The sequence below is a fragment of the Episyrphus balteatus genome, chromosome 1 (genome assembly GCF_945859705.1).
Source record: "Episyrphus balteatus chromosome 1, idEpiBalt1.1, whole genome shotgun sequence".
NCBI lineage: Eukaryota > Metazoa > Arthropoda > Insecta > Diptera > Syrphidae > Episyrphus > Episyrphus balteatus.
The window spans coordinates 95,262,337-95,334,425 of record NC_079134.1 but is presented as its reverse complement, the minus strand read 5'-3'; the positions used below and the strand labels follow the sequence as shown (position 1 = coordinate 95,334,425).

The following is a 72,089-nucleotide window of genomic DNA, read 5'->3' as shown; positions in this document are numbered from 1 at the left end:
TAATCATATTGGCCACACAAACATTCTAAACAACTTCGGATTCCTTCCGGATCGTCTAGACTATACCACACCTCAACTGGTGTTCGATAATAATTTCCAGAACTCCATTCCCTCCAGAACTGAATGGGAGAACCTTAGTACTCTGGATAATGACTCTTTCCACTTCTATACTGATGGTTCAAAAACCAATGAAGGTGTAGGAAGTGGCATATTTTCGGAAAAACTGAATCTCAGTCTCTTCTTCCGCTTACCAGACCAATGTAGCGTGTTCCAAGCAGAAATTATGGCGATTAAGGAGGTTCTCTCTTGGCTCAGAGAAAACGTAATATCCAACACGGATATTCGGATCTTCTCGGACAGTCAAGCAGCCATTAAATCTCTTGCCTCCGTCTCTACAAACTCAATCACGGTCCTCGACTGTCAAACATCTCTAAGGGAGATGTCTGAGCAGTTTAACATTCACCTCGTATGGGTGCCGGGACATAGAGACATCCCAGGCAACTGCAGGGCAGACGAACTTGCCAAACTAGGAACAATTACTCCTCTTCAACCAGAAAGGAACAATATAGGAACACCTATCGCTACATGCAAACTTATGCTAAAGCAGGACGCTTTAAAGAAAACCAACCTCAGATGGACTCAGAGTAATACTTGCCTAGCTACTAAACAAATATGGCCTTGTATAGACTTGAAACGTTCAAAGGGTTTGTTAAATTTAAACAGAATGCATATTAGCTGCACCATAGGTGTCCTTACAGGACACTGTCTAATAGGTAGACACGCAAAAAGAATGGGCGTGTTCTCTAACGATTTCTGCAGAAGTTGCATGGATGAAGAAGAAGAGGAAACTGTTCAACATCTTCTGTGCACCTGCCCTGCTCTCTCTAATAGAAGAAAACTCTATCTAGGAGAATTCTTCTACGATTACACTAGTGATCTAGTGAAAACGGACGTTAAAAGTCTATCTTCATTCATAAGAAGCACCGAGTGGTTCGGCTAGTGAGTCCCAACTTGCTAGTCTTTTGTGGTATCACAATGGATCCATAAGGGTCTAAGTGTGTCGGGTAATTTGCCTGACAGCCACTACTACCTAACCTAACCTACATACTAATGATAAGAGACACAGTGATAAGAGAAACAATGATAAGAGTTAAGAGAATAATGATAGATGCTGAGTAATGACAATATGAGTATTAATTACGATATTCAAATATACTTAACAGTTGTGTTACAAAGAAATACTACATATATATCACTCCCCCAAACTTAATTTCAACTTTTAAAGATTATATTGATATAATATTTAACAAAGTTTTCCTTTTTTCATATTTCAATTTATAATTTTAAGTTTTATTTCAAAAATAAATTCAATGTACTTTATATAATTTAAAATTTTTTAAAATAAAACAAAATTTAATCTTTTTATAAAACGAAGTTAAAAATCAGTATTGTGTTCCTTTTTTTGTTTTTTTTTTTGACATAATAATTTTGTTTAAAAAAAAAATAATTCAAAAATAATTCATTATAAATTTCATAATAGTTCATAGCTTCTTTTAGTTCATAATTCTTTTGCCTTTGATTTTAATCTTTCTGATCTTCTCGGTAATTCCGATAAAGAAACAGATCTTTTTTCATGAGTCTCACGTGGGAGTTGTTCGCATGAAGATTCTTGCTCGAAAATATTTTTGGTGGCCAGGGATTGACTCTGATATCGAAAATTTTGTTTTAGAATGTAGAGCATGCAATATTTGTAATAACAAACCGTTTTCAAATCAACATGTATCTTGGCCAGAAGCAAAAGTATTTTTTGAACGCCTCCATTTAGATTTTTTTTATTTGAAAGGGTGTTCTTATTTAATTTTAGTTGATAGCTATACCAAATGGATTGATGTAAAATTAATGAAAAATACGAACGTTGAAAGTTTGATTGGAATGTTAAGGTCAATTTTTACATACTTTGGTTTACCTTCTGTTTTAGTTAAAGATAACGGATAACATTAAATCTTACTCGTCTTTTACTTATGATATTCGACGGTGCAAAAGTTATATCTTTATAATTACATTTTTTAAATTGAGAAATATGTGCCTTTTTATAATTTCCATCAATATTTATTGAATAAACAACTTTACCAATTTTCTTAACTATGATTCCAGGAATCCAGTTGTACAAATTATTGTATTTCATTTTACATAAAATTTTGTCGCCTACATTTAATGATTTTATAGGATTTTGATCAGTGTATAATGGTGGAACTTTGAACTCTTTAACCTTTGACGCCTCGAAATATGTATTTTTATTTGATTCGGACTCTTTACGCGCCTTAGGATTTATATCATCGAGAAGAGTCTTAGGTTGCACTTTAAATATAAGATCATTCGGACAAAATAAAGTTGTGGTTGATGGAGTGGAACGATACTTTAAAAGAAAATTGAATATTAGTCGTTTCATCGGGATATTTTCATAGTTTCGATCCATCATAACTAGTTTTTTAAGAGAATTTTTGACTGTTTGTAGGTACTCCCCTTTCTGCCGCTCCATTTGACTCTGGATGGTATGGCGGACTTTTTAAACACTTGATGTTATTGTTCTTAAAAAAAAACTTTAAACGATGCTGAATTAAACGGTGGGCCGTTATCTTTAACTAAAACAGAAGGTAAACCAAAGTATGTAAAAATTGACCTTAAAATTCCAATCAAACTTTCAACGTTCGTATTTTTCATTAATTTTACATCAATCCATTTGGTATAGCTATCAACTAAAATTAAATAAGAACACCCTTTCAAATAAAAAAAATCTAAATGGAGGCGTTCAAAAAATACTTTTGCTTCTGGCCAAGATACATGTTGATTTGAAAACGGTTTGTTATTACAAATATTGCATGCTCTACATTCTAAAACAAAATTTTCGATATCAGAGTCAATCCCTGGCCACCAAAAATATTTTCGAGCAAGAATCTTCATGCGAACAACTCCCACGTGAGACTCATGAAGAATATTCAAAATCGACATCTGAGCAGAATCTGGAATAACTAAACGCTCACCATAAAACAAACAACCTTCATCTTCACACAACAACAACCGCTTATAAAAATATTTCTTTAAACTGTTAGACACATTACTTGGCCAACCAGACTGAACCATGTTTAAAACGCTTCTGATTTTCCAATCCTTCTCTGATTCCTCGGCTATATCTGAAAATTTCGCATTGAGATAGTCACTCGAGTTAATCGAACGTATACTATCTTCTTCTACTTCAGTAGGATAAGATAAGGGAAGTCGCGAAAGACCATCAGCATTTGACATATCGTCGGTGAAACCAGAAAAGTGTGTAACCCCAAATTTTCTGAAAATAAGATTTGAATGCCATCTGTTAGACAAACCTAATATCTACCGTTCCTTAAACTCAGAATCTTCTTAAGTTCATAGTTTTTATTTTATTAGCAAATTATAAAATGAAAACTCATACAAATGCCTTCAAAACGTTTTTGTTTTTTTGCTCTCCTATAAAATTTGCTAAAATGGAGTTACATACTTTTCTGGTTTCACCGACGATATGTATGCCTTTTTTATATATATATTTTTGAAAAACCCATTGTTCCCTCGGCGTTCAGTATCGTCGCCCTAGTATTGGAGTGCCGTATACGCCAAATTGCATTTTTTGAACTAGGTATGCAGTCTTATGTTTTCGAAGTTTCTCTTTTCAAATCTGCTATCCGTTTTTTTAAGCTATCGCAGGCCTGGCATGGGGAGCTAACCAAGAAAAAACGTAACGAAAAATTAGTACATTTATGATGGTATGTGTGTATATGCATATGATACGATTGTACGAAGCTTGCATGGATGTGTGAATGGTTTTGGTTCAGCCAGAGAGGGTTATATAAATTGTGTTAGACAACAAAAAGAGGAGTAAGGAAGAAGACCATACATTGTTCTGTATTTTCTTTTCTTTTGTTTTCTCTTCCCATTCTTCTCTTTCTTGATCAACTTTTTGTGATTTGTGAAGGAGTAAAGCGTTGGATTGCGCTTGCGATATTAAATCAGAAGAGGAGAGAAAAAGTATTCTTGTGTTTTCTTATTTTTTTATCTGGAGAAGTTTATGACATGAGATTGTGTGTATGCATGTTGTTTTCAAATGTGACCTTGTTGTTGTATATGAATTGATAGGTAGATACAAAATATAATCATTTGTTTTGTGTAGTGTAGGTAAACAAATTATAATTGCATAAGTTGATAAAAAATGCAATGCAATAGCTTTACCGCGGCAGTCCTCGAGTGTCACAAGTCTTTTTTCTATCTTTTTTCGTTGCCGAGATATTAGGTCTGTTCCAGACTTTTTGTGCACTAAATTAGGCAGTCTGTCAAATTAATGAGAGTTGGGAGAGAATTCTCTCAAAAGGAAATAAAACTACGAAAGACTGCCAAAAAGTCTGGAACAAGTTGAACACCATTATTCAACACAATTTCATATTTTATGCTTAATTCGATAAACATTAACACTTTTTTAATGCAAAAAACACGTAAACGCGATTCTATTTAAAAATCGCCGCAATTTTATTTGTTTTCTTCTTTTGTTTATTTGTTTGACATACGTCAACTTTTCATTTGACAGAACTCATATTTCTGCCGGAAGAAATTCTTTGGGCTAAATTTGTCAGGGTGGGGAAATTTTTTACTCTCTCGTGTGCCCTCTCTTCTACACAATTTTTGAAGTTGGGAACAGACTCTGACCAAAAATAACCAAATATTACTAAATTCGGCAGTTGCAAACTGAGTGTGGAACGGACCTATTCACTATTGTTTTGACAAAAACAAGAAATTTTGGCATTTACGTCAAATTTTTCATGCAATGTAAGAACATTTTGAGAATCGTTTTGCCGTACGTTATGTTTTTTTTTTGACGTACGTGTATATGAATAAAAGAAACTTCAGATTTTCATGGCGTATACGGCAAACTCATTTTGGACAAAAATTTAAATATTTTGAAAACTAAACGAATTGCAGATGTCCAATAACATGTGTATAAAAGACACATTTTAATTATATATCATACTAAAATATTAAAAAATACCAGCAGTTAGTTCTTTCGCAATTATCTTCCGAACATTTAAATGCGATTTCCCAAAAATGTAAAAATGGCGGATACGGCACTTCAATACTAGGGCGACGAGTTGAAGACTAACTTTAATATTCAATAACTTATACTAATTACAAAGGTACATGCTTACATACTAATGATAAGAAAACAGTGATAAGAGAAACAATGATAAGAGTTAAGAGAATAATGATAGATGCTGAGTAATGACAATATGAGTATTAATTACGATATTCAAATATACTTAACAGTTGTGTTACAAAGAAATACTACCTATATATCACTCCCCCAAACTTAATTTCAACTTTTAAAGATTATATTGATATAATATTTAACAAAGTTTTACTTTTTTCATATTTCAATTTATAATTTTAAGTTTTATTTCAAAAATAAATTCAATGTACTTTATATAATTTAAAATTTTTTTAAATAAAACAAAATTTAATCTTTTTATAAAAAGAAGTTAAAAATCAGTATTGTGCTCCATTTTTTTGTTTTTATTTTGACATAATAATTTTGTTTAAAAAAAAAAATAATTCAAACATAATTCATAATAAATTTCATAATAGTTCATAGCTTTTTTTAGTTCATAATTCTTTTGCCTTTGATTTTAATCTTTCTGATCTTCTCGGTAATTCCGATAAAGAAACAGATCTTTTTTTATGCGAGACATTAAATCTTACTCGTCTTTTACTTATGATATTCGACGGTGCAAAAGTTATATCTTTATAATTACATTTTTTAAATTGAGAAATATGTGCCTTTTTATAATTTCCATCAATATTTATTGAATAAACAACTTTACCAATTTTCTTAACTATGATTCCAGGAATCCAGTTGTACAAATTATTGTATTTCATTTTATATAAAATTTTGTCGCCTACATTTAATGATTTTATAGGATTTTGATCAGTGTATAATGGTGGAACTTTGAACTCTTTAACCTTTGACGCCTCGAAATATGTATTTTTATTTGATTCGGACTCTTTACGCGCCTTAGGATTTATATCATCGAGAAGAGTCTTAGGTTGCACTTTAAATATAAGATCATTCGGACAAAATAAAGTTGTGGTTGATGGAGTGGAACGATACTTTAAAAGAAAATTGAATATTAGTCGTTTCATCGGGATATTTTCGATCCATCATAACTAGTTTTTTAAGAGAATTTTTGACTGTTTGTACTCCCCTTTCTGCCGCTCCATTTGACTCTGGATGGTATGGCGGACTTTTTAAACACTTGATGTTATTGTTCTTAAAAAAAAACTTTAAACGATGCTGAATTAAACGGTGGGCCGTTATCTTTAACTAAAACAGAAGGTAAACCAAAGTATGTAAAAATTGACCTTAAAATTCCAATCAAACTTTCAACGTTCGTATTTTTAATTAATTTTACATCAATCCATTTGGTATAGCTGCTATCAACTAAAATTAAATAAGAACACCCTTTCAAATAAAAAAATCTAAATGGGCGCGTTCAAAAAATACTTTTGCTTCTGGCCAAGATACATGTTGATTTGAAAATTTTCGATATCAGAGTCAATCCCTGGCCACCAAAAATATTTTCTAGCAAGAATCTTCATGCGAACAACTCCCACGTGAGACTCATGAAGAATATTCAAAATCGACATCTGAGCAGAATCTGGAATAACTTAACGCTCACCATTAAAACAAACAACCTTCATCTTCACACAACAACAACCGCTCATAAAAATATTTCTTTAAACTTCAGTAGGATAAGATAAGGGAAGTCGCGAAAGACCATCAGCATTTGACATATCGTCGGTGAAACCAGAAAAGTGTGTAACTCCAAATTTTCTGAAAACAAGATTTGAATGCCATCTGTTAGACAAACCTAATATCTACCGTTCCTTAAACTCAGAATCTCCTTAAGTTCATAGTTTTTACATTGTATATATATTTCTATAGTACTATCAATCGAAGAAAATACTTTAGCGACATCTTTTGGTAGATCTCCATTTCAATTTTCTGCATATGGTTCAAATATAAAATAAACTAACGATCCCAGCGGTGGCGACGCAAAACAGAAAATTCTGCTTCATGAGAGTTCTATAGGAATATATATACAATGGTTTTTATTTTATTAGCAAATTATAAAATGAAAACTCATACAAATGCCTTCAAAACGTTTTTGTTTTTTTGCTCTCCTATAAAATTTGCTAAAATGGAGTTACATACTTTTCTGGTTTCACCGACGATATGTATGCCTTTTTTATATATATATTTTTGAAAAACCCATTGTTCCCACGGCGTTCAGTATCGTCGCCTTAGTATTGGAGTGCCGTATACGCCAAATTGCATTTTTTGAACTAGGTATGCAGTCTTATGTTTTCGAAGTTGCTCTTTTCAAATCTGCTATCCGTTTTTTTAAGCTATCGCAGGCCTGGCATGGGGAGCTAACCAAGAAAAAACGTAACGAAAAATTAGTACATTTATGATGGTATGTGTGTATATGCATATGATACGATTGTACGAAGCTTGCATGGATGTGTGAATGGTTTTGGTTCAGCCAGAGAGGGTTATATAAATTGTGTTAGACAACAAAAAGAGGAGTAAGGAAGAAGACCATACATTGTTCTGTATTTTCTTTTCTTTTGTTTTCTCTTCCCATTCTTCTCTTTCTTGATCAACTTTTTGTGATTTGTGAAGGAGTAAAGCGTTGGATTGCGCTTGCGATATTAAATCAGAAGAGGAGAGAAAAAGTATTCTTGTGTTTTCTTATTTTTTTATCTGGAGAAGTTTATGACATGAGATTGTGTGTATGCATGTTGTTTTCAAATGTGACCTTGTTGTTGTATATGAATTGATAGGTAGATACAAAATATAATCATTTGTTTTGTGTAGTGTAGGTAAACAAATTATAATTGCATAAGTTGATAAAAAATGCAATGCAATAGCTTTACCGCGGCAGTCCTCGAGTGTCACAAGTCTTTTTTCTATCTTTTTTCGTTGCCGAGATATTAGGTCTGTTCCAGACTTTTTGTGCACTAAATTAGGCAGTCTGTCAAATTAATGAGAGTTGGGAGAGAATTCTCTCAAAAGGAAATAAAACTACGAAAGACTGCCAAAAAGTCTGGAACAAGTTGAACACCATTATTCAACACAATTTCATATTTTATGCTTAATTCGATAAACATTAACACTTTTTTAATGCAAAAACACGTAAACGCGATTCTATTTAAAAATCGCCACAATTTTATTTGTTTTCTTCTTTTGTTTATTTGTTTGACATACGTCAACTTTTCATTTGACAGAACTCATATTTCTGCCGGAAGAAATTCTTTGGGCTAAATTTGTCAGGGTGGGGAAATTTTTTACTCTCTCGTGTGCGCTCTCTTCTACACAATTTTTGAAGTTGGGAACAGACTCTGACCAAAAATAACCAAATATTACTAAATTCGGCAGTTGCAAACTGAGTGTGGAACGGACCTATTCACTATTGTTTTGACAAAAACAAGAAATTTTGGCATTTACGTCAAATTTTTCATGCAATGTAAGAACATTTTGAGAATCGTTTTGCCGTACGTTATGTTTTTTTTTGACGTACGTGTATATGAATAAAAGAAACTTCAGATTTTCATGGCGTATACGGCAAACTCATTTTGGACAAAAATTTAAATATTTTGAAAACTAAACGAATTGCAGATGTCCAATAACATGTGTATAAAAGACACATTTTAATTATATATCATACTAAACTATTAAAAAATACCAGCAGTTAGTTCTTTCGCAATTATCTTCCGAACATTTAAATGCGATTTCCCAAAAATGTAAAAATGGCGGATACGGCACTTCAATACTAGGGCGACGAGTTGAAGACTAACTTTAATATTCAATAACTTATACTAATTACAAAGGTACATGCTTACATACTAATGATAAGAAAACAGTGATAAGAGAAACAATGATAAGAGTTAAGAGAATAATGATAGATGCTGAGTAATGACAATATGAGTATTAATTACGATATTCAAATATACTTAACAGTTGTGTTACAAAGAAATACTACCTATATATCACTCCCCCAAACTTAATTTCAACTTTTAAAGATTATATTGATATAATATTTAACAAAGTTTTACTTTTTTCATATTTCAATTTATAATTTTAAGTTTTATTTCAAAAATAAATTCAATGTACTTTATATAATTTAAAATTTTTTTAAATAAAACAAAATTTAATCTTTTTATAAAAAGAAGTTAAAAATCAGTATTGTGCTCCATTTTTTTGTTTTTTTTTTTTGACATAATAATTTTGTTTAAAAAAAAAAATAATTCAAACATAATTCATAATAAATTTCATAATAGTTCATAGCTTCTTTTCATAATTCTTTTGCCTTTGATTTTAATCTTTCTGATCTTCTCGGTAATTCCGATAAAGAAACAGATCTTTTTTTATGCGAGACATTAAATCTTACTCGTCTTTTACTTATGATATTCGACGGTGCAAAAGTTATATCTTTATAATTACATTTTTTAAATTGAGAAATATGTGCCTTTTTATAATTTCCATCAACATTTATTGAATAAACAACTTTACCAATTTTCTTAACTATGATTCCAGGAATCCAGTTGTACAAATTATTGTATTTCATTTTATATAAAATTTTGTCGCCTACATTTAATGATTTTATAGGATTTTGATCAGTGTATAATGGTGGAACTTTGAACTCTTTAACCTTTGACGCCTCGAAATATGTATTTTTATTTGATTCGGACTCTTTACGCGCCTTAGGATTTATATCATCGAGAAGAGTCTTAGGTTGCACTTTAAATATAAGATCATTCGGACAAAATAAAGTTGTGGTTGATGGAGTGGAACGATACTTTAAAAGAAAATTGAATATTAGTCGTTTCATCGGGATATTTTCGATCCATCATAACTAGTTTTTTAAGAGAATTTTTGACTGTTTGTACTCCCCTTTCTGCCGCTCCATTTGACTCTGGATGGTATGGCGGACTTTTTAAACACTTGATGTTATTGTTCTTAAAAAAAAACTTTAAACGATGCTGAATTAAACGGTGGGCCGTTATCTTTAACTAAAACAGAAGGTAAACCAAAGTATGTAAAAATTGACCTTAAAATTCCAATCAAACTTTCAACGTTCGTATTTTTAATTAATTTTACATCAATCCATTTGGTATAGCTGCTATCAACTAAAATTAAATAAGAACACCCTTTCAAATAAAAAAATCTAAATGGGCGCGTTCAAAAAATACTTTTGCTTCTGGCCAAGATACATGTTGATTTGAAAATTTTCGATATCAGAGTCAATCCCTGGCCACCAAAAATATTTTCTAGCAAGAATCTTCATGCGAACAACTCCCACGTGAGACTCATGAAGAATATTCAAAATCGACATCTGAGCAGAATCTGGAATAACTAAACGCTCACCATTAAAACAAACAACCTTCATCTTCACACAACAACAACCGCTCATAAAAATATTTCTTTAAACTTCAGTAGGATAAGATAAGGGAAGTCGCGAAAGACCATCAGCATTTGACATATCGTCGGTGAAACCAGAAAAGTGTGTAACTCCAAATTTTCTGAAAACAAGATTTGAATGCCATCTGTTAGACAAACCTAATATCTACCGTTCCTTAAACTCAGAATCTCCTTAAGTTCATAGTTTTTACATTGTATATATATTTCTATAGTACTATCAATCGAAGAAAATACTTTAGCGACATCTTTTGGTAGATCTCCATTTCAATTTTCTGCATATGGTTCAAATATAAAATAAACTAACGATCCCAGCGGTGGCGACGCAAAACAGAAAATTCTGCTTCATGAGAGTTCTATAGGAATATATATACAATGGTTTTTATTTTATTAGCAAATTATAAAATGAAAACTCATACAAATGCCTTCAAAACGTTTTTGTTTTTTTGCTCTCCTATAAAATTTGCTAAAATGGAGTTACATACTTTTCTGGTTTCACCGACGATATGTATGCCTTTTTTATATATATATTTTTGAAAAACCCATTGTTCCCACGGCGTTCAGTATCGTCGCCCTAGTATTGGAGTGCCGTATACGCCAAATTGCATTTTTTGAACTAGGTATGCAGTCTTATGTTTTCGAAGTTGCTCTTTTCAAATCTGCTATCCGTTTTTTTAAGCTATCGCAGGCCTGGCATGGGGAGCTAACCAAGAAAAAACGTAACGAAAAATTAGTACATTTATGATGGTATGTGTGTATATGCATATGATACGATTGTACGAAGCTTGCATGGATGTGTGAATGGTTTTGGTTCAGCCAGAGAGGGTTATATAAATTGTGTTAGACAACAAAAAGAGGAGTAAGGAAGAAGACCATACATTGTTCTGTATTTTCTTTTCTTTTGTTTTCTCTTCCCATTCTTCTCTTTCTTGATCAACTTTTTGTGATTTGTGAAGGAGTAAAGCGTTGGATTGCGCTTGCGATATTAAATCAGAAGAGGAGAGAAAAAGTATTCTTGTGTTTTCTTATTTTTTTTATCTGGAGAAGTTTATGACATGAGATTGTGTGTATGCATGTTGTTTTCAAATGTGACCTTGTTGTTGTATATGAATTGATAGGTAGATACAAAATATAATCATTTGTTTTGTGTAGTGTAGGTAAACAAATTATAATTGCATAAGTTGATAAAAAATGCAATGCAATAGCTTTACCGCGGCAGTCCTCGAGTGTCACAAGTCTTTTTTCTATCTTTTTTCGTTGCCGAGATATTAGGTCTGTTCCAGACTTTTTGTGCACTAAATTAGGCAGTCTGTCAAATTAATGAGAGTTGGGAGAGAATTCTCTCAAAAGGAAATAAAACTACGAAAGACTGCCAAAAAGTCTGGAACAAGTTGAACACCATTATTCAACACAATTTCATATTTTATGCTTAATTCGATAAACATTAACACTTTTTTAATGCAAAAACACGTAAACGCGATTCTATTTAAAAATCGCCACAATTTTATTTGTTTTCTTCTTTTGTTTATTTGTTTGACATACGTCAACTTTTCATTTGACAGAACTCATATTTCTGCCGGAAGAAATTCTTTGGGCTAAATTTGTCAGGGTGGGGAAATTTTTTACTCTCTCGTGTGCGCTCTCTTCTACACAATTTTTGAAGTTGGGAACAGACTCTGACCAAAAATAACCAAATATTACTTATTTCGGCAGTTGCAAACTGAGTGTGGAACGGACCTATTCACTATTGTTTTGACAAAAACAAGAAATTTTGGCATTTACGTCAAATTTTTCATGCAATGTAAGAATATTTTGAGAATCGTTTTGCCGTACGTTATGTTTTTTTTTTGACGTACGTGTATATGAATAAAAGAAACTTCAGATTTTCATGGCGTATACGGCAAACTCATTTTGGACAAAAATTTAAATATTTTGAAAACTAAACGAATTGCAGATGTCCAATAACATGTGTATAAAAGACACATTTTAATTATATATCATACTAAACTATTAAAAAATACCAGCAGTTAGTTCTTTCGCAATTATCTTCCGAACATTTAAATGCGATTTCCCAAAAATGTAAAAATGGCGGATACGGCACTTCAATACTAGGGCGACGAGTTGAAGACTAACTTTAATATTCAATAACTTATACTAATTACAAAGGTACATGCTTACATACTAATGATAAGAAAACAGTGATAAGAGAAACAATGATAAGAGTTAAGAGAATAATGATAGATGCTGAGTAATGACAATATGAGTATTAATTACGATATTCAAATATACTTAACAGTTGTGTTACAAAGAAATACTACCTATATATCACTCCCCCAAACTTAATTTCAACTTTTAAAGATTATATTGATATAATATTTAACAAAGTTTTACTTTTTTCATATTTCAATTTATAATTTTAAGTTTTATTTCAAAAATAAATTCAATGTACTTTATATAATTTAAAATTTTTTTAAATAAAACAAAATTTAATCTTTTTATAAAAAGAAGTTAAAAATCAGTATTGTGCTCCATTTTTTTGTTTTTTTTTTGACATAATAATTTTGTTTAAAAAAAAAATAATTCAAACATAATTCATAATAAATTTCATAATAGTTCATAGCTTCTTTTCATAATTCTTTTGCCTTTGATTTTAATCTTTCTGATCTTCTCGGTAATTCCGATAAAGAAACAGATCTTTTTTTATGCGAGACATTAAATCTTACTCGTCTTTTACTTATGATATTCGACGGTGCAAAAGTTATATCTTTATAATTACATTTTTTAAATTGAGAAATATGTGCCTTTTTATAATTTCCATCAATATTTATTGAATAAACAACTTTACCAATTTTCTTAACTATGATTCCAGGAATCCAGTTGTACAAATTATTGTATTTCATTTTATATAAAATTTTGTCGCCTACATTTAATGATTTTATAGGATTTTGATCAGTGTATAATGGTGGAACTTTGAACTCTTTAACCTTTGACGCCTCGAAATATGTATTTTTATTTGATTCGGACTCTTTACGCGCCTTAGGATTTATATCATCGAGAAGAGTCTTAGGTTGCACTTTAAATATAAGATCATTCGGACAAAATAAAGTTGTGGTTGATGGAGTGGAACGATACTTTAAAAGAAAATTGAATATTAGTCGTTTCATCGGGATATTTTCGATCCATCATAACTAGTTTTTTAAGAGAATTTTTGACTGTTTGTACTCCCCTTTCTGCCGCTCCATTTGACTCTGGATGGTATGGCGGACTTTTTAAACACTTGATGTTATTGTTCTTAAAAAAAACTTTAAACGATGCTGAATTAAACGGTGGGCCGTTATCTTTAACTAAAACAGAAGGTAAACCAAAGTATGTAAAAATTGACCTTAAAATTCCAATCAAACTTTCAACGTTCGTATTTTTAATTAATTTTACATCAATCCATTTGGTATAGCTGCTATCAACTAAAATTAAATAAGAACACCCTTTCAAATAAAAAAATCTAAATGGGCGCGTTCAAAAAATACTTTTGCTTCTGGCCAAGATACATGTTGATTTGAAAATTTTCGATATCAGAGTCAATCCCTGGCCACCAAAAATATTTTCGAGCAGGAATCTTCATGCGAACAACTCCCACGTGAGACTCATGAAGAATATTCAAAATCGACATCTGAGCAGAATCTGGAATAACTAAACGCTCACCATAAAACAAACAACCTTCATCTTCACACAACAACAACCGCTTATAAAAATATTTCTTTAAACTGTTAGACACATTACTTGGCCAACCAGACTGAACCATGTTTAAAACGCTTCTGATTTTCCAATCCTTCTCTGATTCCTCGGCTATATCTGAAAATTTCACTCGAGTTAATTGAACGTATACTATCTTCTTCTACTTCAGTAGGATAAGATAAGGGAAGTCGCGAAAGACCATCAGTATTTGACATATCGTCGGTGAAACCAGAAAAGTGTGTAACTCCAAATTTTCTGAAAACAAGATTTGAATGCCATCTGTTAGACAAACCTAATATCTACCGTTCCTTAAACTCAGAATCTCCTTAAGTTCATAGTTTTTACATTGTATATATATTTCTATAGTACTATCAATCGAAGAAAATACTTTAGCGACATCTTTTGGTAGATCTGCATTTCAATTTTCTGCATATGGTTCAAATATAAAATAAACTAACGATCCCAGCGGTGGCGACGCAAAACAGAAAATTCTGCTTCATGAGAGTACTATAGGAATATATATACAATGGTTTTTATTTTATTAGCAAATTATAAAATGAAAACTCATACAAATGCCTTCAAAACGTTTTTGTTTTTTTGCTCTCCTATAAAATTTGCTAAAATGGAGTTACATACTTTTCTGGTTTCACCGACGATATGTATGCCTTTTTTATATATATATTTTTGAAAAACCCATTGTTCCCACGGCGTTCAGTATCGTCGCCCTAGTATTGGAGTGCCGTATACGCCAAATTGCATTTTTTGAACTAGGTATGCAGTCTTATGTTTTCGAAGTTGCTCTTTTCAAATCTGCTATCCGTTTTTTTAAGCTATCGCAGGCCTGGCATGGGGAGCTAACCAAGAAAAAACGTAACGAAAAATTAGTACATTTATGATGGTATGTGTGTATATGCATATGATACGATTGTACGAAGCTTGCATGGATGTGTGAATGGTTTTGGTTCAGCCAGAGAGGGTTATATAAATTGTGTTAGACAACAAAAAGAGGAGTAAGGAAGAAGACCATACATTGTTCTGTATTTTCTTTTCTTTTGTTTTCTCTTCCCATTCTTCTCTTTCTTGATCAACTTTTTGTGATTTGTGAAGGAGTAAAGCGTTGGATTGCGCTTGCGATATTAAATCAGAAGAGGAGAGAAAAAGTATTCTTGTGTTTTCTTATTTTTTTATCTGGAGAAGTTTATGACATGAGATCGTGTGTATGCATGTTGTTTTCAAATGTGACCTTGTTGTTGTATATGAATTGATAGGTAGATACAAAATATAATCATTTGTTTTATGTAGTGTAGGTAAACAAATTATAATTGCATAAGTTGATAAAAAATGCAATGCAATAGCTTTACCGCGGCAGTCCTCGAGTGCCACAAGTCTTTTTTATATCTTTTTTCGTTGCCGAGATATTCACTATTGTTTTGACAAAAACAAGAAATTTTGGCATTTACGTCAAATTTTTCATGCAATGTAAGAACATTTTGAGAATCGTTTTGCCGTACGTTATGTTTTTTTTTGACGTACGTGTATATGAATAAAAGAAACTTCAGATTTTCATGGCGTATACGGCAAACTCATTTTGGACAAAAATTTAAATATTTTGAAAACTAAACGAATTGCAGATGTCCAATAACATGTGTATAAAAGACACATTTTAATTATATATCATACTAAAATATTAAAAAATACCAGCAGTTAGTTCTTTCGCAATTATCTTCCGAACATTTAAATGCGATTTCCCAAAAATGTAAAAATGGCGGATACGGCACTTCAATACTAGGGCGACGAGTTGAAGACTAACTTTAATATTCAATAACTTATACTAATTACAAAGGTACATGCTTACATACTAATGATAAGAGACACAGTGATAAGAGAAACAATGATAAGAGTTAAGAGAATAATGATAGATGCTGAGTAATGACAATATGAGTATTAATTACGATATTCAAATATACTTAACAGTTGTGTTACAAAGAAATACTACCTATATATCACTCCCCCAAACTTAATTTCAACTTTTAAAGATTATATTGATATAATATTTAACAAAGTTTTCCTTTTTTCATATTTCAATTTATAATTTTAAGTTTTATTTCAAAAATAAATTCAATGTACTTTATATAATTTAAAATTTTTTAAAATAAAACAAAATTTAATCTTTTTATAAAACGAAGTTAAAAATCAGTATTGTGTTCCTTTTTTTTGTTTTTTTTTTGACATAATAATTTTGTTTAAAAAAAAAATAATTCAAACATAATTCATAGTAAATTTCATAATAGTTCATAGCTTCTTTTAGTTCATAATTCTTTTGCCTTTGACTTTAATCTTTCTGATCTTCTCGGTAATTCCGATAAAGAAACAGATCTTTTTTTATGCGAGACAAGCAATCTCAAGAAAAGTTCGAGAAAGTTGAAGAAAAACTCGAGAAAGTAGAAGGAAAGTTCGAGAAAGTAGATGACAAATTTGAAAAAATGGAAGTTAAAATGCAAAGTATTACTGAGGAACTTGACAAGGTTCGAAAAAATAAGGCCCGAGAAAGTTCTGGTGAGTACCCAAAGAAGAAGGAAATGCATCCATCAACATTTGATGGACAAAGTTCTTGGTCGATCTACAAGAAACAGTTTGAGGCAGCTGCCACAACAAATGGCTAGGATGACGAAGACAAATGTATAGCGCTGACTCTTGCTCTTAGAGGTCCTGCTGCTGTGTTGTTACAAACTTTACCACCAGAAAGGAATGGTAACTTTGACGCTCTTGTCCAGGTCATTGAAAAACGCTTTGGAGATGGCCATATGCAGGAAGTCTTCCGCGTCCAACTCAATACAAGAGTCCAGAAAAGAGGAGAAACTCTGCAACAACTCCAAGCAGATATTGAAAGGTTAGCTCATCTGGTATATCCGACAGCAGGAGACGACATTATCAATCAGTTTGCGACAGAAGCCTTTGTACGTGCTGTATCTGATATAAATCTTCAGCGAGCAATTCGAACAGCTGGAAAACGTTCCCTTCCTTCATCGGGATATTTTCGATCCATCATAACTAGTTTTTTAAGAGAATTTTTGACTGTTTGTACTCCCCTTTCTGCCGCTCCATTTGACTCTGGATGGTATGGCGGACTTTTTAAACACTTGATGTTATTGTTCTTAAAAAAAAACTTTAAACGATGCTGAATTAAACGGTGGGCCGTTATCTTTAACTAAAACAGAAGGTAAACCAAAGTATGTAAAAATTGACCTTAAAATTCCAATCAAACTTTCAACGTTCGTATTTTTAATTAATTTTACATCAATCCATTTGGTATAGCTGCTATCAACTAAAATTAAATAAGAACACCCTTTCAAATAAAAAAATCTAAATGGGCGCGTTCAAAAAATACTTTTGCTACTGGCCAAGATACATGTTGATTTGAAAATTTTCGATATCAGAGTCAATCCCTGGCCACCAAAAATATTTTCGAGCAAGAATCTTCATGCGAACAACTCCCACGTGAGACTCATGAAGAATATTCAAAATCGACATCTGAGCAGAATCTGGAATAACTAAACGCTCACCATAAAACAAACAACCTTCATCTTCACACAACAACAACCGCTTATAAAAATATTTCTTTAAACTGTTAGACACATTACTTGGCCAACCAGACTGAACCATGTTTAAAACGCTTCTGATTTTCCAATCCTTCTCTGATTCCTCGGCTATATCTGAAAATTTCACTCGAGTTAATTGAACGTATACTATCTTCTTCTACTTCAGTAGGATAAGATAAGGGAAGTCGCGAAAGACCATCAGCATTTGACATATCGTCGGTGAAACCAGAAAAGTGTGTAACTCCAAATTTTCTGAAAACAAGATTTGAATGCCATCTGTTAGACAAACCTAATATCTACCGTTCCTTAAACTCAGAATCTCCTTAAGTTCATAGTTTTTACATTGTATATATATTTCTATAGTACTATCAATCGAAGAAAATACTTTAGCGACATCTTTTGGTAGATCTGCATTTCAATTTTCTGCATATGGTTCAAATATAAAATAAACTAACGATCCCAGCGGTGGCGACGCAAAACAGAAAATTCTGCTTCATGAGAGTACTATAGGAATATATATACAATGGTTTTTATTTTATTAGCAAATTATAAAATGAAAACTCATACAAATGCCTTCAAAACGTTTTTGTTTTTTTGCTCTCCTATAAAATTTGCTAAAATGGAGTTACATACTTTTCTGGTTTCACCGACGATATGTATGCCTTTTTTATATATATATTTTTGAAAAACCCATTGTTCCCACGGCGTTCAGTATCGTCGCCCTAGTATTGGAGTGCCGTATACGCCAAATTGCATTTTTTGAACTAGGTATGCAGTCTTATGTTTTCGAAGTTGCTCTTTTCAAATCTGCTATCCGTTTTTTTAAGCTATCGCAGGCCTGGCATGGGGAGCTAACCAAGAAAAAACGTAACGAAAAATTAGTACATTTATGATGGTATGTGTGTATATCATATGATACGATTGTACGAAGCTTGCATGGATGTGTGAATGGTTTTGGTTCAGCCAGAGAGGGTTATATAAATTGTGTTAGACAACAAAAAGAGGAGTAAGGAAGAAGACCATACATTGTTCTGTATTTTCTTTTCTTTTGTTTTCTCTTCCCATTCTTCTCTTTCTTGATCAACTTTTTGTGATTTGTGAAGGAGTAAAGCGTTGGATTGCGCTTGCGATATTAAATCAGAAGAGGAGAGAAAAAGTATTCTTGTGTTTTCTTATTTTTTTATCTGGAGAAGTTTATGACATGAGATCGTGTGTATGCATGTTGTTTTCAAATGTGACCTTGTTGTTGTATATGAATTGATAGGTAGATACAAAATATAATCATTTGTTTTATGTAGTGTAGGTAAACAAATTATAATTGCATAAGTTGATAAAAAATGCAATGCAATAGCTTTACCGCGGCAGTCCTCGAGTGCCACAAGTCTTTTTTATATCTTTTTTCGTTGCCGAGATATTCACTATTGTTTTGACAAAAACAAGAAATTTTGGCATTTACGTCAAATTTTTCATGCAATGTAAGAACATTTTGAGAATCGTTTTGCCGTACGTTATGTTTTTTTTTGACGTACGTGTATATGAATAAAAGAAACTTCAGATTTTCATGGCGTATACGGCAAACTCATTTTGGACAAAAATTTAAATATTTTGAAAACTAAACGAATTGCAGATGTCCAATAACATGTGTATAAAAGACACATTTTAATTATATATCATACTAAAATATTAAAAAATACCAGCAGTTAGTTCTTTCGCAATTATCTTCCGAACATTTAAATGCGATTTCCCAAAAATGTAAAAATGGCGGATACGGCACTTCAATACTAGGGCGACGAGTTGAAGACTAACTTTAATATTCAATAACTTATACTAATTACAAAGGTACATGCTTACATACTAATGATAAGAGACACAGTGATAAGAGAAACAATGATAAGAGTTAAGAGAATAATGATAGATGCTGAGTAATGACAATATGAGTATTAATTACGATATTCAAATATACTTAACAGTTGTGTTACAAAGAAATACTACCTATATATCACTCCCCCAAACTTAATTTCAACTTTTAAAGATTATATTGATATAATATTTAACAAAGTTTTCCTTTTTTCATATTTCAATTTATAATTTTAAGTTTTATTTCAAAAATAAATTCAATGTACTTTATATAATTTAAAATTTTTTAAAATAAAACAAAATTTAATCTTTTTATAAAACGAAGTTAAAAATCAGTATTGTGTTCCTTTTTTTTGTTTTTTTTTGACATAATAATTTTGTTTAAAAAAAAAATAATTCAAACATAATTCATAGTAAATTTCATAATAGTTCATAGCTTCTTTTAGTTCATAATTCTTTTGCCTTTGACTTTAATCTTTCTGATCTTCTCGGTAATTCCGATAAAGAAACAGATCTTTTTTTATGCGAGACAAGCAATCTCAAGAAAAGTTCGAGAAAGTTGAAGAAAAACTCGAGAAAGTAGAAGGAAAGTTCGAGAAAGTAGATGACAAATTTGAAAAAATGGAAGTTAAAATGCAAAGTATTACTGAGGAACTTGACAAGGTTCGAAAAAATAAGGCCCGAGAAAGTTCTGGTGAGTACCCAAAGAAGAAGGAAATGCATCCATCAACATTTGATGGACAAAGTTCTTGGTCGATCTACAAGAAACAGTTTGAGGCAGCTGCCACAACAAATGGCTAGGATGACGAAGACAAATGTATAGCGCTGACTCTTGCTCTTAGAGGTCCTGCTGCTGTGTTGTTACAAACTTTACCACCAGAAAGGAATGGTAACTTTGACGCTCTTGTCCAGGTCATTGAAAAACGCTTTGGAGATGGCCATATGCAGGAAGTCTTCCGCGTCCAACTCAATACAAGAGTCCAGAAAAGAGGAGAAACTCTGCAACAACTCCAAGCAGATATTGAAAGGTTAGCTCATCTGGTATATCCGACAGCAGGAGACGACATTATCAATCAGTTTGCGACAGAAGCCTTTGTACGTGCTGTATCTGATATAAATCTTCAGCGAGCAATTCGAACAGCTGGAAAACGTTCCCTTCCTGAAGCATTAGCATTTGCACTAACTATGGAAGCAGCAGAACAGGCTTCTCAAGGCGTTCATCGGGTAAGAGAAGTTTCAGTGGAGGAATGCTCTTGTCAAAAACTCGCATTCCAAAGAAACCAGCGAGACGGAGCTGCTCGATGCTGGAACTGTAACAAGACCGGACATCTCCAGCGGCAGTGCAGATTGCCACCAAGAAGAACTGCTTGCCAACACTGTGGAAACAGGAATATTGCCCAACAACAGGTAAGCGATACAACTAACACTCATGCTCATCTTGATTCCCATTCGGGAAAACGAGTAAGAACCAACTTCGAGGGGCAGAAGCTGGTTTCTGGTATCAATGGCTCCAGAACCACAATTCAAGTCTCACAGACTAAACGAGACAACAAAAGTCTGACAGTGGAAGCGACCATAAACAACAAACAACACGTGGCTACAATTGACACCGGTGCCACCGCCTCTATTGTACGAAGAGACTTGGTGAAGATGACATGGCTACATAACACCAACAGCTACCGTCTGAAGACCGCCACAGGAGAAGCAGCAAGAGTGTACGGAGAAGTTCGTCTTACGATCCGTGTAGCTGAACTAGAGTTTTCGCATGTGTTTTTGGTGGCAGATATATGTGACGAGTGCATCATTGGAATCGACTTCATGAAGGAGCATGGAATCATTTTGGATATAGGTCCTGAAATACAGAAATGTAGAGATTCCAATGGTCTATGGCAACGAAAACTCGACAACAATTAGAACTGTCATCAAAGAAGACATGTGCCTGCCTCCTTCTTCAGAAGTTTTTGTGTGGACCAAGTTAAAGGGGAACTTTGGAAGCCATCGATACCTCATGGTTGAACCAGAAGGTGAGCAAAGTTCCGAAAACATCATCATCAGGAAGACTCTTGTGGCACCAAAGAACAACATGGTACCTGTACGGATACTTAACATCAAACCGTACCCAATCAAGCTTAAGAAAGGAGAAGTTGTTGGGCAATGTGAATCTGTGGCCGCAATAACTAAGATCAACGAGGTGGATACACAGATGACTATGAACTCGGAGAAACTAAAGAAACAAATTCTCAATTCAGACAACCTGAGTCAACATCAGCTTAATGTTGCGGGAAGGCTTCTTCATGAATATGCTGATATCTTCTCTTCACCCAGCGGGCAATACGGCCGAACACAACTGATGCAGCATCGAATCGATACAGGAGATGCTAGGCCGATTCGTCAACCAGCAAGACGTCTCCCGTTGGCCAAACAAGGTGAAGTTGAAGAAATGATAACAACAATGAAGAAAGACGGGCTAATCGAAAATTCCAAAAGCCCTTGGGCATCACCGGTAGTTCTCGTCAAAAAGAAGGATGGAAGCACTCGATTTTGTGTCGACTATCGCAGGCTGAATGATGTGACGAAGAAAGACAGCTACCCACTGCCAAGAATCAGTGATACTCTAGATGCAATGGAAGGAGCACATTGGTTTTCGACTTTGGATTTGAAGAGTGGCTACTGGCAGGTGAAAATCCATCCAGAAGATCGGGAAAAGACGGCTTTCTCCACAGGAAATGGTCTGTGGCAGTTTAATGTCATGCCGTTTGGGCTATGTAATGCCCCAGCTACTTTTGAGCGTTTGATGGAGTGCGTTTTGAATGGATTAACCTGGAAATCTTGCCTAGTCTATTTGGATGATGTCATCGTTTACGGAAAAACATTTGATGACCATTGTGAAAACCTAAAGGCTGTATTTCAGAGGCTACGAGAAGCACATCTTAAGTTGAATCCAAAGAAATGTGCACTTTTCAAGACCGAGGTTAAATATTTGGGGCATATCATCTCATCCCAAGGAGTGAAGACTGATCCTGAAAAAGTTGACACTGTGAAGAACTGGCCAACCCCTCAGGACAAGCATCAACTTCGGAGTTTCCTGGGTCTGGCAACGTACTATCGACGATTTGTGAAGGATTTTGCGAGAATCGCCAAAAGCTTGCACCAACTTACGGAGAAGGGTAAACCCTTTAAATGATCAGGTGAGTGTGAGAAAAGCTTTCAGGAACTAAAGCTGCGGTTATGTGAAGCTCCTGTGGTGGCCTATCCGACTCCAGGCAAACAATTCATCATTGACGCAGATGCAAGTAATGTTGGAGTTGGTGCTGTTTTATCGCAAGTTCATGACGGAGAAGAAAAGGTCGTTGCCTATTTCAGCAAGGTACTCTCGAAACAAGAAATAAATTATTGCGTGACCAGAAGGGAAATTCTAGCTCTGGTATTGGCAACAAAGCACTTCCATAAGTACATCTATGGACAGAAGTTCCTTCTTCGCACAGATCATGGTGCGCTAAATTGGCTTTTGAACTTCAAAAATCCAGAGGGTCAAGTAGCAAGATGGATCGAGATACTTCAGACGTATCAATGTCAGATTCAACATCGAAGAGGAAAGCTGCATTCAAATGCAGACGCATTATCTCGGCGCCCGTGCAAGCAAGACTGCAAGCATTGCACACGACTAGACGAAAAGGAAGTTGTCGCTGTTAGAAGAACGAGAGCTGATCCCATTTGCGGCTGGAGTAATGAAGAACTCAGAATGGCCCAACAAGAAGATTCGGACATCGAACCCATTCTTGCATGGAAGGAACATCAAGAGAAACCAGAATGGGCCCACATCTCCGACCGAAGCCCCACTCTAAAAGCATATTGGGCACAATGGGACTCACTTCATGTGCAAGAAGGGCTACTCAGGCGTAAGTGGGAATCCGCAGATGGTAAATCCTATGTAATGCAGCTAGTCGTACCTCAGTCAAAGGTAAATGATGTTCTCCGAGAGATGCACGGTGGAATTTCTGGAGGCCATTTAGGCATCAACAAGACGCTGGAAAAGCTACGACAGCAATTCTACTGGTTACGTATGAGAGAAGACGTTGAAAAGTGGTGCCGAAAATGTGATACTTGTGCCGCTAGCAAAGGACCAGCTAGATGCAGCAGTACAACGTGGGTGCACCTTTTGAGAGAATTGCAATAGACGTAGCAGGTCCCTTTCCCGAAACCAACAACGGAAATCGGTACATCCTTGTAATGATGGACTACTTCACCAAATGGCCTGAGGTATTTGCCATTCCAAACCAGGAAACCAAAACAGTTATGGATAAGATCGTCTTTCATTGGGTGAGCAGGTTCGGAGTACCCATGGAACTTCATTCCGACCAAGGAAGGAACTTCGAATCTAAGATCTCTCAAGAGATTTGCTCACTCCTTGGCATCAAGAAGACGCGAACAACACCGCTTCATCCACAATCTGATGGGATGGTTGAGCGATTTAACAGGACACTTAAGGAACACCTGTCAAAAGTAGTCAATGATAATCAACGAGACTGGGACCGACATATTCCATTATTCTTGATGGCTTATAGAAGTGCAACACATAGTTCTACTGGACATACACCATCGTAAGTCCTATTTGGCTCAAAAATACGCCTGCCAAGTGAGATAAAATTTGGAAGTGTTCCAAACGAGCCACATGAAATGGATGAGTACGTAGATAACCTGAAAGGAACACTGGCTGACATTCACCAACGGACAAGGACAAATATAAAAGCGTCTAGTGACAGGATGAAAACAAGATATGACGCACGAGCGACAGCAACAGGGTTTCAAGAAGGAGAACTTGTGTGGTTTTACAATCCCCACCGACAAAAGGGACTATCACCGAAGCTACAACAAAACTGGGAAGGCCCTTACACAGTTATAACCAGAATTAACGACGTGGTTTACCGTATACAAAGAGGGGTGAGAGGCAAACTAAAGGTAGTTCATTGTGACCGTTAACATCGTTATAATGGTGAAAGAAGCAATGGAGTTGTTCGGGACGAACAATCCTAAGAGGGGGGCAATGTAACGATGAATTACTGAACTACTTTTAAGATAGAAGTCTGAACACACTTCCTTCTACTGCAAAGGTATAAATGTGAACGGACCTTTAGTAATTAAGAAAATATCCAACTGAACACATCTCAAAATATCCCACTAGACTGGAAGTATGAAATGCCCTTCCTGGAAAGGAAGTTTCGAGAGACAGGGACGAGAGCCTTCGAGGACGTTCTCGAGTCTCGAGATTCCGGTATAAAAGGGCAACGTAGACACCGACCGGGGACAGTTTAATCTTGAAAGTGAAAGAGTACAGTACAAAGTGAAATAAAGTGTTGCGAATTGTTAGTAGTAAATAAAGTGATTTAAAAGTGTGTTTGTTTGAGCGAATAATAAAAGTAAATTGAGTTGAAATAAAGTGTGTTCTTATTTGAACGGAAATATAAGTGGAAATTAAATAAGTTTTATTGTGAACCCGGAATAAAACTTTACAATATAAAAGAATGTATCAAACACTCGATTAGCTTAATGCTTGAACATGAATCGATGCAGCTTATAAGTGTGCAGGTTAAAACTAGGCATGATGCATTGAATATTTCATCAATATACTGCCCTCCGCGGTACAAAATCGATAGAAATGAATTTTCAAACTTACTAAAATCACTTAGACCAACGTTAATCATTGGTGGCGATTTTAACGCTTAACACACGTTTTGGGGCTCTAGATGCATATCTCAAAAGGGCCGAGCATTATACGAAGCCGGTATGGAGAATAATTGTGACATTCATTCTACTGCAAAACCAACTTATTGGCCGGCAGATTCCTCCAAAATACCTGACCTGATTGATTTCTTTATAGTCAGGGGAATACCGTGAAATCGAATTAAAGTAACGGAATGCTTTGATCTTTTCTCTGACCACTCGCCCGTTTTTCTCACAATAAGCGAAAGTCTTGTTAAAATTGAAATACCACCTAGGTTAACAAACGGTAAAACAAACTGGGAAGGCTTCAAGAAAGATATCGAGGATAATGTCGAATTAAGGGTGTCACTACAAACGCCTCTTGAACTTGAGGAAGCGGTAGATAATTTCGTGCACATCGTTCAAAAAGCCGCATGGAACAATACCCGTTACCAAAGAGAAATATCAGGCTTTAAAGATACTAAATATCCGCGAGAAATAAAAGAGGTACTTACAGAAAAGCGAAAAGCTCGCAAGAAATGGCAGCAAACTCGTGCTCCTCCACACAAAGCTAATTTAAATCACCTCAGCAATTTGCTTAAAAAAATGATATCAGATTTTAAGAACCGCGAAGCTAGAAATTACCTTGAAAATTTGACGGGAGGTAAAGAATCTAACTACTCTCTATGGAAAGCTATAAAAGCCACGAAAAAACCTAAGCTTCCAGCACCTCCGATTATGAAAGACCAAAATGAATGGACAAGAAGCGACAAAGAGAAACAAACGTTTTCGCTGATTACCTAGAGGAAACATTCAAACCATTTAATGGACAAGCATTGAAGGATAGTATAAATATGAATATAACGTCAAGTGAAAGTTTCATCACAAGAAATGTTACGCTCGCCGAATTAAACAAAGAAATTAAGAAGCTAAAGTCAAAAAAGCACCAGGATACGACTTAATTACTGCGGAAATTACTGCGGAAATGCTCCCACGGAAAGGTTTAATAAACCTCATATACATAATGAATGCCACTCTTAGGTTAGAATATATTCCAAACCAATGGAAAGTCGCAGAAGTAATAATGGTCTTGAAACCTGGCAAACCATCACACGAAAAGAAATCATACAGACCCATTTCACTGCTTCCTGTAGTATCGAAGGTTTTTGAGAGAATATTTTTGCAGCGCCTTCAGCCAATAATAGAAGAAAAAGGTCTTATACCTGAACACCAGTTCGGTTTTAGAAGCAAACACTCGACGATTGATCAAGTACGTAGAATCACCGATGTCATTGAGAAAGCTCTTGAAGAAAAGAAAATTTGTTCAGCGGTCTTTTAAGATGCGTCTCAAGCTTTTGATAAAGTATGGCACGAGGGTCTCAAATTCAAGTTAAGACAAGTCCTACCTGAAGGACTCTTTACCATTCTTAGAGAATAACTAGAGAACAGAATTTTCCGCGTTAGGCACGGAAATGATTACTCAGACTTTAGGGAAATAGTGGCTGGGGTACCACAAGGTAGTGTTTTAGGTCCCATTCTGTACCTTCTATTCACACGCGATATACCTCAAACTGAAAACACAATTGTAGCAACTTTTGCTGACGACACCGCAATACTTGCGGTGTCGTCATGTTAAAAATAAATGTGATCAGTTAAATATTAAATTAAGAGAAATGTAATAAGAAACGAAGATTTTCACAGGGATGTTGGAATCCCCACAGTTCGCGAAGAAATAAAAACTTTTGCCCGAAAGCATAGAAAACGGTTAGTCGAACATACTAATTGAACAATACTAGAAATTCTCGTCGAGACAAACTTATTACGACGTTTGTGAAGGACGGAGTGAAATTTTTCAATTTAATTCCTTCATTCCAAAATATCGGCATTGATTAATATAAATTTAAATGTTTATAGATTTTATTTGTTTAATTTCCTATAAAATACTTATTTTTGATAACAAAATTTAAGCCATTATTTTAATGATTTTATTTAAAAAAATGTTATTTAACTATTTCTAAATATCATCAGTAGGAACTTTAACCGGAAAGTTACCTACAACACGTTACTTAACTTCCAGAAAGATAAATTGCTAGATAAGTTCCATCTGAACTTAGTTGCAATTGGGAGGAGGAGGTGGTTTTAGTGGTTAAGAGTCCGACATATCTATGAGCACGCGTTTTCCGGTTCTCATAGAATCTTTTGAAGATTTCAACACCTACCCACGGAAAAAAAAATATTTTGTTTTAATTTTTTTTTCTTTTTTTCTTATCTTTTACTAATAAATAGTTTAATTCTAACTTATTGTTGTTTAATTTTTTTTTCTTAAGTGAGTCGATTAAAAGAAAACCCACAACCCCAAAACAAAACAAATTAAAAATGTAAATTTGTTTCAATTTTAATTAGCAAAACTTACATGTAATCCGCATCCAAAGTGGTGCACCACCTTGTGGTGCACCGCCTTGGACGATGAATGCTATGGAAAAAACAAAATGAACTGAACTGAAATGTTTTGTTTTGAATTTAATGCTTCCCTTCTTTTCTTTTTAATTAAATTAATAACCTTTTTCTTTACATTATCTAATTACACTTGTTTGTCTCAGGGACAAATGTGATGTCTCACCTTGATGCCGCTTGTGTCCAACTTGGGAGTTTGTCTTTTTTTTGTAATATATGTTGATTTAATTTTCGTTGGTTTTTGTTTTCTTCTTTTTTTATAATAAAAAGAACGTTGCTTTTATTTTTGTTAATTTATAATTAATTTTATTTTACAAAAAAAGAATAGATGAGGCGAACTTGTGCCGAGTAATGATAGAAAGCGAATGACAGAAAAAATGAATGCCAGTAATGATTGAGAGAAAAATAGAAGGAAGGGCAGCCAACTGACACAAATAAAACTTAACGATATTTGGTGATGCCAAATTCGTTTTTTTTAATTTTTTAATTTAAGGTTGCGTGAACATTACTGCCCCCCTTGGCGAAAATCGCCAAAAAAAATTTAAAGCATTCAAATTTAAAGGATTATTAGTATAATGTTTTAAAAAAATGAAATTTGTTGACAGCGTGAGGCGCCCAAAAAAAACAAATTTGAAAAAAGAGTATTAATAAAGCTTTTGTAATTTTTGAAACATATTGATTGGCATATTATAATATAAAAATTTAATGATACAAAATTTAGTGTTGTTATTGAAAGGGCAAAACACAAAGTTTTACTACTTTTAGACTAATATCGCCATATTGGGTTTTGAGCGTCGCCACCCTCACTCTTCCATCAACACCGGGGTGTACTTGTATTACACGACCAAGGCGCCATTCAGTAGAAGTAAGAATTTCGTTTTGAACTGCTACTAGGTCATTCACCTGGACGTTCTCTTGTGGCGATTGCCATTTATATCGTTGATGAAGCTCTTTGAGATATTCGTCTTCCCATCGACGACAAAATTGTTGTTGAAGGCATTTAAGGGTTTTCCATCGGTTAATATAAAACAAATCGACAAATTTCAAATTTCTTTCAGGGAACATTATCAACGGACGCCCAAAAATAAAATGACCTGGAGTCAAAGCCAAGATATCAGAGGAATTATTTGACATGGATGAAGGTGGACGCGAGTTTAAACAAGTTTCAACACGAGCTAAAATTGTGGAAAATTCTTCAAATGTTAATCGTGCACTGGTCCCTGATCTTCTGAGGTGTTTCTTACAAATTGCATTTCTGGAGGAGTTATATCGAGTGAAGTAGGAGTGTCTGACCCTTTTTGAAAATTTATAGATTTTTAGCCAATGATAAGCATAGCACGAGGTAAAGATGAAAAACGACATTCTTGTCTTCTGAACGTTCTTGAACTATCAAGGAGACAACTGGTTTTTTGTTCGAGGTCTTCGATGAGGGGGGGCAATAGGAGAGATTACTGGTCAAACAGAGATTGGTTGGCAAAGCCAAGAGGGACCATTACATTAAAAAGTATAACGCCTCAAATCTGAAGCGGTTAAACCCCGAGTGGCGAAATCAGTGATGTTTGCAATGGTTTCTAAAATTTCGCTAGTGCGATTTGCAATAAAAGTTTTCCAAATACAGGGTGGTTTCTTAAGCCAAGCAAAAACGATGGACGAATTTGTCCATAAAAAGGTCTGGTATGCGTGGACAGAGAAAGTTGAAACGTAAATTTTTACCATTTTGGAAAGAAGAAGTGGCCCACACAACTCAAGGCGTGGCAATGACACATATTTGATGGATGAAACCCTTGATTTTGCACAGAGCAAATGAGAAGAGAAAGTTCCGTTAGGCTGACGAACGCTTATGTTTAAAGTGGTGGCATACGCCTTTTCTGAAGAGTCACAGAAACCATAAAATTGGACTTATTAAACGTGGGATCGGCCTGTTGAAGGCCTTCAAAAATAGTATTATCTTGAGAGGTTGTTAGTGAGTGTTTTAAGAACAATGGCTTGAACTGAAAAAGTGAATTGAGAAGGATATGCAGAAGTGATTGAAAAGAACAAATTTTCTTTGTGGTGACAGAGAGATTTCCAATAATTCCAGAAATAGTGGTATTTTTGTCGTTATATGTTAAAATCAGACGTTTTGCACAGCTGTCGAAATGAAAATTACTTCGGAACCTGGATTTATTAGTGCCCTTACGGTATACACTGTATCCTGTGCTACTATATTCACTAAGGCAGTAGTCAAAATAATTGTTTTTCTAGAGGTCACCATGAATTTTTGATATGCAGTTTGAGGAATAAATGGTTGCAAAGAAGCAAAGATTTGAGGATTTTGTATAGCTTGTGATTGAGAAGTGGACTGTAGATTTAAATTTTGATTTTGAACTGGAGAGGGATTATTTGCAAGATGCAAAATGTTAGGTGTCTTTTTCTTACAAACAACTGCAAGAATATTTGCTAGAACAAGTAGCCTTTTGATGACTGGTGCCTAAGCAATTTTTGCACATTTTCTTTTCTTTGACTTCTTCGAATCTGGATTGAATAGGTAATGCCGAAAATTTAGGACATTCATAGATTGTATGCTCTGCCGAGCAAATTTTTACCCTTAGATCCTCCCGCCTTCGCAAGAAAAAGTAGTGACTTTGCTAGGCTTTTGAAAATTATATTTTTTGGTGACTTGGAAATTTTGCGATAATGGTTTTGAGAATTGGTGTCTGAAATGGATTCTAACGTCTGAAATCATGAAAACCAGTTTTTTCAAAGAGACTTAAAAAAAATATGTTTAAAAAACCAATTCAAACAAAATAATTTTTCAAAGTGTAATTGAGAAAAAGCATACTTAAAAAGTGAGAACGAGTGAAAACGTGAAGAGATTTCTGCGTTTTCAGAATTAGTTTGAGAAAACTTCCAAAAACCAATTCAAACAAAATAATTTTTGAGAAACGCAAGGGTTCTCAAAGAACTTTGAAAAGAGAAAGAATGAGTGAAAACGTGAATAGATTTCTGCGTTTTCAGAATTAGTTTGAAAAAACTTCCAAAAACCAATTCAAACAAAATAATTTTTGAGAAACGCAAGGGTTTTCAAAAGAACTTTGAAAAGAGAAAGAATGAGTGAAAACGTAAATAGATTTCTGCGTTTTCAGAATTAGTTTGAAAAAACTTCCAAAAAAACCAATTCAAACAAAATAATTTCTGAGAAACGCAAGGGTTCTCAAAAGAACTTTGAAAAGAGAGAGAATGAGTGAAAACGTGAATAGATTTCTGCGTTTTCAGAATTAGTTTGAAAAAACTTCCAAAAACCAATTCAAACAAAATAATTTTTGAGAAACGCAAGGGTTTTCAAAAGAACTTTGAAAAGAGAAAGAATGAGTGAAAACGTGAATAGATTTCTGCGTTTTCAGAATTAGTTTGAAAAAACTTCCAAAAACCAATTCAAACAAAATAATTTTTGAGAAACGCAAGGGTTTTCAAAAGAACTTTGAAAAGAGAGAGAATGAGTGAAAACGTGAATAGATTTCTGCGTTTTCAGAATTAGTTTGAAAAAACTTCCAAAAACCAATTCAAACAAAATAATTTGTGAGAAACGCAAGGGTTTTCAAAAGAACTTTGAAAAGAGAAAGAATGAGTGAAAACGTGAATAGATTTCTGCGTTTTCAGAATTAGTTTGAAAAAACTTCCAAAAACCAATTCAAACAAAATAATTTTTGAGAAACGCAAGGGTTTTCAAAAGAACTTTGAAAAGAGAAAGAATGAGTGAAAACGTGAATAGATTTCTGCGTTTTCAGAATTAGTTTGAAAAAACTTCCAAAAACCAATTCAAACAAAATAATTTTTGAGAAACGCAAGGGTTTTCAAAAGAACTTTGAAAAGAGAAAGAATGAGTGAAAACGTGAATAGATTTCTGCGTTTTCAGAATTAGTTTGAAAAAACTTCCAAAAAAACCAATTCAAACAAAATAATTTTTGAGAAACGCAAGGGTTCTCAAAAGAACTTTGAAAAGAGAGAGAATGAGTGAAAACGTGAATAGATTTCTGCGTTTTCAGAATTAGTTTGAAAAAACTTCCAAAAACCAATTCAAACAAAATAATTTTTGAGAAACGCAAGGGTTTTCAAAAGAACTTTGAAAAGAGAAAGAATGAGTGAAAACGTGAATAGATTTCTGCGTTTTCAGAATTAGTTTGAAAAAACTTCCAAAAACCAATTCAAACAAAATAATTTTTGAGAAACGCAAGGGTTTTCAAAAGAACTTTGAAAAGAGAAAGAATGAGTGAAACGTGAATAGATTTCTGCGTTTTCAGAATTAGTTTGAAAAAACTTCCAAAAACCAATTCAGACAAAATAATTTTTGAGAAACGCAAGGGTTCTCAAAAGAACTTTGAAAAGAGAGAGAGTGATTGAAAACGTGAGTAGACCTCTGCGTTTTCAGAATTAGTTTGGAAAAACTTTCAAAAAATAATTCAAACAAAAGAATTTTTCAAAGTATAATTGAGAAAAGCAAGGGTTCTCAAAAGAACCTTAAAAAGCGAGAGCGACTGGGTGAAAACGTTAATAAATTTTGCGGTTTCAGAATTAATTTGAAAAAACTTTCAAAAAATAATTCAAACAAAAGAATTTTTCAAAGTATAATTGAGAAAAGCAAGGGGTCTCAAAAGAACCTTGAAAATTGAGAGCGACTGGGTGAAAACGTGAATAAGTTTTTTGCGTTTTCAGAATTAATTTGAAAAAACTTTCAAAAAACATTTCAAACAAAAGAATTTTTCGCAGTATAATTGAGAAAAGCAAGGGTTCTCAAAAGAACCTTGAAAAGCGAGAGCGACTGGGTGAAAACGTTAATAAATTTTTGCGTTTTCAGAATTAATTTGAAAAAACTTTCAAAAAATAATTCAAACAAAAGAATTTTTCAAAGTCTAATTGAAAAAAGCGAGGGGTTCTTAAAAGAACCTTGAAAATTGAGAGCGACTGGGGTGAAAACATGATAAATGTCCGAATTATTTTGAGAAAAAAAGTATTTGAAAAGTTTAAAGAAATGCACAAGTTCAAGATAAAAAAAAACTTTTCAAAAAGATATCAAATATATTTAAATTCGCCAATATAATTTATCGCAAATTTGTTGTTTAATTTGATTTATTTATTTTTTCTTTTCGAAAAATAAACGAAGAATTGCAAAATATTCAAAGAATATTATTAAAGAAATTTTGAAATAATTTAAGAGTTCACAAAAGAACCTTGAATATTTCATGCGAATGTGTAAACTCAGGATAATTTTTATTAAAAAGAGCGTTGAAAAAATCTTAAGAGAATTTAGGGACCATCACAAAGAAAATATAAAAATGAAAAAAAACTGTACCGAAATGAATAACAGTTCATATAAAAAACTGTAAATTAAAAAATGAAAATGAATAACAGTTCAAATAAAAAACTGTAAATTAAAAATGAAAATGAATAACAGTTCAAATAAAAAACTGTACATTAAAAATCACGCTATAAATGCCAACACCAAAAAATTTTTTACCGTTGTTGGGAGCACGAGCAGCACAAAGAAACTTTGAGTTTGGTTCTCAAAAGAACCTTGAAAAAAAAATGAAATGACTTTTTGAAAACGTTTTGCGTTTTTTTTTTTTTTGTCCAGTTAAATAACCTAGTGTGACTGGAGAAAATCTCAATAAACGAGAACGCGATGCAAAAAAAAGAAAGAGAAAGAATGTGACGCCACTTTTCCCGTAGAGAAAAAAAATTAAACGATTTATCTATATGTATATATATATATATATGTGTATGTAAGCGCCAATCAATATATCAAAAAAAAACACAAAAACTTTACTTACTCTGTACATTTTTTTTTAAATGAATTTTTAGGTTGCTTCTGATGGCTCTGATGATTTTTCTTCTTGTAGATCTTGATTGTCGTGATGTTTCCTTGGCTCCTCTGTATAACTCCGACACCAATCGATGCAATGGTGTTTAATCCGACACCAATCGAGGCAATGGTGTACCCTTTTTTTTTTTTTTTTATTTTGGGTTCTCAAAAGAACCGATGATTGTTTTGCACAACGCACAAAAATTTTTTGCAGCCACGTACGTACGTATGGTGGCTGCTGCGGCTTGGCTGATGCACTTGTTGCTACGGCGACCGACTGACGTCTAGACGAAGATATGCACCCAATAAAAAACTGATGTGCACGCAAGTGTGGATGTTGCAGCGTGGCACAATTGAAAAACCAGCGACTGCTGAAGTTCACAAATAATGTTGTTTGATGTACGTAGAGGTGGTTGCTGCTTTCTTTGCAAATAAATTAATGCACAAGCAAACACGTAGTCGGTCGAAGAAATTTTTGTGGTGACTGTGTGATGGTGATGGCGGCGGCGGCAACAAAAATTGAGACAAAATATCTTCAAACGTGGTTGAAGATTCGTAGTTTCGCAAATTCAATTGAATCCGTGGCTCGCTAGGACCAAATGTTTGTCTCAGGGACAAATGTGATGTCTCACCTTGATGCCGCTTGTGTCCAACTTGGGAGTTTGTCTTTTTTTTGTAATATATGTTGATTTAATTTTCGTTGGTTTTTGTTTTCTTCTTTTTTTATAATAAAAAGAACGTTGCTTTTATTTTTGTTAATTTATAATTAATTTTATTTTACAAAAAAAGAATAGATGAGGCGAACTTGTGCCGAGTAATGATAGAAAGCGAATGACAGAAAAAATGAATGCCAGTAATGATTGAGAGAAAAATAGAAGGAAGGGCAGCCAACTGACACAAATAAAACTTAACGATATTTGGTGATGCCAAATTCGTTTTTTTTAATTTTTTAATTTAAGGTTGCGTGAACAACACTCTTCTTTCACATATTCTTTTTTTCTTTTTATAATTTCACTATATATTCAACCTTTTTTTTATTTTTCAATTAATTTTAATTTACAATTTTTTTTATTACATAAAAACACAACAAACACGTTACGTACACTAGGATTGCGGTTTTACAAAACGGGGGACATTCTATTACGCAGGGTTTTTTTTTTAATTTAATTAAATTGTTAATTGGGTTTAGTAAATTTTAGGGGTTTGAGTTTGTAGGTTTAGTTTTAACACATTTTTTTTACTTTATTCTTTTTTTTTAATTAGCAGGTAAGTTTTAGAGGTTTTAGATGTAAGTTTGTTAACACTCTTTTTAATTTATTCCTTTTTTTTTATTAGCAGGTAAGTTTTAAAGGTTTTAGATGTAAGTTTTTTAACACTCTTTTTACTTTATTCCTTTTTATTTAATTAGTAAGTAAGTCTTAGAGGTTTTAGATGTAAGTTTTTTAAAACTCTTTACTTTATTCCTTTTTATTTAATTAGCAAGTAAGTTTTAGAGGTTTTAGATGTAAGTGTTTTAACATTTTTTTACTTTCGACCCGCACTACTAAAATCGGCCAACTGACTCCGTCCCGACAAAAGCAGAAGAAACGAAACTTCTTTCTTTTTTTTTTTTTATTATGTTACTGTGTATGTAAAATTTTCAGTGGCCTGAGAATCCCACTTGATCAACGGTTCACTTAGACTCTCTAATCCCGCTGCATAAGTGCACAATTCTTGGCTTCTGCTGTTGCCGGGCATAGTTACAAATAAAATTATTATGTAGGGGAAGTGGGGGCAAGACCACCTATGGGGGCAAGACGGTTTCCGTACTATGTTGTATGAAAAAAAGTAAAATTGGCAGCACTTGCAATATAAAATAGGTGCCCTTTGGTAAGATCGATCACGTCTGTTAGTTTTAGCAATTTCGGTTAAGACCCCGAAGAGTTACGGTAAATTTTGTGATTTTTCATCAAATTGTTATCGTTCATGTGAAAAGTCAGTTGTATTTTTGACACTGAAATAATTAAAATTTTTAACTTTTCCTTTTTTTATAATAGAAAGTGAATATTTAAAAGTATTTTCTGCGAAAGAAGGAGTCATAAATATAAATTAAAAAAAAAAAATAATACAGAACATCTAATTATGATATGACTGGGGCAAGACCGCCCGCCCATGGGCGAAATTGAAAGCTTTGTGAAAAAAGAAGTTCACCGTTACATCTTCCAAAAAGCTAAGCAACAGGCGCCAAACAATACTGTAATTGATGATTGTGATGAAGAGGATTATGCCAATTGTATTTGTATCTGCAACTGTTTTCTTGATACAATCCAAAGTATTGTTGGATTAAGTGCAAAATGTGTACCAAATGGTACCAAAAAGCTTGTGCTGAATTGAGAACTAATGAAAATAAAGCATAATTGTGTTATTATTACAAATAGGCTGCATTTAAAACAATAGAAATGGTCTTTCTACCAACAAAATTTGGGCGGTCTTACCCCCGTGTGGGGCAACATTAAACTTAATAAAAAAAAACTTTATTCTATTTAAAAGATGTTTTTTATTAGTTTTGTAGACAGTCAAACACTAAGTGGGTGGTCTTGCCCCCACTTCCCCTACTATTTTTTTTTGTTTCTCTTAAATTTTAGACAGTAAATGTATAAGGATGGCTCAATTTTTAGTACTGGGTTTCCTTTTTTTTATCAGTTATTATAAAGATAAATAATATTCCAATATTCATTAATAATCAAGCTGTACCTTACGCCAATACGGCCAAATAACTTGGAATGAGTTTGAATGCAAAGCTAAAGTGGAAAGAGCATATCAAAAAGAAAAGAGAAGAACTAAACTTGAAATATAGAAAAATGTACTGGTTACTTGGTAACAACTCTGATTTATCAACCCAAAACAAAATAATGCTGTATAATCAAATACTAAAGCCTGTTTGGACCTATGGAATCCAATTATGGGGCTGTACAATAGAGTGGAGCGTTTTTGGACTTTTCTTTCAGATCACTGCGTGCAACTCATGGTTTATGCCTTGTGCTCTTCTGAACATATTCTGATACTTTTTTTTTATTCGACAATGGAAAAATAAAAATCGGGAAGCCTCTGAAGATTGCTCGTATTTCACGAAAATCGATATTTTATGAGGAGTTAGAACCCATCTGAATTGACTTAATCTTTTTCATTTCACTACCAACTGCTCATAACTTATGCTGAGTGATCTCTAGTACCAGATCTGAACCCCTATTTTGAGTCGTTAATGGAAAAAACGAAATCGGGAAGGCTCCGAAAAATGCACATTTTCGCAAAAATTCAGATTTTTTAAATTGTATAAAATCCCACCCAGAACAAATTTCTTTTACAACTTGTTTGTATTTGCTATATTTGTGAGAACCTCATTGAACCTTATAAGCTATGGAGCACTCAAACTGAGAACTTTTCTATAATATTGACGTCGTTTATGGGGGATTTAAGAAAATGCTACTTTGACATCCCCTGACCCATTTCAATAGAATTTTAAACTCTAATACTACACTTAAAAACTTCGTTAATAAATTTAATTTTTATATATAACACTAACCTTTGTAACTGCGTTTAATTTATGTCGATATCTTAGTTCAATCCTTAGATATTTGACATTTAGGTGTTTCCATAATTCTTGCCCATGCTTAATTTTTTTTTAACTTTACCTGCAGACGGTTTTCTTAAATACCATACAATCTTTTGTTTTCCACAAACTTTTGTTTTTAATATTGTTAAATTCATAAAAATAAATCGTTAAACGGTATAATTATTACGCCATTTTGACTTCGAAATAAAGATTTAGCATGGGCAAGAAAATAGTATAGGCAAGAATTATGGAAACACCTAAATGTCAAATATCTAAGGATTGAACTAAGATATCGACATAAATTAAACGCAGTTACAAAGGTTAGTGTTATATATAAAAATTAAATTTATTAACGAAGTTTTTAAGTGTAGTATTAGAGTTTAAAATTCTATTGAAATGGGTCAGGGGATGTCAAAGTAGCATTTTCTTAAATCCCCCATAAACGACCGACGTCAATATTACAGAAAAGTTCGCAGTTTGAGTGCTCCATAGCTTATAAGGTTCAATGAGGTTCTCACAAATATAGCAAATACAAACAAGTTCTAAAAGAAATTTGTTCTGGGTGGGATTTTATACAATTTAAAAAATCTGAATTTTTGCGAAAATGTGCATTTTTCGGAGCCTTCCCGATTTCGTTTTTTCCATTAACGACTCAAAATAGGGGTTCAGATCTGGTACTAGAGATCACTCAGCATAAGTTATGAGCAGTTGGTAGTGAAATGAAAAAGATTAAGTCAATTCAAATGGGTTCTAACTCCTCATAAAATATCGATTTTCGTGAAATACGAGCAATCTTCAGAGGCTTCCCGATTTTTATTTTTCCATTGTCGAATAAAAAAAAAGTATCAGAATATGTTCAGAAGAGCACAAGGCATAAACCATGAGTTGCACGCAGTGATCTGAAAGAAAAGTCCAAAAACGCTCCACTCTACTGTACAAAGAAAAAAAATACCGAAATCATCCAAAAATTCCAAAACAAAGTCCTTCGTGGAATAGTTAATGCACCTTGGTACATAAGAAATAGCGCCCTACATCGCGACTTACAAATAGAAATGGTTACAGAAGTTGTTAAAAAATACGCTGTATCGCACAATCAGAGACTGCAAAGTCATACTAATTCTGTAATGGTGTCCGTTTTGAATATAAGAAATCATGTTTGGAGATTAAGTAGAACCAGGCCTCATGAAGCTTATGGTCTAAAAAACATGGGAAAGTATTAAAAGCTTAAATTTCCCCCAAAGTGATTTTACAAAGTTAAGAAAGAAAAATCTGATGTCGATCTCTCAAGATTATTATATATATTTTTTTAGTTTTATGTTTTTGTTTTTTTTTTTGTTTTTTATTAATTTTTTTTTATTTTAAGTTTAGTTACTAGTTTTTTAGTTAATAATCAATTCAATTTTTTTTTTTCTTATACCGTTTCCCACACACTTCTTGTTGAGATATCTAAGCTAAAACAAGAGCTCGAAACAACAAATAAAGAAAGTCCTCGAATACGAGACTCAAAAAATCGACGTAAAAATAAAATGCGAAGCGACACAAGATGTCATAAAAAGTCTTCCAAAATTTTCTGGTAAGCACACTGCGTATGTAAGTTGGCGAGAAGCCAATGGGAAATAAGATAACAGCAAATGCCAATCATGTCACCGTGCTCAATTTCGAAGCTATTATAGCTCGCTTAGATTTTGCCTATTCGGATAGAAGGCCTATCCATATTGAAGAAGAAGAACTCAGTGTTCCTCGCCAAAATAATATGTCAGTTGTAGATTTCTACAACTCCGTTAGCGAAAAGTTAAATTTATTCACCAATAAAACCATTATGACAAACGGAACCGACAGTTCAGTAACAAAAGAACTGAATGCGAAAAATAGAGCATACGCTCTTCGCGTATTTATAACGGGGTTAAACCCCCTTACTGTCGAATATTATTCATTCAATGACACCAATAGACCTGCCAAACGCCTTGGCCGCAGCCTAAGAAATAGAATCAAACGAGCAAAGAGCTCTTTTCACGGAGATATATTACTCCCACAAAAATAAAAATAATAACAATAATCATTATAACAATAACAAACAGAAACATTTTTCCCAAAATCATAAGACTTACCAAAATTTTAATTAATTAATTAAATTATCCCACGCCTCTTTCCCATTTACACCGAGTATGATGGCACTTGCGGTGCACCGTAAGCCACCGCGGTGGCTAGTCATATCGGCACTTAAATTAGAGTTTTTTTTTAATAAAAAAAAACATGAGATAAGAGCGGAGCTGCTCATTACAAGCAGATACAAAATGGCCACGTTCAAACAGTTAACATAAAGCTATCGGATAGCTTTTTGTTGTTGTAAACCAGGCATGTCAAACTCCGTGGTTCCTAGGGGCCAAAACAGCGAGATCTAAATCTTGATGGGCCACAAAAAAAGCTAAACTAGAACTTTTTTAAACAGATTTATAAAAATAAGAAGAATTATAACATTAATGATTTCTTCCTGATAACTAGAATCTCTTCTTTACTACCATTTTGTTTAAAAAATTAACTATTGTGAACTAAAAATAAATATGGCCGGATGGGCGGGAGATTTGAATTTTAGACCAATTATTTTTAGTTCACAATAGTTAATTTTGTAAACAAATACATTAATTCAAATTTAAAGTAATATTTTATAGTTTAATTCATTTTATATAATTCAAAAATTCAATTCATTTTTTAAAAAAGGTTCGTTTGTCGAAACACCGGCCACGTTGAAAGGCTGTAGTCTTCAAGAGTCTTCATCGGGAAGGGGGGCCAGTTTTACGATTGGGCGTCTAAGCACGCCGTTGGACGTTTTGACGTCGGCGACCCTGACCTTGCCGTCCTGCCCTTCGACGACCCCTATAACTCGTCCTGTTTTCCACCGCTGAGGTGGTGAGTTGTCCTCGTGGATAAGGACGAGTTTGCCCACGACGAGATTGGGCTGCTCCAGTACCCACTTGGATCGCGCTTGTAGGCCAAGCAGATACTCCCTGGACCACTTCTGCCAGAACTGCTGCTTGAGCCAGCATAGAAGATGCCATCTTTTTAAGCAACCCGTTTGCCGTTCCGGCACTGGTTCTGGGGGCAGCGATCGTAAGCTGCTGCCTATTAGCAGATGCGCTGGTGTGAGGGCTTCTCCGTCGTTGGGATCGGCGCTTAGTGGCCACGGTACGCTGTAACAGCGTTTTCGCCCTGGGCGGTATCAAGGCGAAGCTGAAGCCTTCCTCTGCCGCGTACCGTTGAACGGCTTCTGCGCCTCTCTCCATCTCCTCTTGAATCTCCCTCAAGATCGTCCGAGCTCCGACAAAGTTCGTCCCGTTGTCGCAATACATCGTTTTCAGAATCCCTCGGCGACAGATAAACCTTTTGAGGGCGAGAATAAAACATTCAGACGACAAATTAGAAGCTAATTCAATATGTACAGCTTTGGAGGCGAAACAAACAAAAACGCAAATATAAGTTTTATTCGGCGGCCGGCCACGAATTTTAAGAGTGGTATTTACCGGGCCACAGAAATCTACTCCACATACTAAAAACGGTCGTTGCGCTCGCAATCGATCCGCTGGTAGATTACCCATGATTTGGGTAAGTAATTTCGGTTTGTACTTAAAGCAATTAATACATTGTCGCACAACCTTTTGGCAAGCTTCTTTGGCATTTATTAGCCAAATTTTTTCTCGAAGCAATGCCACCATAGCTTGAGGTCCAGCATGGCAATTTTTTGATGCAAATACGTTAAGTACGTTTTTACAAATGGTGAATTTTTGGTTAACAAAAGTGGGAATTTTGCATCATATTCAATTAGGGCGTTCAAAAGACGACCAATGAAAATTCGTTTTCTTGAAAGTCATGAATAAACGGATTTAGTTTTTGAATACTATTTTGAAGAGTTATTTTCCTACGAAGTTTTTCAATTTCTTCTGGAAATTCATAACTTTGGACGATTTCGACTATTCTTCTATAAAATCTAGAAGTTTAGTTCGAGGTTTTTCTACTGCTATTAGAACCATATTTGTTTTACGTTTTTCTAAGGCTTCATCTTCTGGAGACAACTCAAAATGCGAATTGACCGGCCACGATGATTGTTCGTTCAATAAGAACTGTGGACCTTTGAACCATATTGACGCATTGATTTCTTCAACATTACAGCCTCTTGACAGAATGTCTGCTGGATTTTGTTTTGTTGGTACATGTCTCCATGATACTTTTTGTGCCCACTCTTGGATGTCGGACACTCGATTTGCTACAAAAGTTGTAAGCGTAGATGGATGTGTTTTTATCCAATGCAAAGTTATTTCGGAATCGGTCCAAAAAATAACTTGTTCAACGTCAAGACTCAACATTGCCTCTACTCTTGTCCATAACTTAGCAAGAGTATGCGCTGCGCAAAGTTCTATTCGAGGGATCGATTTTGTTTTCAAAAGGGCCACCCTAGACTTTGCAGTTAATAGCGTCGACTTGATACCGGCCGTGCTTTGGCTTCGGATGTAAATACAACAACCGTAAGCTCTCGTCGAAGCATCGGCAAACCCATGAACTTGAATTTTTGCGTTCGAATGAGTTTCGACAAATCTAGGTAGTTTTATCTCGCCAAGTTGAGATAAATTAGTTTTGAAATTTTGCCAACTGGTATCAAGGCGCAATGGAATCAACTCATCCCAATCAATTTTTGCTATCCAAAGCTCTTGTAATAAGATTTTTGCTTTGGTTACTATGGGGCATAACAATCCAAGAGGATCGAAAAGACGAGCGGAAACTGATAGTATGTTTCTCGTAGTAGCTCGTAGATCATGGAAATTATTGTCAAAATTGAAGCTAAATGTATCTTCTTTAGGGTGCCAACAAATTCCCAGAGTTTTTGTGTAGTCTGAATCATTAAAATTTATTGATTTTTCAGAACTCTCAGTATTTAGATACTCTGGATGATTTGAAAACCATTTGGCTAATTGAAACCCTCCTTTTGTAAGGATTTCTTGAATCTCGAATTTCATTATTTTAAGTGTTTCGAGATTATCGGCACCAGTTAAGAGATCATCAACGTAAAAATCTTTTCGAATAACATCTGACCCCGTAGGGAAAGAAGACTCGTTAGCATCGCCCAACATCTTTAAACGCCGTATCACCAAAAATGGCGCCGGAGACGTACCATACGTTACAGTGCTTAATCGAAAGATTTGCAGTGGTTGTGACGGATGCTGCCTCCACACTATGAGCTGGTATTTCGTGTGCTCTTAACCTGGAAATCTTGCCTAGTCTATTTGGATGATGTCATCGTTTACGGAAAAACATTTGATGACCATTGTGAAAACCTAAAGGCTGTATTCCAGAGGCTACGAGAAGCACATCTTAAGTTGAATCCAAAGAAATGTGCACTTTTCAAGACCGAGGTTAAATATTTGGGGCATATCATCTCATCCCAAGGAGTGAAGACTGATCCTGAAAAAGTTGACACTGTGAAGAACTGGCCAACCCCTCAGGACAAGCATCAACTTCGGAGTTTCCTGGGTCTGGCAACGTACTATCGACGATTTGTGAAGGATTTTGCGAGAATAGCCAAAAGCTTGCACCAACTTACGGAGAAGGGTAAACCCTTTAAATGGTCAGGTGAGTGTGAGAAAAGCTTTCAGGAACTAAAGCTGCGGTTATGTGAAGCTCCTGTGCTGGCCTATCCGACTCCAGGCAAACAATTCATCATTGACGCAGATGCAAGTAATGTTGGAGTTGGTGCTGTTTTATCGCAAGTTCACGACGGAGAAGAAAAGGTCGTTGCCTATTTCAGCAAGGTACTCTCGAAACAAGAAATAAATTATTGCGTGACCAGAAGGGAACTTCTAGCTCTGGTATTGGCAACAAAGCACTTCCATAAGTACATCTATGGACAGAAGTTCCTTCTTCGCACAGATCATGGTGCGCTAAATTGGCTTTTGAACTTCAAAAATCCAGAGGGTCAAGTAGCAAGATGGATCGAGATACTTCAGACGTATCAATGTCAGATTCAACATCGAAGAGGAAAGCTGCATTCAAATGCAGACGCATTATCTCGGCGCCCGTGCAAGCAAGATTGCAAGCATTGCACACGACTAGACGAAAAGGAAGTTGTCGCTGTTAGAAGAACGAGAGCTGATCCCATTTGCGGCTGGAGTAATGAAGAACTCAGAATGGCCCAACAAGAAGATTCGGACATCGAACCCATCCTTGCATGGAAGGAACATCAAGAGAAACCAGAATGGGCCCACATCTCCGACCGAAGCCCCACTCTAAAAGCATATTGGGCACAATGGAACTCACTTCATGTGCAAGAAGGGCTACTCAGGCGTAAGTGGGAATCCGCAGATGGTAAATCCTATGTAATGCAGCTAGTCGTACCTCAGTCAAAGGTAAATGATGTTCTCCGAGAGATGCACGGTGGAATTTCTGGAGGCCATTTAGGCATCAACAAGACGCTGGAAAAGCTACGACAGCAATTCTACTGGTTACGTATGAGAGAAGACGTTGAAAAGTGGTGCCGAAAATGTGATACTTGTGCCGCTAGCAAAGGACCAGCTAGATGCAGCAGTACAACGTGGGTGCACCTTTTGAGAGAATTGCAATAGACGTAGCAGGTCCTTTTCCCGAAACCAACAACGGAAATCGGTACATCCTTGTAATGATGGACTACTTCAGCAAATGGCCTGAGGTATTTGCCATTCCAAACCAGGAAACCAAAACAGTTATGGATAAGATCGTCTTTCATTGGGTGAGCAGGTTCGGAGTACCCATGGAACTTCATTCCGACCAAGGAAGGAACTTCGAATCTAAGATCTTTCAAGAGATTTGCTCACTCCTTGGCATCAAGAAGACGCGAACAACACCGCTTCATCCACAATCTGATGGGATGGTTGAGCGATTTAACAGGACACTTAAGGAACACCTGTCAAAAGTAGTCAATGATAATCAACGAGACTGGGACCGACATATTCCATTATTCTTGATGGCTTATAGAAGTGCAACACATAGTTCTACTGGACATACACCATCGTAAGTCCTATTTGGCTCAAAAATACGCCTGCCAAGTGAGATAAAATTTGGAAGTGTTCCAAACGAGCCACATGAAATGGATGAGTACGTAGATAACCTGAAAGGAACACTGGCTGACATTCACCAACGGACAAGGACAAATATAAAAGCGTCTAGTGACAGGATGAAAACAAGATATGACGCACGAGCGACAGCAACAGGGTTTCAAGAAGGAGAACTTGTGTGGTTTTACAATCCCCACCGACAAAAGGGACTATCACCCAAGCTACAACAAAACTGGGAAGGCCCTTACACAGTAATAACCAGAATTAACGACGTGGAAGCAAACTAAAGGTAGTTCATTGTGACCGTTTACATCGTTATAATGGTGAAAGAAGCAATGGAGTTGTTCGGGACGAACAATCCTAAGAGGGGGGCAATGTAACGATGGATTACTGAACTACTTTTAAGATAAAAGTCTGAACACACTACCTACTACTACAAAGGTAGAAATGTGAACGGACCTATAGTAATTAAGAAAATATCCCACTGAACACATCTCAAAATATCCCACTGAACACATCCCAAAATATCCCACTGAACACATCTCAAAATATCCCACTGAACACATCTCAAAATATCCCACTAGACTGGAAGTATGAAGTGCCCCTCCTGGAAAGGAAGTTTCGAGAGGCAGGGACGAGAGCCTTCGAGGACGTTCTCGTTGCACATGTTGCATCGGTAAACAATCTTCCGTATGGTGCCTTTGACGTTCAGAATCCAGAATCGTTGCCTCAAGATGTTATGTAGTGTTTGAGGCGCAGCATGTTTGTTTGTAAAATGATAATGACGAATGAGAGAGTAGATGAATGGATGGGATTTTGGCAGCAAAATCGGGTGCTTTGCATCATATGGTAGTGGAGAGTTTTCAATTCTCCCTCTGACTCGGACGAGTCCATCTTTGATGAAGGGTGAAAGTTGTTGTAGATTTGATTGAAGACGCTATCCCATTTTAAGGTTGTAGATTTCCTCGGCAAAGGTATTATGTTGTACTGTACAGAGCAGACACATCAGAGTTTCGTCAAATTCTTGTGCTGTTATAGGTCCATTGATTTTTGACCTGGTTTTTTTTAAGACACGGTTGTTAATGTGCCTGCGAACGTAACAAAATATGCGAATTAATTTGGGTAAATTTGTATAATATTTGCAGTTTAAGATAATGTCAAAAGTGCGCTGTGCAAAAAGGACTATAACTTGTTTTCGTTCTTCAGAAATCTCTTCTTCGTTGGTTTTGTTGTGAAGTTTGGGCCAATCTAATTCAGATAACAACAGAAAGTTAGGACCTTGAAACCAAAACTTGTTACCATTAAGCGCATATAGAAATACTCCTCGAGAAACCAGATGAAATGTGGGAATCTTTGGATTTTTGCGACTCGGTTGCTCACGAAGGTGGTCCATCGACATGGTTCAGATGCTAGCCAAGCCAGGTCGATCGTTGAATCCATCCAGCAAAAGGTTTGCATTTCCTCTTTCCCAAGAATGCTTGTGACTCTGTCCAGAAGTTCGACAAGTAGCAGCGCTGCACAAAGTTCAAGTTTGGGAATTGTTCTCTCTTTAATCGGTGCTACTCTTGATTTTGCACAAACCAAGTTCGATGAGATCGCTCCATCTTCGCTAATTGTTCTGATGTAAACGCATGCTCCATAGGCCTTGGTACTACCATCTGAAAAACCATGGATTTGTGTGTTAGAATTGCAAAGTGGTGCATACCGAGGGATTTTTATTTGGAGTATGTCATTAAGGTGATTCCTATATTCCAACCATTGAGTGTGAAGATCTTCTGGAAGACTCTCATCCCAATGTAGTTTGAGTTTCCAAAGTGTTTGCATGAAGATCTTTGCCTTTACGATGAAGGGATTCATGAGGCCAAGTGAATATAGAATTGCGAAATTTGCGAAAGAATAGTGCGTTTATTTGATTTGCGACTTGGAGACTCGATGTAGTTGAAACGAAAGGTGTCTTCCTTTGGATCCTATCCCATTCCAAGAGCTTTGATGATTTCACTGTCTCCTAGAACAATGAAAGATTCCTTATCTTCTTCTGGAATGTCTGCTATAATGGTGGGATCATTAGATGCCCATTTTCGAAGGTGAAAGCCTGCAATCAGGAGCAAGTTAGTCGTCTCCTCTTTGATTTTGATTACCTCACTGCGATCATTAGCACCTGACATCAAGTTATCCACGTAGAAATCACGCAGTGTAATGGCAGAACCGATAGGAAACTGTTGTGAATTTTCTTCTGCTAGTAATCGAAGACATCTCACTGCTTAGTATGGGGCACAACTGGTACCATAGGTAACTGTTTTTAGCTTATAGGTTTCGATTGCCTTCGTTTTGGAGTTACGCCATAAAATACATTGCGACTTAGTATCTTTAGAACTCACCAGAATTTGTCGATACATTTGGGTTATATCTGCCATTAATACGAAACGATAGGTGCGAAAGCGAACGAGGATGGTGAAGATGTCATCTTGAAGAGTTGGACCGACCTTCAGAATGTCATTCAACGATTTGCCTGATGATGTTTTACACGATGCGTCGAAAACGACGCGCAATTTGGTTGTTGAGCTATCAGGCTTCAGGACACTATGATGAGGAATGTAGTTAACGTTCTTGTGAATAGCCTCTGCTGCATCCAATTTGCACATGTGACCTAATCTTGCGTACTCATCAATGAAGTGACAATAATCTTTCTGTAGAGATGGAGAACGATATATTTTATGCTCAATCGGTACTAACCGCCTTTTTGCTATTTCATATGAACTTCCGAACGATGTGCGATCCTCACGAAATGGCAATCGTACGATGAATGTGTTGGTCAATGGGCACCGTGTTGTTGTGGATTTGAAGAATGTCTCATATTCCTCTTCTTCTATTGAGAGTTCCTTTGTTGATGCATAATTGTCTTCGATAATCCAAAGCCTTTGTAGGAGTTCGTCTTTCAGTGGTGTAGTAGTAGTGGTGAAACAGGCATAGTTGATGCTAGGTGATTTTGGTCCAACTGGTGCGATGTCTAACGAGGATGTGTGTTCTGGATTATTCTTGATTGTACCACCTACAACCCATCCCAGTGATGTCTTCTGTAGACTTGGTAGATGTTCTCCTAATTTTATTTGACCCACTTGTAGTAGATCAAAGTAAATCCCTGCGCCGATAAGACAGTCAACAGTACCAGGTTGATTGAATCGAGGATCAGATAAGTGAGCATTGGTGGGAATTTTCCAGTTTTTGATGTTTAGATGACGACTTGGTTGAGGTGACGTGATTCCTGGAAGTATAATTACATCTAGATATACCTTAAATGAATTATTGAGTGATGAAACGCATAGCTATGCCCTTTGGTAAGCAATGGTGCTAACTTGTCCAATTCCATTGACGTCTAGGTAAGTGCGACTGCGATTCAACTTGAGGTACTGTGCAATATGCTCAGTGATGAAATTCATTTGGGAGCATGAATCGAGTAGTGTTCGACCAACTACAGATGTACCTCCTTTATTGGAAAGATTAACAAGTGCAGTAGCAAGTAATACGTAGCCCGCATCTCGATTGACGTTGTCAGTATGGCTTACCTGTAAAGAAGTAGATGAAGACAAAGGGTGTTGATTAGTTTGATTTTGTGCAATTTGCTGGACAACTGCGGTTGATGGCGCAGGAGGCTGAGAAATGTCAGGTATAATGTGCTCACGATGCAGCAAGGTGTGATGAATGCTACCACATTTTTGGCATTTGTTTGTAGAGTTGCAATTCTGTATTGTATGACGTGCTCGTAAGCAATTAAGGCACAATTTCAATTCCTTGGCGAGCTTGAAGCGATTAATTGGTGACATATTCATAAACTTTTCACAGCTGAATGCATTGTGCGATGGTTGGTCACAAAAAACACAGGTCGAGGTTGTAGGCGAGTTGGTCGTAAGCAAAGATGAATTCTTGAATAATGCTTCTTGGGTTCTTGTTTTGGTGAAATGATGCGACTGCAATTGTTGTGGTCTTTGCTGCGATTGCGATGTAATGGCTGATGTCGAACTGCGGTGAGATTTAGCTTCGATGATGTTGAGAGTTTTACAACGCCTCTCCATGAATGTGCAAAGATCATTCCAGGTTGGGAATTCAAAGCCGTCACTGTTGCTCAAGGTTGTTGAATCCAGGTTTTGAGTGAGTTTGCTAAGCGCTTTCTGGTCTTGTCTGGCTGAAATTCGTCTTCCCATTTGGCTTGGGACTCGTTTTCAAACTTTGACAGTATCAAATGCAGCAAGAATCCATCAGCAATTTGCTCTGTTGTGCCTATTGAATTGAGCGCTCGGAGGTTGACATTGATGGTGTCTATCATGCCACGAATAGTTTCCACAGTTGGTTTAGCTGGAGTGCAACTGGAATATTTCTTGGATGTGTGCCTGAAATAAAAACCGTTTATTGTCGTATCGAGATTTGAGAAGTTCGAGGGCAATTTCATAGTTTTGGCTGGTGCATTCTAAAGACTCAATTACTCTGGCAGCGTCTCCATGAATGCATGATCGGAGATACTGGAACCTCTCGATGTTTGTGAGCTCTTTGTTATTGTGGATGAGCGAGTTGAACATATCTGGGAAATCCATCCATTTTGTATACGATCCAGAGAATGATGGGAGTACTAACTTTTGCAAATTCAAGCGAGGTTTATGTGAAATGGTGTCGTTGTTGGGTGCGATGGTGCTATTCGGTGCCGAAAAAGTGTCCAGATGTTGGAGCATATCTGACCGCAAAATGTAATACGTTTCTTCGAATGCATCTCTTTTACCGCTTGCAAGTTCTTCTTCATCAAGACGTTCAATTTGGGATTGCACTTTCTCGAAGTTGATGTTCTGGGTTTCAAGCATCTGCAATTTGGTTTCAACCTGAAAGCGATTAAGAGAACTCAAATTAGCGGACAAATAGTTTTTGGCTTTTGTTTGCTGTCCAAGAATGACAGCTCGTTGAGATCGCAGAGCTTTTAATTCAGTTTGATGAGACTCATCCGATTTATTTTCGATATCGTCTGGCATGTTAGAATCTGTTTATTTTACAATTGTTCAATTAACGATTGTTTAATTCACGATTGTTTACTTCACGATTGTTCAAATTTCAAAAATGTTCACGATTAAATTTTTTGCAAATTGTGCAAATTGAATCAAAAAATACTGATTAATATCCGTCCCGAAGGATCTTTATGAAGCAGCTAGCTTTTTAGGCGAATAAGAAAGCGACAAAATTAACCAAATTGAAATCAAAGTCGACAAATTGATAATTTTATTAAATAATATTATTTATTCAAAGTTAAAGTTTAACAAAAATGATGATGAAATACAAGATAATGCACTTGAGTGTGGTTTATAATGGACAAAAAGCTTCGGCTTTTATTCTATTTTACAATGTATACATAACACCTGTTGTTGTTGTGTTCTTTTGCTTGAACTTGCTTCAGTCATCGTCGGTCGCAACCACCGCTATTTGGGAGCGAGATCGTTGCTATGGGTCAAAGGCAATGATGCAGTTGTTCGATGTCTTGTTATACCTTTGCTATTATGTAGTTATCGATGATGAAGATGTTGCTATATTTCGGTCGCAACCACCGCTATTCGGGAGCGACCGATGATGGTGATGATATTGTGCGAAGTTCAATGCCTGGCCTTGGCCTACATTCGATGTTGACATTGACATTGAATTATGAATAATTGTTGTGCTAAAACGAAACAAAATGTTATAGGGTGATGTTTTGGATGTTTGGCAAGAAATAACCAAATTATTTTGTTGCAAGCAGCAACATATAATAAAGTAAATATAAGAAAGTAAAAATCAGAATATTTATGAGTTAGTGAAAATATTTATAAGTAAAAAAATACAGAAGTTAGTAAGTAAGAAAATAAAGATCAAAATATTTTTTTAAAGTTTAGTAAAATAGTAAGTAGGTAAGTAAGTAGTAAAGAAGTATGTTAAGTTATAAATAACACTGTATTACAGAATAAAAATCATGTTAATTACTTTGGAAGTGACCTAGCAGAGGTTGTTAGTTTTACTGAGTACATCATATTTCGATACTTGAAACTTTTCACATTTCAACGATTTTTTACTCAGTCATTTTGCGGTCCATTTCAGATTTTTTTACATTTCTAAACAGAGGAGTACTTGTTCTTTTTGAAAATGTTTTTTATTTTGCTTAAGCAACAAATTGGGTGATGATATTATGGACTGAATCTCAAAATACAACATATTGTAACCGTTTTTTAGAATTCGGAGACCGTTTTAGGCTATATTTTGAGTTTTGAAAATTTTTTTTATAAACAGTTTTATTGTTGTATTCATTTTGAATTAAATACATAGATGTTTGTTTATTAAAATAAGTTAGAAATTGTGGAAGCTATGATTTTTTTGCTAGAGAAAGAAAACTCCATTATGTTTGAAAGTCGATGTAAAGAAAGATAAAAAATTAAAAGATGAAAAAATTGTGCTAACTTTAAAAGAAAACAAAAAACAGCACAAAAAAACGTCAAAAGTGCGGTTTACTACTTTAATGGTTTTAGCTAAATTTTTAGCGTTTCACAAAAGAAGATTCTATAAACGCTAATTCTGACCGTCATTTTGGGACCACCATTTTGAGTAAAAATGTTGGTAGCTTTTTCGTATTTCTGATACTTATATACTTCAGTGTACTAAATTTCATGACTTTTCATCAAGAAATGGCTGAGAAAATGATCAATTCAATTCAATTTTGTTTTTATTGAACTTGTTATTTACAATTGACTTAAAATTAATTTATGTCTAAGATACATTGATAGATACAAAATTTTGTTGGCACAGAGGGGGCCTAACCTTATACAATGACTAAGTTATAAAATATAAATAAATATTATACATGGATAAACTTAATTTAAAGTTTGCTGACTAGGTTGTCCTCGGGGTGTTCAGACCCGGATATCCAGTCCGAGAAAATGATTTTTGAAGCCAAAAGGCACCAAAGGCACCACTGTGCGACAAAGAGAATAATAAATAGCCAAAGCGTTCTTGACCGAAAGATTTTTAAAACTTCAGCGACTTCATGGCTTTCACTAATTGTGTCAACTTCATTTTTAATACTAATTTGGTAAAAATAATAATTTAACAAATAGTTTATAAAAAAGAAAAAAATATCGTAAACACATGCGCCACCGAGGTCCTTAACCAATTTGAGCCAATTTTGTTTTTCTAGTTTATATTAAGCTCATATGAAAGTTTTCTAAAGCTTTTATATTAAAAAAATAATATGTTATAAAAAATAATATGTTGTAAAAATACCATTTTTTAAATTTTTTTCATACTTCAGAGCCGATGCGCGACCGGAAGATATGAACTGATTTTGATTATTTTTTAAACCCTTATTAGTCTTCACCATTCGCACCTTTTCCGCGCTATTGCGATTTGAAATTCGAAAAAAAATGTTTTTCAGCCCACTCTATTATTCATATTTTATTATATTGATGTATTAATATAATTCTTAACTTAAATGTCGACCCAATCAAGTGGAACTGGGACATAACTCCCATAAACAAAAAGTGGGCGCTATATGTCACTTCTTGAAACTAATCTGTTAATAAATAAATAAGAGGCACATAACACAAAAAAACTTTTTTGAAACCTATACCTCGATTGGATAAACATGAGTCCCAAATTGGAATTGGGGCCATTCTGCCTTAATAAATTTGGGCCTTATATGCCTTTGAAAATTAAAAAAAGGTTTACAATTTAATATACGGGTTAACTTGCTGCTTTTATGCAACAAGGCCGAATGTTGAAATTCGAGATAGGGTTTTCTGATTGATCTTCATTAAATTAAATCTGAAATTTTCTCAAGAATTTTAGATTAAATAAAGTAAAAATAGTCTTTTTTAACTAAAAAGTAAAAGATCTTAAACCTAGATAAAGTATTGACAATAAAAATTATCAAATTCAGAGTAAAAAGTTGTTTCTTCTGAAACCACACGTTTGGAAAACATGACGGAGGCTTTGCACACATTGCCCCCACATTGCTTGAAATAAAAAATGGAGGGTCCCTCCTAACGGAACATCCTAACCACAAATCCAAACGCACCAAAATGGCCGCAGATCAAATGGAATTCCAAGAAGAAGAGACAGAAAACTGGACTGAAGTTAAAAGAACCTCTACAGCTTTAACCGCAAGCCAACTCGCTTCATCTAGTACTGTTACAGCGCAGGCTGCATCTGCTACAATTACAACACGCGCTACAGCTGGTACAGTCATTGCGCACGAACCAGTGAACTCAATTTTACGATACATGAAGAGCACAACACTAAAAAGACACGCTCAAAGGATTCCGATCCAACCAACCGACGAATCAGGAGCCATTGCCTCTTTTTCCACCACAGGAAATAACTTCAAAGTTCCCACCACCACAACAGCATCCACCAACTCCACAGCCGCCCCCACCACCACTGCAAGCACCACCTCCGCAGCCACCTCAAGGCTGGATATTCCTTTTGTTACCGCCATAATTATTTATCTTTTTATAAATTCCCAGTATTTTGATCTTAAAAATATATACATTTCATAATAACTATAAATTGTAGTACTGAAAATTCAAACACCCTGTATTGAACTTAATTAAGAGGTAAACTCATTTACTAACTGATTCTATTTACAAAAAATATTCCAACCTCTGTTATAAACATAGCTGTTGAGTTAACAAACGAAAGTTAAATCAAGCAGTCGAAAAATCAAAATTGTGGTAGTAACACAAATTGTTTTAAAGCGTTCATTATAATTTATATTTGAAGTTAAATAAATTTATAATTGCTATTAAAATTGTGTCGGCTGTATACTTTTTGATTTTGATAAGATTTCGGCTCCAACTAATCTTTAAAACAATTTAATTATTTTATTAATCGGTAATTCAGTTTAGCTTAATCGGAATCGCGCTAAAAGAAAATGCCTCAAGGCCCCAACCCATAGAATCCATTGCGTCCGTTCCGTCGAAGTTTTCTACTGACAGCTCAATAAAATACACACGTTTTTATGGAAAGCGACCCATAAGCTACGGATCGGAAGGAGACGGACGGATTCGACGGAAGAAGTAGCCCAACTTTCTACTTTTTCATCCGTCGAATCCTTTGACATTCCCTTCAAGCAAACAAGTCCGACCTCGGTCAAAATCCGCTCCGCCTCAGGCGGAGCTGAGTCCGACTTCGGCTCAGAAACGGGTCCGAAGGCGGCTCAAATTAGTATGGAAATTATAATCAAAGCGGAGCCGATTTTACATATATGTATTGGTTTTTTCACAACGACTTCTCCTTCGACTTTGTGTTCATACACAAAAAGTTGCAAGTGTGTGAGTGCAACCCCGTTTTTCTCGGTCGGAGGTCAGAGTGTTTTTTCTGAACTCCGTTTTCTTGCTTAAAGTGTTGGTTGTCAACAATAGATCAGTTCGATTTTCTGCTTCTGAGTGCACACCGGGGAGTTTCAGAACTAAGAACTGTGTTCTTTTCTTCTCCGATTTTATGAATTGTGAACTTTAATTGTATATTTGTGAAGAAAATGTAATAAAAGTAACATTTAATGATATATCTAATAAATTATATCAATTAAATACTCAAATTCTGTTGTAGAGTTCAATTTTACTATGCCAAAGTCCTACCTACAAATCATAATTTGTTATAAAAAATAGTTTTTAAGTGAAGAGCAAGTACCTAGAGGAAATCTAGTCGTGCATTTTATTTTATTAAAAAAAAGAACAATAATAGTAAAAAATTTCTTGCATCAGAACTTCCTTAGTGCACATTCAGCGATAAATATCGAACACACCTTGGAATTTGAAGTGAGCTGTCAAAAAGCAATCCGTCGTTAGACGTATTCTATGGGTCACCCCTTTCTGTCCCATCCTTCAACTTCAATGGATGGATTGACGGAACGGACGCAACGGATTCTATGGGTTGGGTCTTCAAAAAAAGATAATGCAAGATGATGGTGTTTCGGTCTGCAATTTGTGTAGTGAAGGTGAAACAGAACAAATATTTCAATGTGATTCTTGCGGCAAGTGGTATCATTTCGAATGTGTCGGTGTTAATAGTGGTTTAAAAGTTAATTAGCTGATGTCAGCTGGAGTTGCGAATTCTGCATAAATAGTGCAGTTACAACAACTTCCAAATTTAGTGCTGCTCCGAACGTACAGAATATTGGCCTCATGTCAGGATTCACAATCCATCCACAAGCATCTTCATCTCCATGAACCCTACATCAAGACATCATGCCGAATAATGCAGAAACAAGTCTATCTACTGCGATCCCAGCAGTTAGGGCTGTAAAAGTATCGACAAAATGTGTACCCGCATGTATACGTTATTTTTGATACTGGTACACGGAGAAAAAATAAGATGTGAACCACCTTATTTCTGGTAATGTAAAGTTAAAATAGGGATGACTCCCCAATAAAATGAAATTTACCTTACTTTTCTAGTAAATTTATAGCTTATGATTAACTTTACAGTAAAGCCTTTTTTGTATGAATTCCTAATAGAAATTACTAGAAAGTTAGGTACATATTTTACCTCACTATAAGGCCGAAAATATTGATTTTTAAAGTAAATTGAACTTCTGTATATGGAAGGTATATAATTTAATTAAAGATTGGATCAAATAAAGTCAATTTCATTTTTATTGATGACATTTTTCTAAATTAAATTGTATGCATCTATCTTACAAAAATTAATTAAAATAAAAAAAGGTTTGTTATTATTGAAAAACATAACTGAGTGACATGTACTTAATCCTCAAAGCCATTTAGGAGTAAGTACGTATGACCCTGTTATATTTTCCAATAATAACAAAAATCACCTTTTTTTATTTTAATTAATTTTTACAAGATAAATGCATAAGATTTTATTTAGGCAAATATCATCAATAAAAATGAAATTGACTTTATTTGATCCAATTGTTTGCGAATTCTTTATGACTTAATGTAATTATCCCGCACTCGCCACCTTAAAAGCTTTGACAAAAAAAACATCAAACACAAATGGAGAACAAATGGCGCACTTTTCAATGACAGCTTTCAGAGTTTTTTTCTATGTATCGAGGGCACTGATCTCTATTGGGGAAAATTCGTAGACTTCAGTATTATTATTACCTTAGTGTAAGGTAAAACTTGTTCATAGAATAGTTAAAATTGTAAAATATGTTTTACTAGAATCCTAAAGTGAAAAGATTCATACACTTTTGTGGTTGAAGGTATATTTGACTCTACCTACGTAAAGAAAATATTGCTACTCGTAAGGTAGCTACTTTAATTTGTTCACCATAATTTGCTTGTAAAAATTACTTTACGGATCCAAAAATGTTTAATACGTAAGGTAAATTTTACTTAAAATCTAGGGCTTTTTACTTTAATTACCTTACTAGTCATATGGAGTATAAAATACTAGATTCATTTTTCTCCGTGTATCCGCATCAATAATAGCCGATTTTTATTATCACTTGATCCATATAGATCATTAATTAACATGTATTTTAAAAACTACATGAGATCTTGCTTTTCATCAGGATCACGAATCATGATCCTGATGAAAAGCAGGATCTCATATATTTGTTGTAATACGTATTAATTCATGATCTATATGGATCAAGTGGGATAATTTTATTCGAGATAAAATTCCCATACAAGTTATCGATTGTTTGTATGGTATACACGAAGAAAAATGAATCTAGTATTTTATACTCCATATGATTAGTAAGGTAATTAAAGTAAAAAGCCCTAGATTTTAAGTAAAATTTACCTTACGTATTGAACATTTCTTGGATCCGTAAAGTAATTTTTACAAGCAAATTATGGTGAACAAATTAAAGTAGTATATACCTTACGGGTAGCAATATTTTCTTTACGTAGAGTCAAATATACCTTCAACCAAAAAAGTGTATGAATCTTTGCACTTTAAGATTCTAGTAAAACATATTATACAATTTTAAATATTCTATGAATAAGTTTTACCTTACACTAAGGTAATAATAATACTGAATTCTAGGAAAGGTGGCGAGTGCGGGATAATTACATTAAGTCATAAAGAATTCGCAAACAATTGGATCAAATAAAGTCAATTTCATTTTTATTGATGATATTTGCCTAGATAAAATCTTATGCATTTATCTGGCAAAAATTAATTAAAATAAAAAAAGGTGATTTTTGTTATTATTGGAAAATATAACAGGGTCATACGTACTTACTCCTAAATGGCTTTGAGGATTAAGTACATGTCAACCAGTTATGTTTTTCAGTAATAACAAACCTTTTTTTATTTTAATTAATTTTTGTAAGATAGATGCATACAATTTTATTTAGAAAAATGTCATCAATAAAAATGAAATTGACTTTATTTGATCCAATCTTTAATTAAATTATATACCTTCCATATACAGAAGTTCAATTTACTTTAAAAATCAATATTTTCGGCCTTATAGTGAGGTAAAATATGTACCTAACTTTCTAGTAATTTCTATTAGGAATTCATACAAAAAAGGCTTTACTGTAAAGTTAATCATAAGCTATAAATTTACTAGAAAAGTAAGGTAAATTTCATTTTATTGGGGAGTCATCCCTATTTTTACTTTACGTTTAAGTAAAATGTACCAGAAATAAGGTGGTTCAGACCTTATTTTTTCTCCGTGTAGATTTTAGCTCGGCTAAAAATTTTCGATAATTTGTATGGGAGCTAAAATTTAGCGCGAGCAGCGTACCAGGCTCGTTACTTTCGTGTGCTTCGTATTTTTCGTATATTTCTTATGTTTTGTGTGTTTCGTATGCTTTGTTACTTTCATTACTTTCGCATGCTTCCTATGTTTCGTACATTTCGTATATTTCATGTATTTGATACGTTTCGTATGTTTGGTATTTTAAGTATGTTTCGTATGTTGGTATTAGGGTGTAAAATTTGTTTTTTCTTAAACGAAAAACAATTTGTATAATCTAAGCTTCATTTTAAAGCCATAAACATTAATTTAAGTTGCGGCGTTCTAATGTTATATAAGTTTGAAGGGAGCTGTACCAATTTTTTTTTCGATTTTTTTTAATCAAACGTGTAAACTTTTTTTATTTCTTTCCTAATTTTTCGACAAAACTTTGGTAATTTTTTGTTCATATTCGTTCAGTAATCTTATCACAATTCTTTAGAGACCTTTATTTCAAAAGTACATCGCGTAGATCTCGGAATATTAACACTTCAATACAACCATGTCGAACAATTTTTCATTTTTTTTCTATTGAGAGTGATTTTCAAACCTCGTTTTTTCTGCTTTTTTTAGTTGAAAATAAACAAATTTTTTGAAAAAACCAAAAAACTTTTGTACATTCTTAAGCTACATTTCAAGACCATTAACCAAAAGGTCATAAGCACATTGGTTGCGGCATGGGTATATTTCGGCCACATAGAGAAAATACTAAAACGTCTCTTTTGATATTTCTGTATAAATTATTATCGATAATACAACGACACCTTGGCACTACTGTTTTTATCGAGACAAAAGTAAACTCTAGATAATTATCTGGAATTAGCATTTCGACTACGGTAACGATATCGATACGAGATGCTAAATGCGACAAATTGATTGTATCACTTCGTTTCGTATCTCATATATCGGATGATTTAATATTGAAATTGGAATGGGGTCGTTACTCGTATGTTTCGTATCGCGTATGTTTCGTTATTTCAGTACCCAGTAACGAAAAATACGTGAAACGATACTGTTTAGAAAGTAACGTTTCGTTACTCGTTTCTGTAGCAAATACCCGCATTTTAGTAACGAATACATCCGATTTGCTACAGCTCTAACAGCAGTATAGGTGAGCACCGTAAATAGAGCAATTGATAGAACTTCTTTGAGTACGGTAAACTCGAACTATCAACCTTTGCCATACCGCTGAATTCCTGTGCTCACAACGCCAACGGTAGTTCCTCTGTTTCCACACCAGCAGACATCGGCATCATATTTGCCAAATAGTACCACAGCGTCACATACAAACGCAACGCAAACTGCTTTATTTAATCAACCGTATAGAAGTACGTATACACATACACCTACAATGATAACATGGTTAACAAGGCGCGAAAACTATCACCGCCGAAAGAAAAATTAGAGCATATAATTGAGTTTTCTTTAACTATAAGCAATGTATGTTCTACAATGGAAGCTTGTCAAATGTCAGCATACTTAAATAATCCAATGCTTGTTAAAGACTTCGTCGATAAATTGCCAGGTCAATACAAGCTCAACTGGGCAATGCATCAAAAAAACGAACATGTCCCTGTTGTGAAAGCATTTAGTTTCTGGTAAGAACATATTGCTGAAGCCCCAAGTCAATTCAAGTCGTGTCACCATTTCCATTCAAGAAGTGTGGAGTTTTAATTAAAATACTCATACAGAAGTTCAACAGTCATCAGGCAATACGGTTTGTGTTGCCTGCAACGGAACTGATCATAAAATTTCTCACTGAGCTGTTTTTGAGAAAATGGCATACAATAAAAGTGGGAGTTGCTATATGTACCAACAATGAATGTGGTATTCAAAATTGTAAAGCGAAGCATCACCCCCTGTTATACAAGCCTGCAGCGCAAGTAAGTCATGAAAGGAACCAAGTAAGTGAAAATGAATTTTCTGTTATTCCGAGTGGGCATGTGAACGCGCACAGTGACGTTGACGAGGGGGAGAAACCCTGCTTCCGCATTGTTCCAATTCGCGTTTATTTAAAAAATAAATTTATAAACACATTTGTCTTTCTGTATGAAGGTTCATCTGTGACTTTAATGGAAAGAGAAGTCTTCGACAGTTTAGGTTTGGCTGGTGTTAACAAATCTTTATGTTTCCGCTGGACAGGCGACACCACCCGTGTTGAAGAAACCTCGATGCAAACTTCATGCAAGAACTCAGGTCAACACAATGAAACCAAATATATTCTGCATGGTGTTCACACAGTGGAAAACATTTCACTTCTTATACAATCACTGGACATGTATAGAATCAATCAGAGGTATCCTTACTTGGCTGGTCCTCCAATTGAGTCCTACCAGAACGCACGGCCAACGATTCTAATCAAATTAGACAGCTGGAAGCTAGCAATGGGCCTTAAAGTTCGAGAAAGTTCCTGGAACTAGCCAATCGCTACGAAAACTCGATTAGGATGGGCGTTGCAAGGAAGTTTACCCAACCATCAACAAACAACCACCTCAATATGCATTCTTGTGACTGTGTTCAACGTTCTGATGACCTTCATGAAGAGATGAAAGCTTATTTTGCATTGGAATCATCATCAACCCTCATATGTTCCGAAGAAGACAAAAGAGCATTGCAGATTCTACCTGTAAGCCTTTGATGAACCGGTACGAAATAGAATTGCTCTGGCAACATGACAATCCAAAGATGCCTGATAGTTACAACACCGCGTTCAACAGGCTGATGTGTCTCCACAAAAAAATTAAACGCGAAGCAGCGCTCAAGGAAAATATACAAGCTGAGTTCGTCAACCTTTTGCTGAAGGGGTATGCAAGATAGTTGACAGCAGCCGGTTTGACAGTAACATTTCCCTTTATTCTTAACATTGAACTAATTTGCATTAAAATAATTATTAAATCAAGACATCTATTTATACTTTTTATTTATTATTTTACTGCTTATGTATTTAAATCCTTTTCTTTATTCTTTTCTTTTTTTTTGTTTTTTTTTTTCTTTTTATTTCCAAGATACATCCAAACCTATAAGCAGCGCGAAGAATTTAAAATGAATAACAAATATGAGCTAACTGAAGAGGAAGAGTATAATCTCCTCCACCCTTTTGCCAACCTCAATATGGAAGATGGAGCAAATGTGATTGACGTCGACGATAACGTCAGTGAGATTTCCTCAGTCACGAGCTCCATCTTATCGAGCTCGTCCAGGCGGAGCAGAGTCTCCAACTGCAAAAAGACGATCCAAATGTTGGGCAAACTGGACTGGGGCCAGATGTCCGATATAGAGAGGATGAGGCTACACAATGCTCGTGCCTTTATGGATGGAGGGCTTGGGAAATGCTAGTCTTGCACCAAACCCCCCCCCTCTTCTAAAGGTCCGAGTAAAAAGACCAAGATGGGGCCTCCTGCTGCCCATGTTTCAAAACAAGGGAAGGGGAAAATCCCATCGACGTCGAGTGCTAATGACTCGGTAGTGGCAGACGAGCAATCGTCCAAAAAGAACAAGACGGATCAGGTCGTGCGGACACACGTCGGTCGTTGTGCCGAGCATCTCATCAGCCAAAACAATCGTAGCACCTAGGGGTACGATTGGTAAAGCGGGTGAGAAAGACACAACTGACGAGGGTAAGGATAAAGGGGGGATGCAAGGATAACTTGGTATCCCAATTCCCACAGGATATTCAAAGCACTTCCTCGGAGTCTAAACCTGCAGACCGCACTTTCAACACTACGGTTAATGATAAAGTGGGGTGCAAGGATAACTTGGTAGGCCAATGCCCACAGGATATCCAAAACACTTCCATTGAGTCTAAACCCGAGGACCGCACGTTCAGCACTACGGTTAAGGATAAAGGGGTGTGCAAGGATAACTTGGTAAGCCAATGCCCACAGGATATCCAAAACACCTCCACGGATTCTGAACCCGTAGACCTCACGAACAACACCAAGATTAATAGCCTAGCTACGGTCATTAACAAAAGGACCAAACAGCGAAAGGCTAGGGCGATCGATGAAAGGGAGTTACGTCGCCGTCAGAATCGCAACGCTGAAAGGATTGTCCGTCGCTTTGCCAAAAGGACTCCAGAGTCCCTTTCGGCAAAAGAGTGAATTGCATTGGACAAATCCCAACAGCATTTGCGTGCAGCGGCAGAACAAGGTATCACGGAAACACCTAGCACCTTCAAAAGAGCTGGAAATGACGCTGATTCACCAACCAACTCTTCGCCTAATAAGACAAAGAAGAAATTTAAGACCTCCCGGGCTAGTGTAAAAGGCCACCAAGTCGCTGTAGCTGATTATGGTAAGCCCACACGCAAGCTGACTGATGATGAATGGCATCTCCTTGCACTAAGAATCCTGGAGGAAGTCAATGAGGCTATCGTCAAGAGCTGGACTGTTCCACTCTTCGGTAACCTTACGACTGTCCATGGTTTCAAGGTGATGAACTGCGAGAACGACATTACTCTCGAATGGCTTCGGGAGTTCATACAGGAAACGTCAGCTCCATGGCAAGGAGCGTCTCATCTCATCTGCATCATGGTAAAGCCGCAACTGCTAACCTTGTCTACATCATGGAGAGTAGACAATACGACGTAGCCCTGATACAGGAACCCTGGGCTGTAAGAGGAAATATCACGGAACTACATTCTAAAGAAATACTGCTGTAAAAGTCAAATCTTGACAGCCAAAATAGTAACCCTAGAACATGCAAAGTAGCTAGGAGACAGTTTAATCTTTTTCTTCTAACTACTTGCAGCAACATTGACCAGACTACGGTAAAATTGGAGCGTGATGGGCTTCCGCGGCGAAGAAAAACAACAAAACACCCAACGCATTAGAGCAGAAAGTGACTGGGAATCTTACAAAACCAGTCAAAGAAAGTTCAAGGCAGACTCTACGTGCCAAACTCTTGAAGAAACTTCTGTAGTACTATCGAATGTATAAACCATTCGGCGAGCCTTTGCACTCAATATGTGAAATTCCTAGAGAAATTATTACGAAAGAAAAGTTGATCTGGGTCATCAAATCCTTCTCTCCTTATAAATCTCCAGGCCTATACGGCGTCTTCCCCTTTATGCTGCAAAAAAGTAGCGATTTCATTATTCCATACCTGATCGCAATATTCCAAAATAGCCTACAATTGGAATATGTCTATAAAACATGGCGTGAAGTCAAAGTTGTCTTTAACCCTGTTCAATTGGAGGTGGTAGTTTACTCATGAGTAGATCTAGTACTACAAATAACACACGATCTTCTAATCGAGGAGATACGAAAGTGTAGTTGTTGTAGTAGATTTCTACTCACGAGTAAACTACCACCTCCAATGGAACAGGGCTTTTATACTGGTAAATCCAGTCACACAGAACCCAAAGATTTGAGACCTATCAGTCTAACTTCTTTTACACTCAAAACACTTGAAAGGTTAATTGATATACATATGTTGTGTGCATGTTGAAAAACAGACAAATCAATAGTGAATTAGGTGGGTTACATATAAAAATATACGCATTTAGAGAAACCCCTCAAGGTCGTATTCTCTCACCTCTTCATTGGATTTTGGTGACGAATGAGACTCTCATCAATCTAGCTCTTCTAGCGACATGTAAATACCTAACCACTGTAAGCGAACAATTAGAAAGCGCATTATCCAAGGTCAGTAACTGGACCAGGAGATGCGGTCTTAAAGTAAACCCCCTTAAAACAGAACTGGTACTTTTCACAAACAGAAAGAAAATTCCTCCTTTTGTAGTGCCAAAAATTGATGGGTGCCAACTTAAGATTTCGGATAAGGCGAAATATCTCGGAGTGATCTTGGATAAGAAACTTAACTGGGGTCAAAACATTCAAGAAAGATATAAGAAAGCCACGTTTGCACTTTACTCATGTAATAGGATTCTTGGTAGAAACTGGGGACCCAATCCTAAAATAATTATGTGGATGTATACCGCCATTGTCAGACCCATGTTGACTTATGGCAGCTTAGTCTGGTGGCAAGCTCTGAAGAAATCCACGATTCTTGAAGACCCTAACCAAAGTACAAAGAACAGCATTCAATAGCACTACAGGGGTGATGAGGTCCACTCCAACCGCAGGTTTGGAAGCAATCCTTAATCTCACTCCCTTAGATCTATTTGTAGAAGAATTAGCAGCAAACAGTGCAAGTCAGTCAAACCAACATTTGGAATACTAGTCAAAACGGCCATACTACGATCCTTTCTAACTACGTTGGGGTGACAATGTAAGTACAGATTACATGGCCGACTATCGTCATCTTTACTGATGGCGCGAAAATGAACACTGGGGTCTGTGCAGGTTTCTACTCAAAAAACTTCAACCTTGCCATTTCTGCTCCCCGATTACAGCAGTGTCTTCCAAGCCGAGATATTGACAGTAAAAAATGCTGCTAAACAAATATCCATGATGGCGATATCACCTGCTGACATCACCTTTTTCATTGATAGCCAAGCGGCAATAAAAGCGATTTCTGCCACCTTAATCAAGTCAAAGCTTCTTTCTTGCGAAGAGCTTGGGGTTCTTGGTATGCAGCATAATGTAAGACTCTGCTGGGTTCTAGGCCACAGTGATGTGTTCTGCAACGAAAAAGCGGATGAGCTTGCAAGGGAAGGCTCAGTTCTTGATCCCTCTCTCATAGACCATAACATCAGAATCCCACAATGTGAAATAAAACGAAATATTGTCAACAATATTTTACAAAAAACCAATGAAAGATGGAATCTCCTAGATACCTGCGGTCAAACCAGGAAACTATGGCCGAATTTCGACGAGAAAAAATCAAATAAGATCTTACTACTTAGTAAGCCTTCCTTAAGATCCCTAGAACGGGACATAACCTACTAGGATACCACAAAAAGAAAATGGGGCTTAAAACGGATGATCTATGTAGAGGCTGCGACAATGAGGACGAACAAGAAAACACTGTTCACTTCCTCTGTCACTGTCCAGCACTCTGCCGTACTAGGAAAAAACTCTTAGGAAACTACTTCTTTAATGAATTAGAAGAACTATCAGAACTCTCAGGCAATAGCCCGCTGAACTTTGTCAAGTCCTCCAAATGGCTCGTCTACCCATAGCATTCACAGGTTAACACTTTTTCATGAAATTACAATACTTCAGGGTATCACATTGATCTAAGTGTGACGGTAACAAAATCAACTGTCAGCCCATATTACCTAACCTTAACTAATCTAACCTATGGCCTAGATAAGCCACCACTGTGGCATTAAGGTCCTCCGTTTCTGAAGTAGAGTATAATAACTCATCCTCAGAGAGAAGAGCCTCAAGCGTGTCGTTGTCAGTGTCCAAACCGGACATACTGTCAACCATCTCTTTATTATATTTCTTTTACGTCCTTTTCGGACACTTTATTATTGATCGCGTCCTTTTCGGACACTGTGTTTTTGTTCGCGTCCTCTTCGGACACTGGGGTTTGTTTCGTTCCCTTTGCGGGATCTATCGAAGATGACGACTGGTCTGGAACAGAAGAGCTGCATGATGCATCCTCCTCCATTACTGAAAGTGCTTTGCATATGCCTAATTCATCCATCTCGGACTCCATCGTATGGCCTGCAAGGCTTGCCATCTCTTCATATTTTTTTGTATATTTTGAGCACAAGGCTGTCAAAACCATACTGGATGACTCCCCCAGTTTCAGCCAGAGGATCCAGTGACTCTTTGTTAATAATAACAAGAGCAGAACGATAGCGCCCCACCGGCTCTTTTTTGATGGTTGAGACTTTAAAATCGTGAGTGGGCAGAGAAGGATTACTGAATTGGATCAGTCGGAGAACCAGCTTAGCAGCTGGCCAGATCTCACCCAAACTACCCACAGCAAGCTTATAGAGATGCAACGATCTCTGATCCTCGCAAACGATGAGTTTGACCCTATTTTGGCATCCTCCCTCACTTACTTTACGCCTCCGCTACTTACCAAGGGAAGGAGATTGTTTTTACTACTAGCATTAGGATTTGAAGCTCGACTTACTAGTAGTAGACGTGGAAAAGGCTGTCGCTTCACTTGCTTGCGTAGGCTTTTCAGCTAACTCAGAGCAATTGGCCGGCAAGCCTTGCTTCCCACCATGTTTTGTTGGTTTTATTTTTTTTTTTTTTTTTTTTTATTTGAGTTTATAGAAGGTTCCACGAAGGGAAGGAAAAGGTCAGCCCCGGCAGAGCCGTGTACCGGGGTAAGGCTAGTCTATTTCGGACCTTGCCAGGCATCCGAAAGAGCTCGTTAGTGACTGGTTTGCCTCCTAGTCTTGCATTCCTCGGCACGGTTTCAAAAAGTTCACACCACCACTGAAATAAGAGACCTCAATCTATGGTGAAATTTAGCTGAAATGTAGCTTTTGTAATACCTTTAACGAACTAGAAATGTTAGTTGGGCTCCCCCCATTGATTTTAGGTATAATATTATAAACATCATTTTTTTTATTTAATAGTATTTATCTTCATTATATTTTGTTCTTAATATTTATAATTCCATAATAAGGTCAAGTTTTTATTTGTTTTTCTATATTCATAACAAGTTTGATTTGCTAAATAATTTTTTTTTGTAGTTTTCAATCATTAAAATAAAATATATATATATATTTTTTTTTTATAATCAATTTCATAATACTTTACTTTCCTGTTTTCTTTTTAGTAAGTTCATTTAGATACAATTTTCTCTTTTTAGTTAAAATTTTGAGTATATATCCAACATATTGTTCAAACAATAGATATATGCAATGCATGTACAATATTTTTCTTTTTTTTCAGACAAATCTTGAAAATATAATAGATTTTATATTATTTTCTGCTTTAAAGTTTTTTTTTCAACACGGAGAAAAAAGTGTCACCTTAAAATAAGATGTTGCGCACATTAAATTTTATTAACTTAAAATAAGGTGATATCCGCTTAAAATAAGAAGATTCCACTTAAACTCAGTTAAATTTAATGTGAACTTCATCTTATTTTAATGTGAATGTTCATCTAAAAAAAAAAACGAACAAAAATAAAAATTATAAAATTATAGTCACACTTTAGCTTTACTTGCTGTTTATCATAATCATTTCCAATAGTGAGATAGCACATTAGTAATGCACTGTCAATCTTGTACTGTGGAAGAGTGTGCACTAGAGTGGAGCGTTTTTGGACTTTTCTTTCAGATCACTGCGTGCAACTCATGGTTTATGCCTTGTGCTCTTCTGAACATATTCTGATACTTTTTTTTTATTCGACAATGGAAAAATAAAAATCGGGAAGCCTCTGAAGATTGCTCGTATTTCACGAAAATCGATATTTTATGAGGAGTTAGAACCCATCTGAATTGACTTAATCTTTTTCATTTCACTACCAACTGCTCATAACTTATGCTGAGTGATCTCTAGTACCAGATCTGAACCCCTATTTTGAGTCGTTAATGGAAAAAACGAAATCGGGAAGGCTCCGAAAAATGCACATTTTCGCAAAAATTCAGATTTTTTAAATTGTATAAAATCCCACCCAGAACAAATTTCTTTTAGAACTTGTTTGTATTTGCTATATTTGTGAGAACCTCATTGAACCTTATAAGCTATGGAGCACTCAAACTGCGAACTTTTCTGTAATATTGACGTCGGTCGTTTATGGGGGATTTAAGAAAATGCTACTTTGACATCCCCTGACCCATTTCAATAGAGTTTTAAACTCTAATACTACACTTAAAAACTTCGTTAATAAATTTAATTTTTATATATAACACTAACCTTTGTAACTGCGTTTAATTTATGTCGATATCTTAGTTCAATCCTTAGATATTTGACATTTAGGTGTTTCCATAATTCTTGCCCATGCTTAATTTTTTTTTAACTTTACCTGCAGACGGTTTTCTTAAATACCATACAATCTTTTGTTTTCCACAAACTTTTGTTTTTAATATTGTTAAATTCATAAAAATAAATCGTTAAACGGTATAATTATTACGCCATTTTGACTTCGAAATAAAGATTTAGCATGGGCAAGAAAATAGTATAGGCAAGAATTATGGAAACACCTAAATGTCAAATATCTAAGGATTGAACTAAGATATCGACATAAATTAAACGCAGTTACAAAGGTTATCGTTATATATAAAAATTAAATTTATTAACGAAGTTTTTAAGTGTAGTATTAGAGTTTAAAATTCTATTGAAATGGGTCAGGGGATGTCAAAGTAGCATTTTCTTAAATCCCCCATAAACGACCGACGTCAATATTACAGAAAAGTTCGCAGTTTGAGTGCTCCATAGCTTATAAGGTTCAATGAGGTTCTCACAAATATAGCAAATACAAACAAGTTCTAAAAGAAATTTGTTCTGGGTGGGATTTTATACAATTTAAAAAATCTGAATTTTTGCGAAAATGTGCATTTTTCGGAGCCTTCCCGATTTCGTTTTTTCCATTAACGACTCAAAATAGGGGTTCAGATCTGGTACTAGAGATCACTCAGCATAAGTTATGAGCAGTTGGTAGTGAAATGAAAAAGATTAAGTCAATTCAAATGGGTTCTAACTCCTCATAAAATATCGATTTTCGTGAAATACGAGCAATCTTCAGAGGCTTCCCGATTTTTATTTTACCATTGTCGAATAAAAAAAAAGTATCAGAATATGTTCAGAAGAGCACAAGGCATAAACCATGAGTTGCACGCAGTGATCTGAAAGAAAAGTCCAAAAACGCTCCACTCTAGTGTGCACGCGCAATTCGGCTTTCACAGTGTTATTAATTCGTAATCGGAAAGTGATTAGTAAACGTGAATTAAGTTAGCCAGTAAGGCTATTAAGTCAGCGATAGCTCAGTGGTAGTGGCGTCGGATCCGAGAGCCGAAGGAACGGCGTTCGAATCCAAGCTGGGTCAAAATTTCCTTGGAGGTTTTTTTAAAACTAAAAAATTGCAAATAACATTCGCTTGAGTTAAGGCTTATGCAATCGGGCTATAAAGCGTGGACATCGAAAGGTATGGGTAAAAGGAGACGCTAAAGCCACAGCCGAACCTTGTGAAGCGTAGTCCTACTAAACCTGCAGCTAAGCTACCAGTTGAAGAGAAGGAAACGGCGAGCACAGCAAATAATGAAGCAGCAGCTAAACTAAATCAGAAGGCACTAGACGAAGATGAGGTCCGAGCGGAGAGAAGGGCTTTTCATTTCGGGTGACAGCAACAATTTCGCTGGTCTGTCATCGCCAGAGTCGTCATCAGACGAAGATGAAGAGGAGGAGCAGATCCTCCAAACAAAAATCAGTGAGTTTGAGAGGAAAATGGATGCCCTCAAACAAGAAGTTGCGCCCCTTATTCAGCTCTTGAAAGAAAAGCAACAAGCACGCAGAGCCAAAGACAAACAAGAGCTCACCGACAAGGAAGCCGCTAAAGCAGCAAAAGCAGCGGAACAAAAACAACAACAAGAGCAGCTTCGACTGCAGCAACAAGAAGACCCTCAACCCCAGCGACAACAACATCCGCAGCAACAGCGCCAACAATAACAATTGCCTGCTCAAGTTGCACAACAACAACTACAGCTGTCCGCACAAGTGCAAGAGCAGCAGCAAGTACAGCCACAGCAGCAACAACAACAACAACCACTGCCAGAACAGCAAAGTACACAGCAACAACAACAACAAGCAGCAGAGGCATACAAGCCTAGTGGAAGCCAGCAGCAGGTGCGGACCCAACAGCAGCAGGGAGGGAAAGGACACCAGTAGCAGTTTAGATAGCCAAAGCAAAGAAAGAAAATGAGCCATCAATTAGTGTGTACAGGATGGATCTAGAGGACACAATAAAGCTATGTAAGTCGGCCATGGGCGAAAACTTTTTTATTAAAAGTCTTAGTAATAGTAGACATGCTATCCATTGCAAGACAGTGGAAGATCATTATGGTGACCATATTTCTAGAAGCGAAACACGGGACAGATACAAAATTCGCTCGATCATTTTGAAAATATTAATTTTAATATAATATACATAAAATTAAATTTTAAAATGAATTTGTATAATCTTTAATTAAACTTTTAACATGTCCTTAAAAGTTTTTAAATTTAACTAAAGCCTAGCCTACAGGCGATCCGAAAATTTTCATATAAAATCAGCACAACGAAGTCGTTGCACCATTAAGCCTAGTACGCAGCTGAAGCGAAACGAAATTTTCCACAGAAAATTTCGTTAACGAAATCTTGAACGAAAAATTTCGATTTGCTTTTCAATTTTCAGTACGAAACTCTAGCAAAAAATTCCAGAGTTTTCACTCATTTGTCACTTACTTTTTACTGTCCTGTGCATTTTTCTTAACTCTAAGAGCAGTGTTGACGGTTTTTTAACTTTTAATTTATTTATTTTTGCTTGCGTTAGCATTTTCGCTATCGACTTTGGAGACTTAAAATGTTTTGTTTCGCATCAGCAGCGTACTTGGCTTTACCAACGAAATTCTTACCTGTGCTAGAATATTTGGAGAGTTTTTAATCATTTGTCCTCACATTGAACTGTAATTTTTCTTGATCCAAATGAATTGTTTGACTTTGGAGACTTAGAAAAATTTTTGATTTGGTTCAGCAGCGTACTAGACTTAGTACTCTTATCCGCAAAATTAGAAAAACTTTTAAGTTCCAACCACTGTTTTTATTGTTTGTCGTACAAAGTTTTTAAAATTTTGAGTAAAAAAATCAGAGAATGTGCTAATACGGGACAATCACGGGACAAATTACAAAATACGGGACACTTATACCTCCCGGCTTAAATACAAACCCGGGACGTGCTATAAAAATACGGGACAGTCCCGGGTTAGCCGGCACGAATGGTCACCCTAAAGATCATACAAAAATTACATATTTACTTAAGGAAGCCACCACTGAGTACTTCAGTTTTACCCCTAAGTTGGCGAAAATCCAAACGGTCCTTCTAAAAGGCATAGGCCGCAAAGCGAGAGGTGATCTCGAGATCATCAGCGTCAAGCCATTCCAAACCGCTTTGTCCAGACGGGAGAAAAGGAAACTGCCAATATTTCTAGTGCAGCTCTAGCCCAACAGAAAACTGGATAGTTTGAGGAATATCACCGTCCTCAACTACCAGGTTGTCACTTGGGACAAATTAAAAAGACGCGGTGACATGCTTCAATGCGTGCGTTGCCAAAGGTTCGGCCATGCCGCAGCCAACTGCGAACGCATCCCTCTCTACCATGGAAAGCGGGTATATGCAGAAGGAGTGTTCCCACCAAGGCACTTCCAACAAATGACGGTAGTGGAAGAATTCATTTTAAGAATCAACGGTAGCGTCTCAGATATATTCAGAGCACAGGTCTATAAGGAGCGGCTTAGCCAACCTCTCGTCCTTGGAGTCATCAAAGGGCCTGGCCCTCCAGGTTGAGGGCTTCTGCCGCCGGGGTAACTGCCCGACCAGAAGTAGGATGTAGTTTTGGAATGAGGACAAGCCTCGGATATGGACGGATTTACTGATGACGACCCTAGCAAACGAAATAAGGACAATGAATTTCGGATCTGCACGTGGAATGTTAGGTCCCTTAACAGACTTCGTGCAGCCGAACAATTAGCGGAGGCCCTCGACTGCTAAAAGGCAAATATAACTGCCATCCAAGAAATAAGATGGCAAGGGCCGGGCAAGAGAAGATTGAAGTTGCCGGCGACTGCAACCGGCAACAGGGCACATTTGGATGTGGAATTGTCATCGGAGGCAGACTCAGGCAGAACGTCCTGAGTTTTAACTGCGTCAACGAGCGCCTCACCACAATCCGCATAAAGGCTAAATTCACCAACATAAGCCTGATATGTGCACACACCCCCACGGAAGAGAAAGACGATACCACCAAAGATAATTTCTACGAGCTCCTCGAAAAAACCTACGAGCAAATCCCAAGCTACGACACTAAAATTGTCCTGGGTGATTTTAATGCAAAGCTAGGAAGAGAAGATATCTTTCGAAGCACAGTCGGAAAGCATAGCCTGCACGACAACACATCCGATAACGGATTCAGGCTAGTCGACTTTGCTGCGGGGAAAAATGTTGTCATAGCAAGTACGCGTTTCCCGCATCTCAAGACTCATAAAGGGACATGGAAATCTCCAGATCAATCAACCGTCAACCAGATTGACTATATTGCGATCGACGCTAGACATTCCTCCAGTATTATGGACGTCCGAACGTTCCGAGGAGCCAACTTTGACTCTGACCACTACCTGGTTGTAGCCAATGTACGGATGCGGATTTCCAGATCATTGCCAACACAAGGAAATACTGTGAGAAAGTTTAAGTCGGGCGACTACAATCGCAAGAGATTGCCAGGTCCTATTCCGATCGCGTCTCGAATAACCTTTTAAGAAGTCCTACGCCGCCAGCAGCAAGTATAAATAACCAGTGGCAGCACTACCAAGAAGCCATTAGAGATGCCGCCTCTGAAGTGCTGGGTTTCACAAGGCCACCACAACGAAACCCCTGCTTTGATGATGAATGCCGGCAAGCACATGCAGCAAAACAGAAAGCATACAAAGAGGCGCTGCAAAGAGGGACCAGTGGTGCCAATGAGCTCTACAAGCGAAAAGAGAAGAAAGGAACTTTGGCTTCTCAGGAGAAAAAAGAGGCAACAGGAGAAAGAAGCGATAGTGGAAATAGAGGGATGCTATAACAGGAAAATCTTAGGCCTTAGTAGTATAACAGTATTTATAGAGATAAGCATTATAGAGCCATGTCTAATTTTGGCATCCTTGCCAAGCTGGTGTGGCTGTGCAGGATAAGAATGGAAAAGAGCTGCCAATGAGCTCTACAAGCGGAAAAGAACAGAGGAACATCGGCTTCTCAGGAGAAAAAAGAGGCAACACGAGAAAGAAGCGATCGTGGAAATAGAGGGATGCTATAACAGGAATGTAGTTTGTAAGTCTTACCAGAAGGTAAAAAGAACATCTCAGGGGTATAAACCTAGAACTGAAGCCTGCAAAGACCAACAGGGAAACATCGTAGAAGAGATGC

At 35.8% G+C, this 72,089-nt stretch overlaps 3 protein-coding genes across 3 annotated transcripts; all 3 read right to left on the bottom strand.

Moving 5' to 3' along the window:
• Positions 1-41,293: 41,293 nt before the first annotated feature.
• On the bottom strand, positions 41,294-42,448 carry LOC129908806 (uncharacterized). The gene has a single exon (XM_055985576.1). It carries the CDS (start codon positions 42,446-42,448, stop codon positions 41,294-41,296), a length of 1,155 nt encoding a protein of 384 aa, XP_055841551.1.
• A 3,923-nt stretch (positions 42,449-46,371) lies between these two features.
• On the bottom strand, positions 46,372-48,603 carry LOC129908797 (uncharacterized). Its single transcript, XM_055985564.1, has 3 exons — positions 47,758-48,603; positions 46,783-47,694; positions 46,372-46,620 (listed from the first exon to the last, which is right to left on the bottom strand). The coding sequence occupies exons 1-3, from the start codon at positions 48,601-48,603 to the stop codon at positions 46,372-46,374; spliced, it is 2,007 nt and encodes a 668-aa protein (XP_055841539.1).
• Positions 48,604-48,750: 147 nt separating this feature from the next.
• On the bottom strand, positions 48,751-49,416 carry LOC129908788 (uncharacterized). The gene has a single exon (XM_055985552.1). The coding sequence runs from the start codon at positions 49,414-49,416 to the stop codon at positions 48,751-48,753; it is 666 nt and encodes a 221-aa protein (XP_055841527.1).
• Between the last annotated feature and the right edge of the window lie 22,673 nt (positions 49,417-72,089).

Coding starts and splice junctions, on each gene's coding strand:
- LOC129908806 (XM_055985576.1), bottom strand. CDS start 42,448: ATGTTGGGCGATGCTAACGAGTCTTCTTTCCCTACGGGGTCAGATGTT.
- LOC129908788 (XM_055985552.1), bottom strand. CDS start 49,416: ATGCCAGACGATATCGAAAATAAATCGGATGAGTCTCATCAAACTGAA.
- LOC129908797 (XM_055985564.1), bottom strand. CDS start 48,603: ATGGGAAGACGAATTTCAGCCAGACAAGACCAGAAAGCGCTTAGCAAA. Junction 47,695..47,757: donor ACGTCAATGGAATTGGACAA/GTTAGCACCATT, acceptor AATTCATTTAAG/GTATATCTAGATGTAATTAT. Junction 46,621..46,782: donor AAATGTATCGACAAATTCTG/GTGAGTTCTAAA, acceptor AATTCACAACAG/TTTCCTATCGGTTCTGCCAT.